Genomic DNA, 72,089 nt, shown 5'->3' on the forward strand with positions numbered 1-72,089 from the left:
ACAGTTTGCATGTGATGTGGCGGACAAAGGGCGATTTCTTCAGATATATGAGGTTGCCTTTGACATGCAGCCATAAATACAGCAATTTAATTATTATTATGATGATGATGCTCTGCCCTAAGGCACTACACGGAAGGGTGGGATGCCTTTCTAAGGGAGACTGGCTCGTATTAACATGTTACAGATGTGAAAATCTATGAAAACGCCCATGCAGCCAGCCCGATCGCGGGATTCGAACCTCGGACCGAACTAACAGTGTTCTGAGACTTTATGGCTGGGCCGCTGGTGGCTTAGCAGTTTAAATAGTGTCTTGAATTTGAGTAATTCAGTCAAATGCAGGCGCACCAACGACGCACCAAAAATGCTGAACGCTGGTATTTCGATCCAGGACTCGAATCCCGACAAACCGATTGGCAAACCAATTACAGATTTGCTCCACGGACGCTTTCGTGGGTTTTCCCATGTGTAATATGTACACCAGTAAGTTTCCCTTAGTATGCCCATCACGAAAGTATCTCTCCTTTTAAACAGATAGCTGTCGAGTGCTTTGCAGTAATCAAATAAACCACACCAAAATCAGTCAAATGCAATAAATGATCTACTGGTATTTCTTTCATGCAATGAACTTTTCATTAATATTTGAAATCAAAGTATTAAATCATATTTACTATTATTTCATGTGATGGAAATATTATTATAATTAAAAAGATAAAAGCATCGCACTAAGTGTAACTGTTTCTCAATCTCTTCCCGTGTAATGGTCTTTAAAACCTTCAAGAAAACTAGATATCTCCTATTATTTAAACTCGTTATTATTATATCTTCATCAATCAGAGACCGTGGACCCAAATTTGAAGCGCCAAATTAATAAGACGAAAACAGTCGTTAAGTGGACGAACCCATTTTGAAATTCCAGGGAGCTGCCTTTTCTGAATGTCTTGTGGAAGAGAAAAATTACGGAACCTCGTGCTGAAACGCTTGTGTGGAATATACCCAAGGACAGGGGAAAACACCCGAATAAATACCGTTGTCCAAGGGAGACGTCTTAGAATATTTTTAATATGGTTATAAAAAATTTGAGTTCTACAGTAATTTAACTTACAGTAAGGTAATGCTGAATTACACATTTGTATATGGACCTCCATTTCTTTTCAATTTTCACTTCAATTGTGATAAATCAGACGAAAATAATTAACGGGTACATTCGTTTCTTTTTCATTATGAAGTCTAATTTCTCATTTTAGATCTAATCGTCTAACTATGGCTCCTGGCATGAAACTCATCTGTTTCGCATTGGTATTCCTCATCTTGGGATCCATACTGGTACAAGAGACTTGTGCCATGATGATGAAGCATCGAGGCAACAGTGGAAATGGTCTCGAGCAGCTCATGGTTGCTGGGCTTATTGCTAAGCTTTTCCAAGAGCATCATCACCATTGTGGGTGAAGTCACCCCTATTTTCCAGTCTCCATTCGAAGAAGTACTGCCAATGTGTAAAAAAGTCATCACCTCATAAATGAAATGTGTACATATAATACTGTAAGCGAATCATTTCACTGCCAGGTGAAATATGTATATACTGTAACTCATACCTTTTAGTGAAAAAAGAAGAAATAAACGTTTTATGTAAAAATTAATTTTTATTTATGATAATTCCAGCTAAACTTCAGCCTTTATACATTATCCATATTTTAAGTAATATTTTTTTAATTTAACCTTTAAAGCATATTGAAGAAACAAGTGCGTTTTGAATTCAGTATATATATTTTTGTCTTCATTCTAAATCAGTTTTTATTAAAATGAAAAAAAAAAAAAAAAAAAATTTTTTTCATATAACGATTTTTATAAAAAAATCTGATGTGTACACCACATGACTTCCTTGTACGGAATATTAAATTATACGCATTTCTTCTTGCATTTCAATTAAATTTATTGGATTGAATTAAATCCACTTCGCCGACAGCGCACAAACCACAATAGAATAAATGCATTCTTTAAAATTCACTCTATTTGTTTACCATAGCGACACTCTGGCGCTAGCTTCACTTAACAGTACTATATTTCGTTCATATTATAACTCATAATGCACAAATTGATATCATTTAAAGAATTATCTAATCGTTGCCACATGTTCTATTCAAATACTATAATAAAGCTAGAACGATGTATAAAAAATATTAAGCAAAAAAAAAAAAAAAAAATAGTTTTTCACAGACTTGAGTATTTCTCATTCAATTAAGTTCAGTTCTCACTTCGCGACAAGGCAAAAATACATAAAAACTCAAAATATCTGTATTAAAAATTACGAATTAAATCTCAAACACTTATTTCCTCGAAAAAATTCCCGAAAGGATTAAGCATGATTTAATTCGCAATAATAAATGAAGGCGTTATCTTTGTTGTTGTGAAGCTATGCTTCTCTAGATCGGCAACAAGTCCACTATCCTGCTGTTTCAGATGTAAACAAGCAATGGCCGCCAACAAAAAAAAAATATTAGGCTTAGCGCACTCAAACAACTATAAAATTGTTGATAATTCTAAAAATATTGCATACAGATTTACTAAAGGTATAAAAACCTTAACCGGAAGATAAGAACAATATAATTCAATCATTTTTAAAGCAAAAAATGTACAATTTACGACCATATATGAGTAAAGAAACTGAGATCAATGAGCCGGGTAACACAGTGGATATATATACAAATATATTTATATACGTTTGTACGGCCGATTGCAACCAAAATACGAGGTGCACATCTACATGTTATAGCAGTCCTATATACAAAATTTCAACGTTCTGAGGCTACTCGTTTTTTAGTTATGCGAGATACATACGTAAGTACATACGTTCGTACAGACGTCACGAAAAATTCTCTTCGGAATTCATTTTAAAGCAGTTTTATATATATATATATATATATATATATATATATATGGAGGAAAAGAGTATTTTATTCTTTCCTTACGTACAGATATCACGCAAAAACATCGTTAAATTGCATTCGATAGCGGTCAAAATGGATATTATCGTTGAAATATGCTGCCTGAAACTTTTCGCGATTACAATACTTCCTTTTTATTTCGTACAAGGAAGTAAAAATGCTATAGTGTATTTTTTATAAAAATAGTTTTTTCATCTTGTTCACACAATTACACGAGGCAGTACACTGCACGGAAAATAATTATTACATATTAGATATTTACCTTTAAATTGATTTTGTAAAGAAATGCTACAGTAATTATACATGAAATGATAACTTAAAGTCAGTCATCAAAATTTAATTTACAACATCTATTCCATATTTTCTATCATTTTTTTGATTTAGTTTTACTTCATAGAGCAATTAATTTGAAGACAATGTCTGTTACTTATTTTAATCCTAAATATAGAATCAGTCATTATTGGAGGTGATAAACCAACAAGAAAGAATTAGTGTGATATTCATAATTCTTGAAAATTTATGAATACTAAGCTGATTTTTATTTAGTACTTCCAACAATCTTTATTCGAATGGATATTTAAAGCCAGATCCAAATCAATTGTTAAAACTTCCAAAACATTTTTAGTTTATTAAGACCTTTTTCTTTTATATAAATTTATAGGTATTATTAAAAATTCTTATTCTCAAATATTAAGTTTTATTAATGAATAAAGCAATATTTCTCTGAAACTCTTTAATATACGAACACTTTTGGGAGCCACTCTACAAACATTTTCAGTAGAACTTTCAATACATTGTAGAGACATTAGGTATATTTTGGAAGGAGTGATGAAAAATGAGCAACGCCTTCGCCGGGAATCGAACCGCGGACTCTAGAATACGCGCCCAGCGCGCAGACCACTACACTACGAAAGCATGCTAAGAAGGCGGGAAGAATACCTTATATATTCCCCTTTTTAAAGGACGACTGGGGTTTTTAGGGAACCCAATTGCCAAATCCTGGGTGTGGAGAATCATAATTCACCACCCTTTTAGTTCGGATGCCACTGTAGAGACATTAGGATTTTTTTGGAAGCAAGGGAAGTGAAAGATGAGCAACATCTTCGCCGGGAATCGAACCGCGGACCTCTGGAATACGCGCCCAGCATGCTGACCACGAAGGCATGCTAAGAAGGTGAGAAGAATATCTAAAAGATTTTAACTAATACAGAACTTATATGCGCACATGAAATATACAGTATAAGCGCATATGAAATATACAGTATAAGCGCATATGAAATATACAGTATAAGCGCATATGAAATATGCAGTATAAGCGCATATGAAATATACAGTATAAGCGCATATGAAATATACAGTATAAACGTATATGAAATATACAGTATAAGCGCATATGAAATATACAATATAAGCGCATATGAAATATACAGTATAAACGTATATGAAATATACAGTATAAGCGCATATGAAATATACAGTATAGGCGCATATGAAATATACAGTATAAGCGCATATGAAATATGCAGTATAAGCGCATATGAAATATACAGTATAAGCGCATATGAAATATACAGTATTTCAATTTCTCAAAAGACTATTACTGACTCGAAATTTATTTTGACTTACAACAGCATATTTTCAAAATAAAAAAATGGAATATGTTGCACACAATTTCATTTAAATGGCAATCTAAAAATGCTTTTTACTGTCTGTGAGCAAAATGCAATTTCATATGTTTTAAGTTTTGTTCAGAATATTGGAATAAAATTTAATTAGTTTATTTAGCTGTTCAGAATGGTACATTACAATGAACAGCGAAAGAATATTTTAAGCTCGATTTTTCCGTAAGACGATTTAAACAGGAAGCTTCCAATATGTTGGCATTTAAAAACAGAAATCTATTGTTACACGTCTGTTATAAAACATTTTAAAGCAAATTTTGTTTTCAAAGATTAAGCTTTAAAGTCTAGTGTAACTAAATAGCTACGATACCTTCAAACCTCGGAGTTAAACGTGATTTTCTTTTTGTCAGATATAGTAATGATAAAGTAAGAATTCTTTTGAGGAATTCTGATGGAATGGTTATACATGATGGTGGTATTAACGACTTTTAAAATAATAGTGACAGTCACACTATAAGGTATTTCTCCCGCCTTCTTGGCATGCCTTCGTTGTGTGGTGGACTGCACACTGGACGTGTATTCTAGAGGCCCGAGGTTCGATTTCCGACGAAGGCGTTGCATATTCATTTTTCCTGCTTCCAAAATACCTAATGTCTATACAGTGGCTCCCGAACTAAAAGGGTGTCGGGATGATGATTCTCCACACCCAGGATTTTGCGATTGGGTCCTTTAAGACCCCAGTCGCATTTAAAAGGGAGAGTATATAAGATACTTCTCCCGCCTTCTTGGCATGTCTTCGTTGTGTGGTGGTCTGTACGCTGGGTGCTTATTCCAGAGGTCCGCGTCTCGATTTCCGCGAAGGAGTTGCTCATTTTTCAATCTCTGATGCAACACAAATGAAAAAAATCAGATGTAGATGAACTGTTAGCTTTCTTGTGAAAGGTAGAGAGTTGTTGAGTTCATTATTCTTCAGAAAACTAAAACCGAGTGTAGAATCGCAAAGAATTTCTCTTTGATAAAATTAATGCTGGGAAGAAGATATAAATAGCTGGCTAGTACACAATTGCCTTTATTGCGAATGAAAAATGATTTACGATATCGATCGAATTTGAGACACTTAAAAAGGCCACTGACAGATTTGCTAATGCAGTCTGATTGCACCTGTAACCTTTGAAAGAACACCATCTTCAGGGCGCCCAAGGCAGAATTCAAACTCCTAGAGGCCCCAAGCACTCAAGATTTTGGTGCCTGCACATACATTTATACCAACTTTTACCCATTCCTTCTCTCTCTGTGTTGGTAGATTCCATGGCAAAATCGGCATCTAAACGTTTTGTGGTGACCCTCAATACTGAGTTCCTAAATATTTTTGTGCTTTTGTGATGCCCCTTGATGCCCTAAGCACATCCTTATTTTGCCTAATGGTTAATCTAGCTCTCAGAGCGACCATTGATGTATCAACTCTGGATAGGTGCCGCACTCCAGGCGTCTTGCAAATAGAAAATTATTCTAAGGTAGAGAGAATCAAGCCTGATGAGATGCATCAGCAACAGCCACTCTAGCTATAGTATCAGCTATCCCCACATTGCCAAAAAGGCCCACATGAGAAGGAACCCACAGAAAATTAAGAAGACAAGAAATAGAAAGCTCTTAAAAGGATTGGTTGAATGCTGTACAATAAAGACATAGTTTTTCTGATGTTTTTAAATGACTTTCTTTTTGAAGTAATTAGTCCAAAGGAGCTTTGTCCCTGAAGGATTATTGTTTTCGTTTTGCGATTTTGGAATGAATCACTATAAATGTCTGTTTCACTTTTCAAACTGTTGCCACAAAATGTTAGAGTCCTACATTATATTTGAAGAAATTAAATAATGAAAAATCTGCATAAATGTATGTATTTTTTTCACATTGTGATAAAACAATAACAATGATACCTAGAGCCACCGAATTTTGAATGACGTAATCCCCTTACGGATATGGGCATGTGGAAGCCCAAATTTGAAATTTGAAATTTGTTTTATAATCGATTTCATATTTTGTAAAACTTTAACGAATTTTTGAGTAACAAACTCAAAGATTTGAAAGCGAACAATGGCAACACTCTACGGGGGGGGGGGAAACTTTTTATCTCCAGCTTGTGGAAATGGTATCGGAAATTCTAAAGATAGGCTCCTTTTAAAATTATTTTGCGACATTGCTCTGGAAGTGAATTTTATGGTTTACGTGCGAAGAACATGATATTTAATAAATAAAGGCAACACACAAGACGTTAAAAACACTCCTTTGGACGTAATTTAATATCTGAAAACTTTCAGATTTTTTTTTTTTAATTTCTTCCTTTTTTCTCTTATTTTTAATATTTGTAACAGCAAATATTTTTTAAAAAATTTGTATCTCGATATAAAATGATTTTCGAACTCCCAATGGCTTTCTGTTTAAATATTTTCTTGCGTGTTAATAATTAGCAAAACTGTTGCAAGTATATATATATAAACAGCTCCGAATGTCCTGAATTCACAGTTAAAAATTCCTGAATGTCCTCAATTCAGAGCTGTTCTATTCAAAGCTAAATAAACTAACGTAAGCCTCTTGTATAAGATGTATTAAACATAACATATCTCATGTTTTTAGCTGCAGAATTAGATCCAAAATTTCGGAAGAATTCTCAGCTTAAGAATACAATGAAAAAAAAAAAAAAAAAAAAAAAAAAAAAAAAAAAAGGCGCTTGTTTCAACGCGTAAGGAAACTTCCTTACACGAAGATTAAAGAGCGAAAGTGCAATAAAATTCATGTTTTTCATGGATCACCAAACAAAATCTGCACGCAACTCGGGTGGACAGTGACCTACGTGGATTGACTAAAAGAAAAGAAAAGTGATTAAATCCGGCTTATCTGTAACCTATCTGGGTTACAGAAAATGGGAAAGCCATCGGAAACGACCCACTTCCGAAGAAGATCGCCTCCAACTTCCTTTTGGTCGCACCGGATGGCTAGGTCACGTAATTATTGTTTCGCTCCCCAGTATATAAAGGGCAGTTTCCACACCTTAACCGAATGCCGTAAACACCAATCACGTTTTGCTTTTAAAAGGTGAGTGAGATTTCTGTTGGTTTAACAATTTTCGCTTTCATCTCGAATATACCTTAAGAAAATAATGTATTATATAGGAATTTATGTAGTTTAGGGTAATTATATTTAAAAATATTCAGTATATATTGTTAGTTTCCTCTATGTTTTTCTATTAGTTTTCCTCTATGTAAACTATGTTGTTTTCTATTAAGTAGAAATTCATTTGAACTTTTATGTATTTGAAGTGTATTTCTGATTATTTTGAAAATTTATTACGTATATGTTGTAACACAGTTATATTTTGAAGTTTGCATTTGAAAATATTATATTAAAAATTATTTGTATGGGGCTGATACATTGGAATACTAAAGTTCCACAAAATATTCCTTCTTTAGACAGAGAATTTAAAACTTGAAAACTTGAATCTTCATGCCTTTTTATCATTTGAAACTTTCGAATTCCAATCTGATATTAAACCTGCATTAAAATTATTAAAAATCTAATATTAAAAATAATAAAAAAGTTTAGTTTACAATCTAGGAAGTATTAATTTTATTTATGACCAATAGAAGCCTTCGATTGAAATATTAACGCTATTTTTGTCATTTCAATGTACGTAGATCAAAAATACTTCCCCTTGGCAACTTTCATTACAAGCTCAATTTTTCTGGGCAGAATATAAGGCTTTTCTGTACTTTTCTGTACGCATGTAAAATATGCTTAGTTGAATCTATATTAAATCTCTTTAAATTTATTATAATTTTAAAATATTCCAGGAAATTTTAAAAATTTCATCTGTTGCTACTTAGCAGTGGAAGACTGCTGTTGAGAACTGGTAGTTCGTGCTAGTTTCGTACGCAGACAAATGGATAGGCTGCATGTTTTCTTTTAGTAATTTGTCCCATGGGTAATATAAAATACGAGCCAATTTTCTTTAAATTTCCTCCATGAAGGTATCCCTCTCCTTACGATGATAGTCCTTGTAATGCTTTGTGATATTCAGCTAACAAAATTTAATAAATTCAACTGTACTGAATTATTATGCTAACAAAATGAATGTTAAGTTTAAAAAATTTTAAATGTTTATTCTTTAATTGCGTAGTATTTAAGACGATAAAAGAGAAATTTGTTTTGTCTTCATTAAAACAGGCGAGTTTTTTTTTTTTTTTTTTTTTTTTTTGTTGTGTGTGTGTGTTTGTCTCAGTATTCTTAAATTTCTTTTTTATTAAACGCACATTTTGAAATTTACTTCAATAAAAAGAAAACTCGTCTTCTTCCTTTTCTTTTTCTTCTGTTACTATTCTTATTTGAGTGATTCAGAGATACGAGAAACTTCCAGGATTCACATTCGAAAACGTTTAGTTTGGGTTTTATCTCAATATTTTTATTATTTTTTTACTTATCTTACCTTTTACTAATTTTATATTTTGGCAACTAATGTTCATACAACACGAAAGTATTTTTTAAGAACTATTCTTCATGCAGGCTTTTGCAGCATATAAACACCAAACCCTAAACAGATATAAATCTGGCAGTAGCTTACTTTCTAGATATTATTACGACTAAACGCGCTGATATCAGAGCAAGCACACGAAATTCATCGAGGAAAGAAAGCAAGATCGCGCCCGTGATCGGCAAGAGAATTCGGTACTATACAGATGACAGTCCGACTTTTTTGAAACTAGCCTCCAAATTTTGAGGCAGAGCAGCTCCCGCGCATCTTTTCCTGTCATCAATGTCTGGAGAGGACTCCACATATTTAGAGTGCCCCCATTCCGCACAGACACTATACATTTGCAAACATCCAAGTCTTCTCCGGGTTTCGATACGGCAGTCAGATTCACAAACCACTATTCCGGTTGGGTGGTGCTTACTTTCTTTAGTTAAGTAACATCTTTTATGTTTTAAAACAATGACTTAACATAAATGCAAGCAGGCAAGCTTATAGGACATAAAATTGGATTTGCAAACATTTCGTTTGAATATGCACTTACCAATCAGCAAAAAAAAGGAATATGGTTCACAAATCAGGGCTGAAATCTCTTAACTTTTTATTGCCTTTTGAAATTAGGTATTTTTATTAACGTATAAATTATAACCGACATATTTTAAATGTTTCTGAATCAAGTTTTGACTACAGTATTTTAATCTGAGAATCTCTTTCGTCAGTATTGTATGCATATTACATTTTACTTCCATGCACTCTTATGGTACATTTCTGAACACATTTCTATTAAACATCTAATTATAATAATTATTACTAACTAATTTAAATGTTGTAATTTAAATTGTAGATTTAAAGTATATAACACTTGAGGTAGTTTTGAAATGTTTAAAATGTATACTTTTCTGCCTGTCTTTGTTCAGTAGTAATTGTTTGAAAATTTCCATTTTACATTAGCTTTCTTTAAATATAAAGGGAATAGAAATTTGTAGAGGAAGTAGAAATTCGTTTGCTTTATTTTTTCGGCATTTTATTCTCTGCGTATTAAACTCTGATTTTTCTTTAAGAGTAATAATTTTAATTTATATATATGTAATAATTAAAATTCCATAGTCAAAAATACACTTAAAATTCTAACTGTATGTTCTTTTCATTTTAATGGCGACGGTATCTTATTTGAAAGTACGTGGAATTAGATCCACAGCCCCGTAGTCAAGTTGTTTTTTCCCGCCTTTCCTACGCGTACAGTTATAAAATGTTCTAGAGATATTTAAAGCGAACTGGAATGGCTGACGAGGCTGACGTCATTTCTTGGAAGCTCCGCCTTTCCAGAGGCTATAAAAGGACTCGCAAAGGAATATCAGGGTCTTTTATCGTGGTTGTAAGGTATACAGAAAAAGATTCAATCATTTAGAGAAAATAGAAAAACCACAAGAAATTCCCGCTAAAGATGACTTCCCCGAATTTATTCAAGCTTCAGGCCAAACTTATCAAGAAATGCCTAAAAACCTTTACAGTGACAAAATTAAGCAGAAAAACCCGCAGGAAAATTTAGCAGAAATTATTAAAATTTTCAAAGATCAGAAAACCTTTTTTCTCATGAAATCATATCCACAATAGTTCAGAGAATTAAATCAGCTAAATCGAATATGCAGAAACTTTGCCTAGCTTTTCAAGCCATTGATATGATTCTGAACTTTGCAGATAAAGATTAATTCGCAGCTTCTCTCAAGACAAGCATAGCCGAGCGGCAGAAATTCTCAAGCTGCAGATCCTCACATCGTGGGGTCACGTTTACTTCTCTTCTAGAGACTCTGAACTAGGTGCAAAAAGTACTTTCCATCTTACTGGATTCAACTCATCATTAAAGACACCCTACTTATAATATATTGGTAAAGGCCGCACTAGGCTGATTGCCTCTTAATTGTGTTATGACATAGACATAGACATATCAGGGTCTTTTCTTTAATGTAACAATGCAGTAAACTTCATACAAAAAGTTATTAGTAATTCTTTTTTATTTAATCCGCAAATATGATTTTTGTAACTGCTATTTCTCCTGACCAATAATAAACGAATCCTGTTTTTTAAACTTATCGTCTGATAATTTAAGCTACGACTACATCTCTGATTCTTCACCAATCTGTTTATTCCGGACAAAAGCTGGTACATCACATATATATATATAATTATGGCTTAGATTTCATCCCATATTAAATGAAATATATCATATATATATATATATAAAGAGAGATCGAGAGATCAAAAACTGAAAATTGAATAATATTTAATTAAAAACTATATACAGAGAGTGAACCGCCCGCCAGAGGCTGTGTAATAAAGTCGCTGAACACTGGTAGTTCAATCTGCGATTCTAATCCCGGCGAATGGTTGACTGCATGGCTTTCATAGTCTTCCCCATGTGTAATGCGTATAATAGCCAGCTTCCCTTAAAAAGTCCTCGACGAACGCATCCCTCCCCTTTGGCAGGTTTATTATTTCCCGCCCAATCAGGACAGTGGTTAGTGACTCTGACTGCCGTACCGAAGGACCCGCGCTCGAATATCGGAGAATGTAGGGATGTTTCAAAAATATAATATCAGTGCGATATGAGGACACTCAAAATGAGAGGCTGTGGTAGGGAAGAGTTGTGCGAGAGTCTCGGACACGTCCCCTAGGGTGCTCTTCTTCAAAACTGGGGGGCAGAACTGGGCAAAGTCGTAGTGTCACCTATATGACGCTTATGGATCTTTTCGACAACAGCTGCAATCTTGCCTTCTTCCCACGATGAATTTCGTGGTATTGTTCTGATATCAGACAAGCGAAATTAGTCACAGCAAAACAAAAATATCTCTATATGTTTGTTTTGTTGTGACTACATAGGCTGTTCACACATTTTTTAGACGATGTATATTGTAGTCACAAAACTAAATTGCATAAAATTCTTGTGTTTTAAATGTTCTATTTGACATCCCTTATTCTGAACTCTCTTTCGACACCGCAATTTCCAGGATAATAATGCCTTTTGAAGCGGCAGAAGAGATATTCTATCCCATTCCTCCCGAACAGCTTTCCAGAGTCCTGTTAGGGTTTTGGGACAACGTTTGGATAATGCAGTTTTTAAAAGTCCGAAACCATACAAATCCATAGGTGGCACATCGGGAGATTTAGTAGGGATATCAGTGAAGGGTATGGCCTTGATACCAGTTTTTTGTTCCAGTCCTTTTAGGAAATTTACAGTGGATTTTGATGTGTGACTGCTAGCTTTGTCCTGATGGAGTCTCACAGATGAATGGCACTGTGGGTAAGCGATGGTATTTCATTCAGAAAAATGGGCGATAAAATATGTTTCTGATAGTATTTGGAGTTAATCTTGACATTTTTTTGCACTCTCTTTATTTTTAACTTGCCATTATAAGAAAAACCAGCAACAATCATGAACCCTTAGAAAAACTTTCTTTCGATTCTTTGAACCATGTACTTAAATTTTTTCTCCTCTTTCATGGTAATAAATGGCTCTTTTTTTTTGTTACATTCATTTAAATACACCCATGCTTCATCTATTGTGACAATTGTTTTCCATTTTTCTTTGGATTTTTCTTTGGATATATGTTTCTCATATAGAATTCTGCAGCGTGTCCTGCGTTGCGGGATAAGCTTTGGAAGAAGACGATGCACATCGCATTTTTTCGCTTAAGATTAAATCAACGTTTACTATTTTGTTTACAGTGGACACGGAGCATTTTAATGATTTTGCAACTGTCCTTTGACTAGGGGGATTTCTTTCAACATTAAACAACGTACCTTTGCAATAGTCGAAGATGTCTGTTTTTTCCTTGGATACTTGTTTGGAATTTTTGTCCCTCCTGAGGCTCCAATTTGACGTTTGTTTCCTTTCTTGTTGATGATATTACGTATCGACGCTTTAGATATCACAAAACCATGACTCTCACATTGTTTTTGGATAACGGAATATGCATATTTCTCTTCGGAAAGAGCGTAAATATAGCCTTCGAACCACTGCTTTGTTAAATTCGCCATTTTGAATAAACACAAAACGTTCAAGCCACAGACGATAATTTTGACTTTTAAAAACATAGTACAATTGCAATTACTTCTTTTGCAGCAAACAATTTTTTATTACCGCTTACCAAAATCATCTAAAAAATGTGCGAACAGCCTCTGTAAAATAAGGAGATAAAGCCTTTAATTCGTCAATCAGTTATTTATTAATTTTCGAGCATTTTGCTCTACTTTAATTGCATTTATTTAATGAAATATTTTTTTAATTTTTCATCTCTTTCTCTCTCTTTCTCTTTCTCTACATATATATATATATAGATTGATAGATAAATAGATAGATATACGTATGTAGTTGCATTATTCAATTTAGAAGTGGACCTTCTTGTTAGAGAACCGCACATCTGCATAATTAATATTTCTAAAATATATCTCCTGAAAGAGTCCTCTTTTAAAGTAAATATCTTCGTTACCAAATTCTTTACTACAAAGCAAGCGAACATTAACATCAGCATAAAACCTTGAATTTCGCGAAGCTAAACGTCTAAGTATATAATCGGTATAAACTTACTCTAGACCTAACTTTTCCGTTACATTTCTTAGCCATACTAATAACCTATAGTTTAGTTATTGTATGCAAAGAAAGAAGAAATAAGGAATCGATCGTCTGCTTGAAATCCCATCTTTACACAAGCAGATGATTTCAAAAGTTTTGACCCCGATGAGCCCAGACTAAGGAAAGTTTCTAATATATTCCCCAAGATGTAGAAAATTATTAACAAGCCAGGACATTACTCTTTTACATTGCTTGCTACCAAACACGTGTTTGAGTTACGGTTAATAGACAGCTGCATAATGCAAACCTAACAAGACAATGATACTTTATTAATTTATTAATTATTTATCGGAAATATTTGGAGCAAATACAGTTCTGTATATTAAAATTCTGTGTTGTAAAATCTAGGTATTATAAAACATAGCTAAATGTTGAAAAAATAATTATTTAATATTTATGTTACAATTTAATTCAAACATTTTAACCAAAACTAAGTATTTTTTTGAGGGAAAGTATTTGATGGAAATATTAGAGCAATAGGTGGGCATCAATAAACCTTTAAATTTCAACAAACAAACTTTGGAACTTCCAGTACTTTGGAACGCTTTTCAAACTATAATTTCTGCCACAAGATGGCCCTGTATGTCCATATGGTTTCAGATACATGTAAATTAGAAATGAGAGAAGCATGACTCACATACACGTGTTTTTGATTATATAAACAAACGGGGAAATAAATGTTTCCGAATGGCGTGATTTATGACGTCTCTTTAAATCGCACTTTATTCGCACGTGGTAGTTGTTTACTGCAAGTAGAGAAGTTTTATTTGCTCTAAAGCGTTAGGTATTTCGGTTTGCAGTTCAGTTTTTAGAAAATAATTAGATCTTGTTAGACGTGAATTCTTTGTTTTTACCGTTGCAATGTCGAAGCGTCGAAAATGTTTAACAGAGCATGAAATAGCAGAAATGATGCAAAATATTTCAGATATTGATTCTGAAATTCTGATATTCTGATATTGATTCTGAAAGATTAACTGAAAGACATTTTCCAAAACTTTGTTCAGAAGAGACTGATAAGAAAATGAGACGACGGTGCTTCGTTTGTTCACATTCCCAGAAAAATCCTCCAAAACGGCAAATGAGTTATTTCGAGTGCAAGGAATGTAACGTAGGACTGTGTGTAGATCCCTGTTTTCAAATTTTTCATACGAAAAGAGAATTTTAAGTAATATATTTAGTTTTCAGATGTATAATGTTAAAAGTCATAAAATGGTGAGTAATTAAAATAAAATGTGTAAAATATGCATTTAAACAAGAAATAATTTAATTAAAGTATATAAAAATATTTATAAAGCATAAGCCGTTTAAATACTCCATAGAGCATTATTAAACAATGCGTTGATACTTCGGAAATTTCATGGATTTAGGCTTAGTAGCAAAAAAGCCCCCGGTCCTGGAGAGACGTTCGCGTAAGACACTGCCGGCCTCAGCGATAAGCGCGCGTTTTCGCTACCCGGCTCAAAGGGGGATAGATCATAAAAAGTCAGCCTGGAATGCATGAGAATATTTTACAAGAATTCTTTATGCTTAATTAACCATTGAGAATAATATTTTACCTATCCCTTAACACAGACGATAGTCTGGGCTATTTATTTTTCTTCTTATCTGAACTATTTTTTATCAAAGATATTTAAGCAATAGAACAATTTCGATGCTGATATTTGTCATAACAAAGAAATCAGTTCTGGAATTCCCAATTTAAACATAAACATATTATTATAAATGCTCGGTGACAAGGGCTATATGCCTAAAAGAAGGTATGCCTTCATGGAGTCATGGAGGACTTTCCTAAGGAAAACTGACTCGTATACACATGAGGAAAGCCAAGAAAAAGCCCATGCTACTAGCCCTTTCGAACAGAGATTCGAACCCCTGATGGACCTACCAGGGTTCAGCGTCTTAATCCTTCGGCCGCTGTTGGGCCCCATTGAAAAGAAGAACATGTATTTGTTCTCTATGGTCATTTCGAATTAATGCCAACAGCATTACGGCCGTTGTTATCGCCAGAGGTGGTAGTTCTGTGTAATGAAATTTGCACTGCTGGGTGTTCCTAATTACTTGCAAGCTTGTTTATATCTTATCTTCCTGTTTTTATACTGCGTATGTACGATAAAGAGACTACTGTTGGTTTTTCTTCCTGATTTAATGAACACCAGTGTACTTTTTTCTGAATAATACGAACGCACCAGTGATAGAGTGGTTACGACCGCTGGATACTGGGAGTTCAAATCGGTTTCCACCTCAGTCAAACACGCTGGCTGCATAACTGGTCTCTGTGGTTTTCTCTATGTCTTACGAGATTACGAGCCAATTTTCGTTAGAAAGTTCTCCTCTTAGGCATCCCTGCTCTCAGGCATCTAGCCCTCATTTGTTTTGTCATATTCCAGTAGTCTAACCTCATATCTGAATAACACGTTTCAATGAAAAAGAAGTAATTCCTTTTATCTTTCCTTTAGTCGTTTTAAAACCTATTTACAAACTGCATTCGAGATTCACTGGTGTGTATCCTGAAGTGTTGAACAAAGCAGGTTGTGTTTTCACTCCTCCAAGCTTTTAGAGAAATTTACATTATGTCTTTTATTCTTAGGCGCTTTTGTGGAATTCTCTGCGCTCTTCCAGAACACGTTTTTAGGGGTAGCCTAGAATATTACATAGGTATCTACGTATCAAATATCTAAGCACTTTTTTCCGTTACATTTCTTAGTCATACTAATAACCTAAAATTTATTTATTGTATGCAAAGAAAGAAGAAATAAGGAATCGATCGTCTGCTTGAAATCTCATCTTTACACAAGCAGATGATTTCAAAAGTTTCGATCCCGATGAGCCCAGACTAAGGAAAGTTTCTAATATATTCCCCAAGAATGTAGAAAATTATTTACTACAGGGAAACTACTTGTTTGATTGCAAATTAACAATTTGGACTATTAAACTAGTTTAAAAAAACCTACGAAAATTGGAATTAAGTAAAAAATATTGGAGTCTTTAAAGATGTCTTAATGCTACTGAAGTGGAGCATAAATGATAGATGGCAGCAAATTCTTTCCACCGCTGAGAACTTTTTCACCAATGAGGAAGCTCATATATACCCATAATTAGAGAACTTGATCAACGTATGTTAGCAGTCTTAGTATCTTTGTAGTGATCAGCTCTAGTTTAAAACAGTTTGGGGAAGACTGTGAACTAACACGAATATTTCTTGTTTTTGTTAATGAAAACATAAAAATGAATCGATACATTCATGAGTTCATTTTGAAAGGTGCTTTGTTTTCGCTGACTTCAAATTCTCTGGAAACAAATGCGAAAATGTCTCTGGATCTGTAATTTAGAACTCAATAAGTGCAAGGTTGTTGAAATTCTAATTTTTCACTTTTGCTTTCAAAAGTAACGCCTTTTTATGTAATTTTATTTCATTAATGTACAATGCTTGTTAAAGACTAAAACTGCTAAATACTTTACATTGTTAAATAATTCCATAATTCCTTACCCCGTCCGAAACAGAGGTGGAAAAAAATTGTAAAAATTTCAGTAGATAACATACAAATCTTCACATACACACACACACACACACATACATACACACATACATGCACCACATAGCATGAAAGTCTGGTAGATAGATTTTAATAGATATTAAAATAATGGTACAATGTAAGTACATTTTTTTTTACATTATTCAGTATGCCCCCAGAAGATATAGTAGTTAGTAAAACCGCTGAGTTGGCTTCCGACCCGGTATAGATATATCCATGCGGAATTGGTTACCAACTCGGCGGGAGTCAACCACTAGCTACCAGGCTGCAGCCCTCGGTAGCCCCGGCTGAGCAGACGACATTTATAAAATGCAAAAAAGAGATATACATATGCATACAAAGAAGAGTACAACAATGTACAAAGAAATATATGCATGTGCATACAAGGCACTTGAAGAAGAGTACAACAATGTACAAAGAAATAGTATATATACATGTGCATACAAGGCACTTGAAGAAGAGTACAACAATGTACAAAGAAATATATACATATGCATACAAGGCACTTAAAGAAGAGTACAACAATGTACAAAGAAATATATACATGTGCATACAAGGCACTTGAAAAAGAGTACAACAATGTACAAAGACATATATACATGTGCATACAAGGCACTTGAAGAAGAGTACGATCAAAATATATGTATATACATATAAATACAAACTCATATACATAGTACACACTTACATGCATAGAAATTCCGAAACAAATAAAAGTATACATACTCTCAGTCATATTGATATATACACCCATACATATACGTTATCATGATAGTTAAAGTTTACCAGAAGCATGCCATTGAGGTACGCGTGATCCTTAGTATACCATAAATAAAAGATATAAATATGTACAGATACATTACAGCATTCAGATATAGTACGAACTTTATGTATAAAAACCTGGCACGAACCTACCGTGGTACCGAAGGGTCCAGGTTCGATTCTCGGAGAAGGCATGGTTGTAACAGTCCATCCCCTTATAGGAGGCAACGATGGCCGCAATAAATTGTCTCCACAATAAATTGGATATCACTTCCGTCCTTAGGAGGGGCCAATGTTGAAAAAGCAACTGTCCGCCACTGGATTAAAAATGAATCATTCTATATATAAATAAAAAGTAATAATATAGCAAAATGAAAAAAAAAAGTTTATATCGCTATTCCCTGTTTGTTAAACAAAATAGTAATAAAAAGTTGGTACTTACCTATTACCAGAAAAACTTTCGCGCACTTTGGCAATCTTTAACAAAAACAACAAACAAACAAAAAAAAAAAACTTATAAGGTATTCTCTGCCTCCTTCCAGCATGCATCCGTGATGTAATGGTAGCACACTCGTATTTAAAAAGTCCAGATTCGAGTCTCGGCGAAGGCATTGCTCATTTTGCATGTACTGCTGCTTACCTCAAAATAACCTAATGGCTTTACAAACTAACTTGCAAATTATTATTTATTACATAATACATGCATGTTACAATATACATTTTTAAGCTTATGCATTAGCTTAATTAGTATTACCTTGTTATAGTAGGTTTTATTAGGTAGGTCATTATCATCAAACTCAAAGATTAGGCATTTATCTTGAAAATCCCATGAATAAATATTTTACTAGCTAGTTTTTACTTCTCTTGTTCTGGTGGAAATTTCGTGGCTAACCGATTATAGATTGAATGCAGTTGTGCTCTTTAGCGATTTTGCTGCAAATTACAACAATCCTGCAAAAGGTTTATGTTAGTTTCTTCCCCTGCAGGGAAATTTTACGAATGCACATTTTAAATTGAGTTTAAGAGAAAATTCAGGATTTGTCTGTAAAAATCAACTGGGAACAGAACAAAAAGAACATTTATGCAAATAAGTGATCTTGCTTGTTAAAACTGAAGAATTCCTATGCACATGGTTGTCCTAGTTTGACACATTCTGAAAAATTGTCGATTTTTACAAAGGTGGTTTCGATAACACGTAAAACCCGAACAGTATGTCAGTCCGAACAGTATGAGTTCAGGCTGACTTTAGAGATTCCCAAATCTTTTCTTAGACTGACCCTTTTGAAAGAATGGGTTTCTTCACGGACAGCCTTACACTTTTCTCGGATATTTACAGCATGCAACATAATCGTAATAGGAATAGACGCATATAAATAACTTAAAAGTTAAATATTAACTTTAAAGTTAACAATTAGACTACGAAATGAACATAGCATTTTACAAAAAGTTAACAATTAGAATAAGAAAAAAACATAGCCTTTTAAAAAAAATGACTTATTAGATTTAATAGTAGTTCATTAAATTTTGTATTGGTATTATTTTTAATTTTACAAAGATACTTAGTTTTTAAAAGTAAAATCATAAATTTTAATTGTAGAAAAACAAGCTGGATTTGAATTTGTGTGATGGCTGCCTTTGTTGTATTGATTTAAATTTTTTAATAACTAAAATGAAATTACTTAACTCAATTTTTAAATCAAAACTAAACTCAGTGGCGTAACAGCCCTAATGGGCCAAGGCCTGCAGGGCCCGAAACCTGATTTCTTGACCGCGGGCCCAGGGGTGCGTAAGCATGTGCCCTGAACAAGTGGTCAGCTTGTCGCAGGATCCCCAGTGTTTAGTCCCCAAGGGAACTTGGTACTCATTTTATCCAGCCATGTGATGGAAATCAAAGGAGGAAAGGCTGAGTCGACCTTGCCCAGCCCGGGAATCGAACCCCGGATTTGTGGTGCTGCTGCGCGATGCGCTAGCCACTGCGCCACCGGGCCTACAATTTTTAAATCACCTCGTTCAAAAATATTCAGATTGTTTTCCATACTATATGATTCACATGAATAAAGCCTGCTTTCTTTAGTTTAGAAAAGTAAATGTTGAATCGTTTGTAGAGACATTCGGTTAATTGGAAAAGCCGGAGAGATGAAAAATTAGCAATCACCTTCGCCGGGAATCGAACCACGGACCTCTGAAATACCGGCTCAATGTGCTGACCACTACACCAAGAAAGGCAGGTTAAGAAGGCGGGAGAAATACTTTATATACTTCCCCCTTTTTTAAAGGGCGACTGGGGCTTTTAAGGGACCCAATCGTCAAATCCTGGGTGTGGAGAGTCATCATCCATAACCCTTTTAGTTCGGGCGCCACTGTAAAGTTATTAGACATTTTGAAAGCAAGCGAGAAGAAAAATGAGCAATCGACTTCGCCGAGAATCGAACCACGGACCTCTGGAATACCGGCCAGCCTGCAAAACCATTACACCACAACGCTAGGAAAGCGGGAGGAATACCTTATTTACTCCCCTTTTTAAAGGGCGACTGGGTTATTAAGGGAACAAATCGCCATATCCTGGATGAGGAGAATCATCATCCAACACCCTTTCAGTTCAGGCGCCACTGTATAGACATTAGGTATCTTTGCAAGTAGGGAAGATAAAAAATTAGCAATCACCTTCGCCGGGAATCGAACCACGGACCTCTTAAATACCGGCTCAGAGTGCTGATCACTATACCACGAAGGCACGCTAGGAAGTCGGGAGAAATACCTTACATGGTAGCAGCTTTTAATTTGAGGTACGGTACCTTTACTAAGACAAATTTTATTTCCAAAACTTAGCATAATCTCATTTAATCAATGGAATTTTGATTATACCGATCAATTGTCAATGCATATTCGGCTATAGACTCCCTTGATTACCGCGTTCCTATAAAATTTCATTGACTCCCAGGCCCATTCGGAATACTATTAATACTGACCCCATTCGAAATCGCTATGATAGATCAAAACACTCTCCTAATCCTCCTGAGAACTTCTTTAAAATTGAAAAAAAAAAAAAATATTTTTAAACAATAATTTGCCATTCGATGTACACTAAAAATTAGGAATTTGAAAATATTATTATTTTAAAAAAAGTTTTTGGGAAATTTATACATTGCTTATAAAATTAAATTGCCTTAAGCATTGTTGACTAAATTCAGACTATATTTCCAATTGGCAATTAAACTGATCTTGAAGTTTCAGATACTGTTACAGTTGTGACTTACTCATGAATAATCATGATGGAATGAAATACTCGTTAACTGTTCCAAACCGTGTGAACATTAAAGGAAAAGCACAGAAGAAATAAAGAAATTAATAAAAAGTTGGTTAAAAAATTATAAAGCGTGACAACTAACAGAAGAATCATTTACAAATCTGCAGTTTGTGGTAACGCTTTCATTATTATAGTGTAAAATCTTTGACATTCGATATCGTCTCACGTAGCCACGGCATGCTCTAATAATTCACGATTGGTAAAAAATCGTTTGGAAGTTCATGCCGTCAGTATTGTGATTAGTGAAAGAACAGAAGCGTGACCATCTTAGTGACTCAGAAGTAAATTTAATATGTGATAAAAACTAGGTGACTACAGAGGTACTTACAAGGTTTTTCATACTGATATTTTCCAGCTCGTTAGGTACGCTTCAGTAAAGATGAAATCTCCCATTGTGAACAAGGAAATATAAAGCAGTTGTTCAACGGTCTTCCAGTTTTCTCTAAAATGATGTAAAATTATATTTTCGTCTAATATTTATGCTCAGCAGTTTAATTCATTTGTAGTTGATAACATATATAAGTATCTGTAGGTTTGCATGCAGATTTACCTATCAGATATAAATAAGATTTATTTTAATTCCAGGTATGCAAAAATAATGACTACATGAGATATACAGCGAACATTGTAAAATACAGGGTGGTTATAATTTAAGTTCCACTTTGAAATGGTCATAAAAGGAAAACTACTGGACAAAATGTTATCAAACTTGGCAATCGTGGTAAAGGTGCTCATGGGAATTTATTTTTCCGCGAAAACTAAATTTCCAAAACTTAGCTTTAAATGGCAATATTGTTAAACGAAATAAGGATCAGAATCTAACTTAACCCTTTTATTACAAGAGTTTAAGGGGACTCATACACCTTAAACCCCTTATGATCTTCGAATATGTGACTGTTGCAAGAATTGGGATATTTTTTTTTATTAAAAAAGCAATTACTTCCAACGTTTTACAGCTCATTACATAATATAGCTGCTTCGGAAAATAGTAACCAGAAAGTTTGTGTTGCCAAAAATATTTTTGTAATCTAATCCTCTTTGTGACAAAATATTTCGCCATGTTTCCACCTTGCGCGCATGATATTTTAAAAATGGATAATGGTACGTAACCTGAAATTAGATGGAATTCTTTATATGGGCACTACTTTCTCACTGAACCAACAATTTGATAAATATTTTAATAATGAAAAATTTTATGGACGAAAACATTAAAAATTTTGTTAATAAAATACATTTTATAAACATAACTCAAAATAAAATTAAAATTTAACATGAAATTTTTAGAATTTTAGGTTGACAGTAGTTTGCAAATGTTATAAAAGCTATATATTAAATATGGAATTAAATTACGAAACAGAATGTTTTAAACTGTGCGCGCAAGTTGAAAACATGACGAAAAATGTTGTTACGAAGCGGATTAAATTATAAAAATATTTGTGGCAACACAAACTTTCTGATTACTATTTCAAAAAGCAGCTATATTATGTAGTCAGCTGTAAAAAGTTGGTAGTAATTGCTCTTAAAACAAATAAGTTATTCTAATTCTTGCAACAATCTCTTATTCGAACATCTTATCGGTTTTAAGGTGTATGAGTCCCCCTTAACATGTTGAAGAAACATTCTCCTAAACAAAACTACCATTTAAAAGCGATAAAAATCAAGCGCGCCATCCGTGTAACAGAGAAATCCGTCCGTGATAACCACAAATTAGAGATTAAAAAATGTGAGATCACAAATCACTTGCAAAAGTGTACTCATTCCGAAAATCGCTTTCTTACAAAATCGCTCACATTATCTACCCAATTCCATTGCATTCCCCTAGTGTGGTATGACAGGTAGTTTCATAATCGGACCATTTTTTTTTTTTTTTTTTTTTGTAGAGCAGTCGACTTCTGAACCTGTTACATGCACTGTGACCGCAGCTCGCTTAGCGTCAATGTTTCAAAGTCAAGTCGTCAAAGACGTTTCGTGATACCTGAACTGCAGTAACATGGCATTTTAGACCCTACGATTTTCATGCAGGACATGGAACCACCTCCCATTGGTACATGTGTCACACAGTTATTTAAACAACATTTCACGAATGAACGGATTATAGGCCAACACCTCCCTACTTCTTGGTCACCCCGGTTACCAAACCTCAACCCCCTGAGACTTTTGGCTATGGAGATATCTTAAAAGCACTATTTATAGTGATAATGTAAACAATTTCGCGGAATTGAAAGATGCGATGCAACGACATGGACGTAACATTTCTCCTGATATGCTAAAAGATGCTGTTGAGAATGCAGTAATACGATTTAACGTTCTTTCGGAAAATAGTGGACGCCACATGAAATGCTTTATAACTTATTTCAGAAACGACTAAACACATTTTAAACGGTTATCTTCATGTCTTATTTCGTTTGACAATTCTGAATTCAGCGCCATTTCCCCCTTGATATTGAATTTTTGAGCTTTTTTGGCGTGGGAAATAAGACTAGAATTCATAAAGTATCATTTAATCTATATTAGTTTAGAGTTTAGTGTGCACAGAATAATAAATAAATATATAATAAATAGAAAAATAAAGAAGATACCGAATTGCGGATAGTAGTAAAGAAAATGTTTTGGGTAAACCGTCATTACCCAGTACTTGCGAACCAGACAACACAGTACAAATAATTTTAAAGGTTAGTTATTCGATTCAAAGCCGTAATTAACTAAGTTACCGATAGATGGCGCCCTTAATGCCGTAACGGATAAATCATGTCTGTTTCCTTAGAGATGAAAGACAAGGTTAGTTTCTTCATTAATTTTGGTATTCAAAAGAACTTTTACATTCTTTGCGAATGAATACCTTAATGTTTTTAACCTTTAGGGAACCAAATTACTTATATACACTTACCCTGTATGCCAGGGGTTCTGAACCAGGAGGGAATTTTTCCTCTGGGGGGGGGGCAAATTTCACAGTTTTAAGCAGGGTCAGCCTTTATGTAGCTCTCAAACGTTTAGTTCATGTATGTTAAAAAGTCTTTTCTCCAAGTGTTTTGGTATTTATCAGTATTTTTTGTATTTTTTCTCGTTTAATGTATAAAACACGTTAAAATTAACCTAAATGTAAGAAAGATAAATATCTGAAAGCATTCAAATTTTACATTAAGCCCGAAGCGATTTTTATTTAAAATTTTGTGTGTTACCTTTACTTATTAAAAATCGTGTCCTTCGCACTTTAAACATAAAAATCAGTTCAACAGGAATATCGCAAAATAGTTTTAAAAGGAACATAGTTTCAGAATTACCCTGCACAGTCTCGCGCGCTGGAGATAATTTTTTTTCCACACAGTGTTGCCATTGCTCGCTTTTAAATCGTTAAGTTTTTTAATCAAAAATTTGTAAAAGTTTTACAAATTATGAAATAGATAATGAAACAAATTCTAAATTCAAAATTCGGGCTTCCACATGCTCATATTGGGGTGGAAACGTATGTTATTCAAAATTTGATGGCTCTAAGTACCGTTGTTTTATCACAGTGCGAGAAACATACATACATTTATGTAGGTTCTTAATTTTTTTAAATTTCTTTAAATATAATGCAGGGCTGTAACATTTGGTAGCAACAATTTGAAAAGTGAACTGACATTTCATCACAAAAATGCTAAAACGAAATTAACAGTCCATTTGGGCAAATTACCCCTTTGGGCTAATAAATGGATATATATGTGTGTGTGCATTTTTCGAAGTGTGGAAAAGAGACGGGAGAAAAGGATTTTCTCGGATCGCTGAAAAGGATTTTCTCGAATCGGTGAAAAGGGTACATGGGGCAAAACACGTAGGTAATAACTGTTCTATATGCTTTGAATAAACAGGGCTGACTCTCTTCATTTTTTATCACATGAGTGTTTAGGATCAGTTTCAGTTCTATTCCATCGCTCTTAAATTTCTTCATAAATAATACCCCAAATAAATCTATTGCGAAAATTTCAAATCATTACTCCTGATAGTTTAAACATAACTCCATTTTAAATTTACTGCAATTATTTATAACTATTTCATTTACATTAAAATTCCTTCATCAGCTTTTAAAGGTATTAATTATATCAGAAATTCTTTCATGCCTGTTTGGCATGCAATTAAAAATTTGCAGAAGACGAGCAGAAAAGCAAACACTTCTTACTGTTCTTCAAAACTCTTTAAGAAATCGTTAAGTTATTGATTAAAAAGGATTTGTCAGGAAATTTAATTATAGTCTGAAAATCAGCACATTATTTAAACATGCTTTTACGTCGGTTCTTTATCTGCAAAAGGACTGAACATCTATAAAATTATATAAGCGTTTTTATCACTGCTTCAGCATATTAAAATTTAAATAGTAATTATGAATTAGTTTATTATTTATTTGTTTATTATAAATATTAATAAAGTTATCCAGGAGGTAGAGGATATTAAAGTTTTGATTTAACATTGTCAGCATATTAATCTATACAGTGCAAAGGCATATCTGGTAGGACAGCCTTAATAATGATGACAAAAATAATTATGATGAAAGATGTATCATAAAGGTATCGCAAAAAATACTTTTTAACATCATGGGATTCCCTTTGGATATTGTTAATGAAAACTTGAAGCGTATACTCTTCAGAGCCATACTGCAAATTTAAGAAAAACTGAAGTAATTTTTTCCTTCATTTTTAACTTAGATATGATTTTTTTCTTTTTTAAAGCACTTTTTAATTGTTTTAAATATCAAAAGTTCAAATTTTTAATTTTTTTAAAAAATTCTCTTTGAATCGCGTTTTAAAACAAACTAATATCCCCAAAAAAATTAATCTTTTCTCTGTAATAGAGTTACACATCAAAAACAGTCGCAACCAAAGATGTTTGCCTTTGACACCTACAGATGGCAGCACTACAATGAAATTTGGAACTAACACAGTGAAAGAGAAAATGCATGAAAGTGTACTGGAAGAGCGCAGCATAAGCACTTCTTTTATAATAAAAATAAAGTAATACACATCTTTTTTTATTTCAATTTTTGACACTTAAAATCGTCATTTCGTATATAATAGTATTAAGTAACTAATTAAAAATAAATAACGATTTGAAAACACTAGATTAGATTTTATTTTATTTTATTAATAAACTAAGATATTATATATTAGTATTGTAAATTTTAAGCAAAGGAATTAAAAAAATATATAGGTCTGCACATATGAGAAGTTTTAGAAACAAACCACAGTTTACCTGTTTTCAGAAATCTGTCAATTGATTGAGAGGATTTTTTAGTACCAAAGTTCAAAATTAATTAGTAAACTAAACAATTGTTCTCATGAAATGAGGAAATGCGCATCTTCATCGTCATTTGTATGATATGAAAACAAAAAAAAAAAAAAAAAAAAAAAAAAAAAACTTGAAAAAATTTAAAAACCTTTTCTTAAGTATATCTTCTCGAACTATTTTTTTATTAAACTTGTTATTAACCCGAAATTTAATTTAACACTCCTAAATATAAATAAAAATTTCAAAATTTTTTATGATTCTTCCACCAGTTATCTAAGATTTTATTGTACCAATTCTTGTGCAAATTATCCAAGACTTTATAGTTCTAATTCTTTAAAATTTCGTGCATATTTTAAACTCAAATTTATCATCAATGATAAATTTTACATTATAGTCAAGGACAAATTTTCACCACTAAAAGTATATTGGCTAAACTAGATATTATAAAAATGCTGGATACTCCAAAGAGAACAGCTCTGTCAAAGCAAAAAAAAATAAACTTTAGATGTCTTTCTAAAGATTCTTAATTCATATTCGTCAAATCGGATAATTTTACTTTTCCGATAAGGTTGCAAACATAACTTAGAGAAACTGTTTTAGGAATTAATACAGTTACTGGTCGTAACAGATTAGATAGTTGATTGCTACAGTGATATACTCAGTATAATGTTTCGAAAATTATGATTTTTAGTTACGTTGCATATGTGATGTTCATTCTTAAAATAAGTATGTATTTTTTAGAACCCGAATCTGCTTTCTCATCTATGAGTTATTTTTATCTATACTATCATTATCGACAAGTCTTTCTTATTCAGAATAACAGTTTTTAAGCACAGTGGCGCACTGTGATGTTAGCAAACAAGATTCCTTTACATTTCTGGAGTAAAAAATTATAATACAGGTATATTATAATCCTCTTATAATACAGTTTGCTACAACACAGTTTCGTCTTACAAGCTAAGAAAATTGCGGAAACTCTTATATAACACTGCATTAATAGTTTCACTCTAGCACGTTAATGACTACGCATAAAACATCTTATAAACGTTGTGTATGTACATATTTCAATAACACGATTTTTATTTTAAACATTTACAAAATTACATTGTAGAAACATTAGGGTTTTTTTTAAATTTTTTAAATGTTTTTTAAAGTAGGAGTGATGCCAAATGCCTTCGCCGAGAATCCAACCACGGACCTCTGGAATACGCGGCCAGAGTGCTGACTACTACTACGCAGGCATGTTACGACTACTACGAACACTACGCAGGCATGTTAAAAAGGCGGAAGAAATAGCTTATAACGTTACGTACAACGCCATTGAATGTAATCACAATAACGAACTTTTTATTTACACACACAAAAATTAAATAAATTCCATAAATCCTCGCATTTTCCAACATCGAAATTCTTTAGAAACTGAGTAGTACTCATTATTTACAAAGTATGTACAGAGGCTGTTCACACATTTTTTAGACGACGTATATTGTATTCACAAAACTAAATTACATAAAATTCTTGTGTTTTAAATGTTCTATTTGACATCCCTTATTCCGAACTATCTTTCGACACCGCAATTTCCAGGATAATAATGCCTTTTCAAGTGGCAGAAGAGGTATTCTATCCCATTCCTCCCGAACAGCTTTCCAGAGTCCTGTTAGGGTTATGGGACAACGTTTCGTTAATGCAGTTTTTAAAAGTCCGAAAGCGCAAAACTCCAAAGGTGACACATCAGGAGATTTAGTAGGAATATCAGTGAAGGGTATGGCCTTGATACCAGTTTTTGTTCCATTTCGTTTAGGAAATTTACAGTGGATTTTGATGTGTGACTGTTAGCTTTGTCCTGATGGAGTCTCACAGATGGATGGCACTGTGGGTAAAGCGATGGTATTTCATTCAGAAAAATTGGCAATAAAATATGTGCCTGATAGTATTTGGAGTTAATCGTGACATTTGTTTTTTGCACTCTCTTTATTTTTAACTTGCCAGCAACAATCATGAATCCCTTAGAAAAACTTTCTTTCAATTCTTTGAACCATGTATTTAAACTTTTTTCTCCCCTTTTATGATAATAAATGACTCTTTTTTTGTTACAATCATTTAAATACACCCATGCTTCACCTATTGTGACAACTGTTTTCCATTTTTCTTTGGATAAGTGTTTCTCATATAGAATTCTGCAGCGTGTCCTGCGTTGAGCGATATGCTTTGGAAGAAGACTATGCACACTGCGTGTTTTCGCTTTCCTTAAGATTTAAATCAACGTTTATCATTTTGTTTACAGTGGACACCGAGCATTTTAATGATTTTGCAACTATCCTTTGACTAGGGGGATTTTCTTTTAACATTAAACAACGTACCTTTGCAATAGTCGAAGATGTCCGTTTTTTCCTTGGATACTTGTTTGGAAATTTTGTCCCACTTGAGGCTCCAATTTGAAGTTTTTTTTTTCCTTTCTTGTTGATGATATTACCTATCGACGCTTTATATATCACAAAACCAATACTCTTGCATCGTTTTTGGATAACAGAGTATGCATATTTCTCTTCGGAAAGAGCGTAAATGTAGCCTTCGAAACACTGCTTTGTTAAATTCGCCATTTTGAATAAAAACAAAACTTTCAAGCCACAGACAATAAATTTGTCCTTTAAAAACAGAGTACAATTTCAATTTCTTCTTTTGCAGCAAACGAGTTTTTATTACCGCTTACCAAAATCGTCTAAAAAATGTGCGAACAGCCTCTGTATCTTGTGCTCCAAGTGTTCTCGTGGTACATTGCATTAATTACAATGTGTGTACTCCAAGTGTTCTCGTGGTACATTGCATTAATTACAATATAGAGATTTTGTAAAGATATTTTGCGTGAATATGTTACTAATTCCTTCGTTGTTTTTAGAAGCAATTATTGCGAAGAAAGTACGAAAACAACTTTGTATTTCTATGAAGATTCAAATACAAATTTTGAATTATTTTTTAAAGAGAAATGCCATCTCGCATTGCAAAATGTCTAAATGAGGTAAAAGTGAGAAATATTAAAAAGTATTTTGTTTTTATAAGATTTCGAAACGCAACCCTACTATATGTATTGTTTATTAGTCTCTTGTAACACGGTTCCACACAAAACAATATTTTCTAGGAACTTATCTAAGTGTTATAAGAAGGATACCTGTACTACGGAAAACAAAAGCTATAATACTTATTTTATAAATAATTTATGGTGTAATGGTGAATCAATTACGGTTATACTTTAGTCATATTTAAAAACCTAAAGAAAACAATATCTTATGCAGTACATTAATAAATCGTAAATGGCAAAACTTGCTACCAGATAGCTTGGAATAGCGAAATATGCTGGATATGCATTTGCGGTATATTAGTCCATTAGAGTTTGGATACATTGCCATGTTTCATCTACTGCAGGCGTGTTATTTATCATAGTACTCTAGTCCTAGATCCTGCACATACTCATTGGATAATGCTGGCTTTGGTTACGGTCTTTGTATTTAAACTCCTTCTTTGTGGGCTAAAGAAACAGATCAGAGAAGCTCTGGAGATAAGGAATAACAGACTCGATCACCTTATAGACGCAACACAGACAGTTCGAAGTATCAGAACCAAGCATGAGTGATATCTAATGTCACCTCCATGCCTAACATCAGGCGTTAAGATCGATAATGCGATGCCCATGCAGGATTTACCGAGTTTATCTCAGAGATACCGCTAGACAAGGCTCCAACGACTATGGTGCTATAGACATAAGCAACTTTTACAACGTTCTAGGCATCCACAAATACCATAATAGAACATGCTTTTGGTTGGAGTCAAAGGTAGCTGGAGAAATAAACATTTTGCAATATTTCCTTTCTATTATAGATGGTGTCGAAATATACCGGGTGATCAAAAAGTCAGTATAAATTTGAAAACTTAATAAATCACGGATTAATGTAGATAGAGAGGTAAAAATTGACACACATGCTTAGAATGACATGGGGTTTGATTAGAAAAGCAATAATCTCATCAGAAAAGCAATAATTAGCATAACAAATTAAGATAAAGCAAAGATGATGTTCTTTACAGGAAATGCTCAATATGTTCACCATCATTCCTCAACAATAGCTGTAGTCGAGGAATAATGTTGTAAACAGCACTGTAAAGCATGTCCGGAGTTACGGTGAGGCATTGGCGTCGGATGTTGTCTTTCAGCATCCCTAGAGATGTCGGTCGATCACGATACACTTGCGACTTCAGGTAACCCCAAAGCCAATAATCGTCGCACGGACTGAGGTCTGGGGACCTGGGAGGCAAAGCATGACGAAAGTGGCGGCTGAGCACACGATCATCACCAAACGACGCGCGCAAGAGATCTTTCACGCGTCTAGCAATATGGGGTGGAGCGCCATCCTGCATAAAAATCGTACGTTCCAGCAGGTTTTTATCAGCCAGGCTGGGGACGATGCGATTCTGTAACATATCGGCGTACTTCTCACTCGTCACGGTAGCAGTTACAAAACCAGAATCACGCATTTCCTCGAAGAAAAAAAAAGGGCTCGATAACAACTTTTTTTTTTTTTTTTTTTTTTTTTTTGCTTCTAATAAAACCCCATGTCATTCTAAGTATGTGTGTCAATTTTTACCTCTCTATCTACATTATTCCGTGATTTATTAAGTTTTCAAATTTATACTGACTTTTTGATCACCCGGTATATGCAAGCAGTCTTTGTTTTGAAACTAATTCCTAATTTTTGACCTAGAATTAGAGATGTGGGTATAGAATTGGTAATAGCTATGATCACAATATATCTGTCCCTTTATCATTATATGGGCCCTTCAACAATGGACAATTCATTACTTCTTGACCCCCCCCCCAATATCTACTCGAATAACTATACTTGCATCTTATTCAACACCTATTTCTCAGAACATTAAGACATAATCTTGAAGTTCCATCTACTCGAATAACTATACTTGCATCTTATTCAACACCTATTTCTCAGAACATTAAGACATAATCTTGAAGTTCCGTTATATCTGCCGTTACGGCCTTTGATTATGCAAATATTGATTAGCCTGGACGCATCCTTCCTGTTGTTACAATTTTAATAAAATTACAGTATTCTCTATGCTTATCTTTATTTTGTCTTTTCTAGCATGTTAAAGTTTTATCAGATAAAGGAATTTGTGGCAGAAACGAAGGATTGAAATAGTCGATTGCAAATAATGCTTCCTTCTCTACTAATATTATGTTTGGCTCATTCAAAAAGTGTATGAATAGTTGTTCCTGATGCAAATAAAACTAATGAGGCATGAGAATATTATCATAAGCCTATTTGCTGTTTTTTGCATTTCTAATTTTACCATTCATCTTTACATTTCCGAACAGTATCAGCTTAGTAAAAGACTGGAATTATATTCATTCCACTAAAAATATATGTTTAAACAAGGATGGCGAAACAAAATACCATATTTACTCAAATATTTGTATCTCTCGCAAAACGCGCGGTTAAATTCTGCCAATCTGTTTGCGCCCAGGAAATTATTTGACAGATAAATGGACGTTACTTAAGGGCTTAACATGGAGCAAAGAATCTTAAAATATGAATTTCAATTGTACCTACTAATTAAAATAAGAAGTATCAAAATAAAGTTTTAACTATTTACTGTACATTGCTCGACCCAGTATTTTAAACAATGTGGAGAAAAGAAATCATTTCTAATAAGCAAAATTTTATTCTTTGAAGAATTTTATTTTTCTACGTAATTATTATCGTACTAACGTGTATAGCATATCGCTTAAAAATAATTCATAATTTTAGGTTAAATCACTGATACAGTTAAAATAATGGTATCTTGGAGACAACTTTCCTGGGCTTCGTTCGCTGTCTGCGCAATTCTGCTGCTGCTGACCACAGAATCTGAAGGTGGAATGATCTTATTCAAAGGTAGTAAAGGTCACGGTGGTGGTGGTGGAGGAGGAGGAGCTTTGGCAACACTTTTGGCTGCAGGAGCCGTAGCTAAATTACTGCAGAGCAACCACGGTAAGTTCTTGTTGTAAAACCCAATTTTTGAACTCATAAATGGATCCGTCAAAATTTAAATTTTTAAAGACGTATGTATTTAAAAAATTAAAATTAAGGGGACTCATACACCTTAAAACCCTTAAGATCTTCGAATAAATGACTGTTGCAAGAATTGGGATAACTTATTTATTTTAAAAGCAATTGCTTCCACCTTTTTACAGCTGACTACATAATATAACTGCTCTCTGAACTAGTAACCAGTAAGCTTGTGTTGCCACAAATATTTCAATAATTTAATAGGATTTGTGGCAAAATGTTTTATGCGTTCACGTCATGTTTTCACCTTGCGCACAGTTTAAAACATTCTGTCTCATAATTTAATTCCATATTTAATACGTAGGTTTTATAACATTTGGAAACCAAAAATCCTAAGAATTTCATGTTAAATTTTTATTTTGTTTGCAATTGAGTTGATAAAAAGTATTTTATTAAAAAAATCTGTAATGCTTTTGTGTATAAAATTTTTTAATATTAAAATATTCATCAGATTTTTGATTCCGTTAGAAGATAGTCCCCATATAAAAAATTCCATCAAATTTCAAGTATGTAGCCATTTTTAAAATATCATGCGCGCCAGGTCGAAACATGATGTGAAGGCATAAAACTTTTTGTCACAAAGCAGATTAAATTATAAAAATAATTTTGGCAGCACAAAATTTCTGGTTACTAGTTCAAAAAGCAGCTATGTATTATGTAGTAAAAGGTTGGAAGTAATTGCTTTTAAAATAAATAAAATATCATCAATTCTTGCAACATATATTCGAAGATCGTAAGGGTTTTAAGATGTATGAGTCCCCTTAATAAAAATAACCTATATAAAAACTATTTTTGCTGGGTATATTAAGGATGGCAATAAAAGAGAAGGTATTAAAATTGTAACAAATTATCGCCATACATTTGTGGTGCAAGTGGGAACTGTCCTGTAATCCAAGGTTTCATGGTTCGAATTTCATCCAAAGATTGCTGATTTATTCTTATTTATGCAAAAATAAAAAAAGCGTTATGTTCTCAGTTAAATAACGTAAGAAATATTATTTTATAGTACCAAAAAAGATTTCTATGGATGCCAAAAATCATCATTAATATACAACAATAAATGTCCTGAATACAATAAAATGTCCTGAAGAATTTAAATGCCAATAAAATTTTATCTACGTGATCCTACGGATCTTACAATCTACTGGACAAAGATTGCCATAAAATGCATTTAAATTTCACAAATTTAATAAATGTATATTCTCGCACACATATTAACATTACAATCTAGAAATTTAATGCTAAAGCAGCCAAACAAGTCAAAATCCCTAAAGATATCCCTAAATTATCCCTAAAGATATCCCTAAATTATCCCTAAAGATATTCCTAAATTATCCCTAAAGGTATTTTACAGTACAACGTAATCAATAATAAGGACGCGTTAATATAATCTCATCAGCCCAAAGATGCGTTAGCCCAAAAAGTCTGTAATCTCGAAACGGCGTTTTGCATTGAATGACTTAAAGCCTTAAATCGCTTTTCAAATTGTTGCCACCAAATATTATCGCCCTGTATTACACTTAAAGAATTTAAATAATGAAGAATATGCACGAATGTGATATGTATGTTTCTCGCATTGTGAAAAAGCAACGGAACCAAGAGCCATCAAATTTTGAATAACGTAGTCCTCCACACGAATATGGGCACCTGGAAGCCCGAATTTTGAATTTCGAATTTGATTTATTATCTACTTCGTATTTTGTAAAACTTTACGGAATTTTTGTTTAAAAAACTCAACGACGAGCAGTGGCAGCAATGTACAGAATAAAACCTTTCTATTTCCAGCGCGCGAGACTATGTGCGTTAGCCCAAATGCTCTCAAACGTGGATGTACGTGTAAAAACGTAAACGAAAGGAAACTTCGCTTTGAACATAATGCAAAATCTGAAAACTTTCAATTTTTTTTTTCCTTATTTGTTAATAATATAATCTAAGAATAATGCGCCTGCGCGAGTAATATAAATGCAATTATTTTTATTGTATAACTGAATCGATGACGTTAAAAAAACGCCCCTTTGGACGCAATTTAAAATCTGAAACCTTTCAGATTTTTTTTCTTTTTCTTTACATATTTTTTTCTTTCAATGCAGCTTTTCATTTTTATATCAAAATATTTATTACGCAAAGAAAATAGAGTTGGCAATTTTTTTTCTTTTAAAAGTCTACTTCTGCGACAATGAGGAACGTGTGCGCTGACATCGTATTAAAGATAGTCATTCGTTTGATTGGTTACATAATGACGCAATGCCTTCATTATAAGTCTTATATCAAATTCGTATATAATTTCAAAGATCAGATTTATATACATTTAGTCAGAGAATTCTAGCGCCAAATGTTTCAAGATGTGTCAAAATCAGCCATGCTTGATAGCAAATTTACTTATTAGTGTTCCATTCTCTAATGCTCCTGCATTGGATTAAATATGTTTCGGAGTTTTGATTTTGAAAGTCATCCAAAGAGTTTGTTAAGGTTTTACGTTTTCTGTGAGCTTCCAGTCAAACAGTCTGCTCTTCCACTTACTTCTGCTAACCCATTTTTGCTTCCTTCTACGAAGTGAAGGAATTATTGTAATCGAGAAATTTTCGGGTATCATATCTTAACGATAATATCTTTTTTGGCCGCTATCGAATGCAATTTAACAATGCTTTTGCATGATATATGTACGTAAGGACAGAATAAAGGACTCTTTTTCGCAAAACGGGTTGTAAAAAAGGGTTTAAAATGGATTCAGAAGGTATTTTTTCGTGATGTCTGTTCGTATGTATGTATGTATGTATGTAGCTCGCATAACTCAAAAACGAGTAGCCTCAGAACGTTGAAATTTTGTATGTAGGACTACTATAACATGAAGGTGTGCACCTCGCATTTTGGTTGCAATCGGTCGCCCCCACTCTGTCACTCGGCTTCGTGAGCTTAGGTTTTTTTATACTTATATGTCGGCAAAATGTACATTTTTTGCTTTAAAAATGATTGAATTATGTTGTTCGTATCTTCTGGCAAGTGTTTTTATGACTTTCGTTAATCTGCATGCAATAGTTGTAGAATTATTAACAATTTAAAAGTTGTTGAAGTGCGACTAAGCCTAATTTATTTGATCATAACAGCCATTTTGTTTACATTTGAAACTTAGTAGAATAGTGAATTAAATCACTCTCTACACCTGCAGTGTCTTTTTGATGAGTGAGACCAAAGGTAAATTTTCAGTTTTCTGCACCGAAAAATCTGCCTTCTTGCTCGTTTTGGCCGATTGCTTGTTTTTGCGTAGAAACTCTAATTTTAATTGTAAAAAATGTTTTTTTAATTGTTTTAACTATATTTGGTGTTTTATACTTTTATATATTTTCCAATTTTTAATAAAGATATTTTAAGGTTTTATACATTTTTGTCTTGATGCGAAATGAGGGCTGAATTAATTGAATAAGGAATATATCTGATGAAATTGGAGGAAATAAGTATAAATGAAATGAGCAAAAATGCGTTTAATTTAATATTCTGTTCAAGGGTCATCTGGTGACATTTTAAAAACTTTTTAGCTTTATTTTTAAGCACCTTTTTCTTTGCGCTTGCGTTACATACAGATCAGCCACAAAAAAAAAATCATAAAATTTTTAAAATCTATATAGTAGTTTATGTTAAGAATTCTCGACGCAGTGGTAAGTTTTTGTGAACTTCCATTTTGCTATTTTTATCAGTCTTTTCTCAGTTCATCATATTAATATATAGTTTTCTTAGTAAGATGATTAACAACTTTTTCTGTGATTTTATTATTAACTTTTGTGTTAACTTTATTTGTTAAATATCACGTTCTTTACAGTTACGCCACATAAAAATTAATTCTACAATAAAATCACAAAATATATGCAAACTGAATATCTTCAGTATTCCCGATAAAGCCTCAGAAGTTGCCACATATATTTTTATATTCGTTATAATATTTCTCCAGCCAAATAAAATAGTTATCATAAAAAGGGAAAAGTATATAATGACTGACTTCCGTTAGTGTAATTTCATAAAAATATTGAATATTTCTAGTGATTTTAATATATTTTTATTTAAATCCATCACATTAAAAAGTAGAAAGAATATTCTTAATAATTGTGTTTACTGCTTTAAAAATCGCATAGTTTATTACTCGATAACCTTCCAGATTAAATTTGAAAGCATCGTAGGCTTTCCCAAATGTCAACGCACTGACGCGTGGAAGATAAAAGTATTATATCTCGGCGTGATAATACGCTGCTTTCATACAGCCGAGTTTGTCAATAGTAAAACTAAAAGATAAGTATCGTACATTTTTCCCAATGGCAAAAAATTCTCGCTAGCTGCAGATAAAAATGTTTTATTTCGGACAGTGTTGCCACTGCTCGCTTTCAAACCGTTGAGTTTGGTAATAAAAATTTATAGAAATTTCAGAAAATATGAAATAAGTAATAAAATAAATTCGAAAATCAAAATTAGGTCTTCCATGTGCACTCTTTCGTGGGAAGGACTAAGTTATACAAAATCTGATGGCAAGTTACGTTGTTATTTCACATTTCGAAGAATATGCATACATACATGCAGATTCTTCATTATTTAATTTCTTTAAAATAACACAGAGCTGTAGTATTTGGTGACAAAAATATGAAACGTAATTGGCCTTTAATAGTGAACCAAGGCAAAATCCCATTTCGAAACTAATAGCCCCTTTTCAGTTAATAATGTCTAAAACCAAAATATAACTTTTCAAAATATGAAAGTGTAAAGCGGTGCTTAAATCAATTCTATAGTATTCTTATCCACACTTGTACGAAAGATGTAAGGTAAATTTCACAACAAATCACAAGTTGATCATGTGACAAGTGTGGACAGTATATTACCTGCTTGTTAGAAAAGCTTTCGAACTTTATATATCCTATAATCTTCTAAAAAAATTTATTACCACTGTAACTATATGTATACATATATACAAGCAGAAACTTTAGTTCATTATTATTTTCAAACCAGAAGAAGTTAGCCTAGCAAAAAGAAAATAAATGCGGGTTATTTTTGTTACGTGCTCAAGTAAGCTTCAGTACGTGCGGCAATGTGTAACCGTTTAATTTCGAATGATTTAATTTTACACTATTATTTGAATAGTATAAACAATATATATTACTACTACTGTTTGCACAATTTTTATTATATTGTCCTTTTTATTAAAAACCTTTCTTCATATTTTAATATATGGAGCATGTAAAATTGATACTTATTATATATTTATTTTGTAAAAACAAAACAAAAAATTGAATTAAAATATATGCACAAAAAGCAAACGTTATTTCAGCAACTTACTCTGATTTTTTTGCATTTATTTCTCCCTCTGATTTTTAAATTTTAGCATTTTATTTAGTTTCTGCTTTATTTATTTATTATTATATAAGAATACAAAATCTTTATTCAAGCAGAAATTACTTTTTACTAAATAACAATGAGATAAATTTCGATGATAAATCCATATAGTTATACGTATTGTTACGTATACGTATACCTATACGTATACATATACGTATACTTATACCTATTGATGCGACGAGACAGTTTCCCTTAGAATATCCTCCACGAAGGCATCTCTCCCCTTAGGCAGATAGCCCTAGTGTGATTTACCATAATTAAATACACACACACACCGTATTGTTGCGTGCGTGCGGTTTAGTAAGGGATTGAATACGCACAGATGCGATGATAACTTGATAGAATTTATTTTTCCAAAAGAAACCCTTAACAGTTCTAGAACTTTCCATTAAAGAACTCGTACAGCTCTTCTCAGAATAGCAGAGCACAATATGTAATTACTACTTGAAACTACTAAGAACCAAGCACAACGCAATCCAAAGCGCGTGTATAAAACAAAGCTCACACTGAGAATTCTCAATTCTCAGAAGTCACTCTGAGCTGAAAAAAAAAAAAAAAAACGGAGAACTTATGTTCTCTCCAGTCTTTCACAGTTTTTCCCCGGCTGCCAAGGAATCTCTAGTACCTGCCATTCCTCGAAATTACTGGAAGATATATACAGTTAAAATTACTTATAAGAGCAAGATATTGTTACAGTTACATATAGGTGTCAATTACAAAAAAGTAACTCTTTAAACTATAGTTGGACTCATCCGCGACCATGAGTGCAAACACGTATGCGCCATTCAAACCAAATTATTCTCAAAATAGGGTGGAAGGATGGGGACTTTCTTTCCCTCGGGCATATAAATTCCACTTTCTGGAGAAGAGAAGACTCTCCAGCAAGTAATAACCCCCCTTTTGGACGAGTCTATGTATTTTGGCAGAATGCCAACCAAGGCTGCGTTTGAGACGGTTGAACTATAAAAGAGAGAGAGAGTGTCTATTGTCAGTTTATATGTAAAGAACTGCATTGATTTGTGTTTATTACTACCATGAGAGACTTCTATATTTTGCCTTGCAAAGAAGGACTGATTGACTTTGCTTTAAGCTCAACTGGTAGCTTAAATACTGTGATTGCGTTTATGTGTTTTTTCGTATATTCTACTCATTAAAATTTTGCCCTGCAAAGAGGGACTTTGCGAATATTATTTCATGTGATTATTGCGTGCTCACCACTACGTTCGTGAAAATACGTCTTTAAGTGCCCAATGTCTTTTCATACACACGCCATCACACAAAGCAAGGACTTTGTTTAAATTATGTGTTGAAAGCTTTTCAATCTTAATATGAACTTACGTTTCAAGAATCAAGATGCAGCAGTCGAGGTCAGTTCAAGGAAGGGTGACCCCCACGTGACTGCCTCCGACCAATCGTCTACAAACTACATTCATTTAGACAGTTTGGACTGGAAAAAGTCTTAGTGTTAAGCATCTGTATACTAATTCAAAGTTAGCTTTTAGTTAGAGTTTTAGTTAGTTTTTTATATTTTTACGTTCAGACAACAAGTGGTTGGTCTCTGTATCCCGAAGTACGGGAGCACCTGTAAAGTAATAGAGAATAAAGGGTGCAGTATACCCTTTCTGCTTGTGTCGTCTATATGCTTCTCGTGCATATAGACCCGTGTGTCGTCTATGTGTACACGTGTGTCGTCTATGTGTCATCTATGTGTTGTCTATATGTACACGTGTGTCGTCTATGTGTGTCGTGTTCTTGTGTCGTCTATGTGCTTCTCGTGCAAATATCCTAGTGTGCCATTCTTACTACTCAAATACCTTAATGTCGAGTTTTTAATTAATAATCATAACGATTTATCATCTGATTCTCAATGTAAATATCTTAATGTATTAATCTGTAAACTGTTAAGTGGATGTACACTCACGTAACAGCCTGCAGCTAATCAGCTAACTAGAATAGTTTACCATCTTCACAGCTCGAACGGCTTTCTTCAGATGCTACTTCGAAATTATTTGCGATAATATAATAAGAACACTAAGTACTTCACCAGCTTCGCCTATTTAGGCGGGGAGGTATCTCCCATGTTTTAATTATTTACCAAGCCCCACGGGCAATTTTCCATGATAGGCAGTAAAAGTTGAGTTCGACTAAAGGCTGCCATAGCCAGGACCATTAGATTAGATTAGATTGACAATTTCTGTCAATTTTTTTTTTCTTTTCGTTGCACACACCAATATGCTTGCTTTTCTTCAGCATGAATATAACCCAATATTGACTATATTGAAGCTTAAATTTAGCCTTATTATAATATGGTGTTGTGGAAAATTTCTTTGTTCATTTTGTGAAACTAAACCAATTTTCCGAGGTTGCTGCTTGCATAATATCCTCTTGTAAATATGGAAATCGTGCAGTTTTAAAGCAAAATTCTTGAGAAACATTTTGGCTACTTATGAGTTATGCTGTTTCAAATGCATGCGGTTAGCTGTCGTTGAAGATATTTGGAAGATTCACTATTATTAGTTTAGTATATCAATATTTTATCAAAACGTACCCACGGCTAATCTTTCAAGAGATTTGTAACTTTAAATGTTTAGAAAGCAATGTAGCTTAAAGATTAAAAAAGCGCCCTTCTTTAAGTAATAAATAAAAATGAGGAACTGTTTATCATTTTATCTTTAAAAACATCACACAACCCCTAAACTGTATTCTAAGAAATCTAAATAGAGCAAGTAGTACGTTCTTATTAAGCGATCTGTTTTTGTTTAAAAACGGCTCTTTTTATGCTGCACTTCCTGAAGAAAATTCGTTGACATTAGATAAACGTCTTGAACATCTACTGATTAATCTTCTAGATAACTTAGGGATTAAAAATTCTCTTTCAATGTCTTTGCAAAATTTTTTGTTTCTTTTAATAAATAATATTTTACTCTTGCTGTGTTTTACTTTCTCAATAGTTCCTTAGAAGTATATTTGCAGCTTTGAATGAATACTTTTCACGTTTTATAGATTTTAAACTAAAATTTCATAATTCTCATTTCAGGGGGTTCCCAGCAGCACGTTGAGCCAGTCTTCATACCTGTTCCGGTCAAAGAACCACATGGTATGGGTATGATGCATGGTATGCAAGGTATGGATGACTGGTGGTAATCAGAATCTCTATCGCTGTAACTGCCCATTGTGTGTATGTAAATAACACCACAACTGTATATATGGTGTGATTCTGTACAGATATTCATTAAATTATTCATCCATATTAAAACTTCGTATTTATTCTTTTCTTGTCTTCCTGAAATTATCTAACAACCCTTTATGTTATCGTTTAAGATAGCATACACCTTCCTGCATTTTTTTATTCCAGAGATTACCTTCTAAATATACAATTTCGCATACTGCTGAAGACTCAAAAGACTTAAAGTAACATTTTAGAATACATAAAATAAATATTAATATAAATTATGCAGCTAGTGATGATTATAAATACATACTTAGACTATGATTGATATGTATTAATATTGATTATACTAATAAACAAATATGCAATAAACATGTTCACACTTAAATTGATTTAATAACCAGATATCGCGATTCTAAAACACCATATTTAAAATTTTCCTGAAATAATATATTATAGACCAGTTTATATACATAACATATATAGGATGTTAACAAAGTCCCTAAATACCTTTACCTGTTATTGTGAGCACCTTCTAATAGGAAATGTTTTACATTTTTATAGTGTTATTACATGTATATCAACGTTTATCCACAATAATTTGTTTTAGTTTAATATGCAGTTTATAAGATATTTCTTCCGCCTTCTTAGCATGCCTTCGTGGTGCAGTGGTGAGTACGCTCGGCACGTAATCGAGAGGTCCGTGGTTCGAGTCCTGGCGAAGGCATTGCAATAGCCTGATGTCTCTGCAAGGTAGTGTAGTGATTTGGGGATCTGAAAATCCTCATGTCGCAAAGAATAAACGAGACATCCCAAAATTGAACATTTAGTTTGGGATGCCGTATGACAAGATTTTAGGACCATTTGTTTGAGTGAACAAATAATACCAGACAGAGTTCACATCCATGCACTGATTTTTACCTACAGTTGGAGGACTAACAACCAGAGGATATTTTTGAACAAGATGGAGCGCCACCATTCAGGACATTATAGGTGTGCAGTTTTCTCGACAGAACATACCCCAATAGATAAATCTGGAGAAATGGACCCATTCCACGGTCACTACGTCCAAGTGACACTGCCCATTGAACATTTTTCTGTGAAACTACGTTAAAGACATTGTTTATCGTGAAGATAAGAATCAGCAATACATCATGTTGCACCGTACATGGGCAAAACGGGAACACCGGCTAGTCATTTTGTCCGTAGAGTGGAGATGTCAAGAATTGTCACAAAAACTTGAATCTTGCTTATGAAAGTATGACCAATAGCTAATGTATAAAATGTTCCTTTCACAGGCAACAATCTGTTAAAATTGTTCAGAGACTTTCTGGACACCCTATATTTCTCTTCTTAAACAATATTATTTTTTACTCTAGTTTCTACCATTACATACATTGCTCAAAACAGGATAATATGATTTCGTTTATAAAGTGCGGATGAAGAAACGTTTTTTTAACCTTACATAGTATTATTCAAAACTGGTTAATATACGTATTTTCTTATGATTTGCAGCTATAGTTTATTTTTTTCGCTTTCTTTCACCAGGCTGTAAATGAGTCAAGAATATTTAAGGCAGAGTCAATGAAAGTTTCGGACAGACAGCTTTTGGTAACGACGCTGCTCGTAGTACTATTGTCTCTCCCAGCTCTGGTACAGTAGTTATCCATCATTAGCCATTTTCCTAATCGAAGTTACACTGGTGTTCAAAAATTAAGGACGAAGTCGAAAAATTAGCATATCAGCTGAACGAAGAGGCAGAGCGGACAGAAAGACCAATCAGGAGATTAAGTAAGGTGATGTACGCTAGCACATGCGCAGATATGCAGGTAGACGTAATGGGGGAGTGTCTGAGTAGTATAAAGCATGTTGTCGGTGTAAGATCAGTATTTCTGGCAAAGAGATTGCACGCCGTATAGCAGTTAAAATCACACCGAGTTGCTGCCTCAGCGAGAAATGGCGAATAATCAATCTGTTAGACGACATCTGGATGCTTTTACACGAGGTCGAATCATTGGGAAGTTGGAGGAAGGCCGCAGTGTGACAAGTGTGGCTGCAGAGTTCGGAATTGCTCACAGCATCGTTTCACGACTTTGGAGACAATTTCAAACTACAGGAACAGCTATCCGGGGGGTTAGTAGTGGTCGTCCACGAGGAACCACACCCGCAAATGACCGGTATATTGCCTTACAGGCCAGAAGAAACAGGCGGCAGACAGCGGGAGAAATCGCTAGACACACAACACAGGCGACTGGACGACCGATATCGCGTTTTACCGTGGCCAGAAGACTGCACGGTGGTGGTCTGTTTGCACGACGCCCTGTACGGTGTGTATCTCTAACGCCTGCCCATCGGAGAAGGCGTTCTCTGTGGTGCCGGGAACACCGGAATTGGAGAGACAATGAATGGGACGAGTACTCTTTACAGATGAGAGCAGATTCAGTCTGAGTAGCGATTCTCATCGCATACTAATCTGGAGAGAGCGTGGAAGCCGCAATCATCCCTCGAACATCATTCAAAGGGACAGGTATGGAGGTGGCGGTGTTCTCGTTTGGGGAGGCATCATGCTTGGTAGTCGTACAGACCTTCACATCTTCGACGCAGGTTCAGTCAACGAGACCCATTATTGTAACGAGATTCTTCTTCCATATGTAAGTTTTTTTAGAGGCGCTATGGGTCCTCAGTTCCTTTTCATGGACGACAATGCACCATGTCATCGCACAGTAGCTGCCGAACAGCTCTTAGAGAGTGAGGATATTGAACGTATGGATTGGCCGCCACGATCTCCGGATCTCAATCCCATCGAGCATGTATGGGATTTTCTAGGCAGACGCTTGGCAGCTCATACCTTACCACCAGTAACGATTCCGGAGCTTCGATTGGCGCTGCAAGACGAATGGGCAGCAATGCCTTAACAACTCATCGACACCCTCATTCTCAGCATGAGCAGACGCTGTGAAACCTGCCTAGCAGTCAGGGGAGATCATATCCCCTATTAAAGACCGGATGTTTCTTGCTGGACACCCATCACAGGGATGTTTCGGCCTTTAGTCGCATTGCGCTCCATGCTACTTTTTCAATAAAGCTTCTTTTTATCCCTCTGATTTCTCTTTTAGTAAGTGTTGCTTACATTACTCATGTGCTTACGTATTGGGGATCTTACGGTATTAAATGTGTTGATTTGGAAAGATTTTGTACAAAGTTATATTGAAAAAACCGTCTCGTCCTTAATTTTTGCACACCAGTGTAATGTGCACTAACTAATTTGAGCCGAAGCTTAGATAGGCTGTTTGCATTTGCAGTCTCCAACATCGAACTAATTTGAATTCTAAGTTCAACTTTCTGTTAACTGATATTCTGCAAGTTACGAAGATTTAATTTGAAGCTATATTCATGCGTTTATTAATTCAAAGCTTTTAACAAAAAGGTTTGTTTAAATTTTTCCAGGTGTAGGGTGTTTATAGAGAGAGTTAATTCACTTATATTTTATAATAGATTTGAAGGACTTTAGTTAACTTGTAGACATTGGCCGTACTATCTAATCAACAGACACTACAGGCTTTAAAGAAAGGTAATTATTGTAAGAAGAAGGAATTTTCTGTCAGAAAGTAAAAAGCGCGTATTTTATACATGTCATAAATACGGGCAAAAAATACAATTTCTGGTATAAGAACGAGTTTTAATAAAAAAACATGACTACCTCTAACCGTAAAAGCTGTTGCCCATTTATAAAGCAGAGAATCTGTAAAGGAAAACGGGTTTATTTTCTTTCATTCCTATACCAGAACTGTTCCAGCTACTGAACTGAATCTGAGAGTGAAAAAGGATAAGTAACCCTTGTTCCTAAAATGTCACATACACTTTTGGTTGATTTCGTGACAGGAAAGTATGGTGCCCAAAGTATGTGATGTATTGTATGTGAATGTATGTATTGTATTCTATGTAAATGTATGTATGTATTGTATTGTATATGCTGTATTGTATATGAATGCATGTATGTATTGTATTGTATGTGCTGTATTGTATATGAATGTATGTATGTATTGTATGTGTTGTATTGTATCACCTATAAACGTACGTGAATTCTTATGATTCTTTTCATGAAACCTCCCATTTAATTAGAAGTGCAACGTGATTATGTGCCAGGAAAGCCCTTCTCAAGACATGCAAGTCTCTCTTTACATCCCTGCTTTAGCCGTGCAGTATGATAGGAAGCTGTTTCCCTTAGAAAGCCTTCCCTGAACGTTCCTCAGGCAGATAGATCTCTCGTTTCGTATTTTGACAAATAAACATGTCGAAATATGCTACGTAGTACTGTAAGGTATTTATTTAAAATGAAACAGTTTTTTATGTTCAGCATCTGTACTGTCATTTCTCCCTTTCCGTTTTCCTGCCAGAATGCAACTTTTAATATTCACGTATTTCAATGAAGTAAAAAGAGATAGTATTCAAAGTGAAGTCTTTAGTCAGAGCGTGTTTCGCCTGCTGAAAGCCACGTCAATAGTTGAATTTCTACTATACTCTATCTCGCCGGTGCTTTATTCTTATTAATAGTGCTTATCACGCCAGTGTAGGTTTAAGACAACTTCCGCTCAAATTATTTCTGTGTAGCCTTTGGCTAATTTGCGCCTTAGCTTTAGTTTAAATTTGAATTTCTTACTTTTTCGAGTTACTCCATAAATGCTGGCTAGTTTTGTAAGCAGAAGAAGTTCCTGCTTTCAAATTTCAATTCTGGATAAAAGGGTCTTTCGCACCTTTATAAGTTTCTGTTGTTTATTTAGACATAGCGATAACTGCTTAAGTCTATTAGAGATTTGACTTGTTGTATGCTACCTAAAATAGCATGACTCTACAACACATTGTCATATGTCATAACCAGTGAAAATAAACAATAATTTCTTTCGGGAATAAACATTAAGTGACTATTTCCGTAGTGAATTCTGCATCTTATACTTTTTTGTTTTCTAAAAAATAATATACATCGTTAATTGTAAATGCGAAAGAGATCGCGAAAAGCAATGCTTATAGAAAAGTACCTTTTGTAAAATAAATGTTTAATTTTGTATAGGATGAAAATATTAAACAAATCAACAAATTGATAACTTTTGCTTTCGGTATGGCATCAATAAGCTTTCAACGTACATTTTTCGTTTAAGGAAAATGCTGTTGTTGTCAGCATAAATCATCTTCTCAAGAACAATTTCTGGCCTGTGCAGGGACGGAAGAATCAGAGCGAACCATAGCGTGACATTTAGTAACCGTTACTACAAATGTGTTTCCAGAAATATATGCTTCATTCACATTCACTTCGATGCATAAAAAGCAATTCGGAATAAAGATGAGGTAATGGGAGAGAAGAAAACAACAATATTACGGTAGCCATGCTTCTGAGGAAAGTCCTGGAATCGCCAAGGCGAAACCAAAGGGAAGTAGGAACTGGAAACTCGCCATCCCAAAAAACCACGATTTCTCTTGTTGGGGCCAATTAGTCGTTTCCTCTTACAAGAAATCTAAACATCATAAACTGGCAGACCGTAAAAAATGATTATTTCATAGTTTTCTAAATTTTCCGTGAGAGTTCCGAGGGGGAAGACCAGCTGGAAATGGGTTTTGTTCCGACTTGGACGTCATAAAACAATAACCCAGTTTGGGTGTCACTTGTGGCTTTCTCGCTGCAGCAGAACAGAAGATTTATGCTTTTCGATGGCCAGCGATGCATGACATCAAGAACTTTCTCTTTTTGGGAGAGAATATCTGGCGTTGATGGACCTTACTCAGATTATTTCTAATGTATTTCAGTAAAAAGAACATACGAATGTAATTTTTAGCGTAAAAATGCAACGATTTGTTGTTAATTGAAGATCTAAAAAAGAAAACTTACTTTGTAAATTTAAAATTGTCTTTTGTGAAAGAACATCTAGTGTTGATGGATATTACGCAGACGATCGTTGCCAGAATGAATCGTTTTCAATTAAAGATTGGAAAAAGAAAAATTATTTCATAAATTTTAAAAAACATCATTACTTGCTAAAATTTGGGTTTCATTCCAGTAAACGTACAAACGTCCTTTCTTAAAATATATTTTTCTACAGAAGCCGGTATTAATTTTTTTCTGTATTTGCTATTTATTTGCAATAAAGGAAATCCTGAAGTTAGTATTTGGTATAGTAACTTTATTTTTGATGCAAATGGTTATTTATAAACCTCATAATGGTGTTTTGTTATCTAAATTACTTAGTTACTTGTATTATAAATATTCTAAATTAATTAGATACTCTCTCAGAATAATGCCTCAAATTAAGTTAGTTAAATCAAACTTTAAATAAGAACTCTTTAGGCGAACTGACAGCTACAATGTTACCACTTTATAAAATTGAATACATTATTTACATTGTCAAAAGTTAAGCATTCCTGCATTAGATACATCGGTTTTATAACATAAATAATCGGTAATGAGGAAAAATGGCTACTTTTATTGTTCGAAATTTTAACTACTAATCTTTACAATTTTTTAAATTTTCTTAAACGTTTAGGTTTGAAATGTATTCGTATAAATTTATGCTTTTTAACCCAAAAGGAACGTTAGTTCCAAATGGAATATTAGCCTCAAAATGGCATTTTACTCATAATTACTATAAGCGGCGTATCACTTTTTAAATTGTTGCCACCAAATATTATCACCATGTATTATATTTAAAAAAATGACATGATGAAGAATATGCATGAATATAAATTTAACCTAGTTAAAAAAAACCTTTTTCTTTCTTTTGAATGTTTACTGTCTGGACATACAGTTTGCTTTTACGTCAACATTTTTGTTAAAATTTGCTATGGATTAATCATGCAACCGAAATTGATCCATATACAAGGTGCATTAATTACGTAACAAAGAAAATTAAAAGCCCGATGATAAAATAAAAAAGTGAAAGAATAATTGCATATTTAGAAAGAGTGACATCTCATCTCTTATTGAAGCTAGTTTAAACTTTTTTTGGGGGGGTCAGCATATCTAAAGTCATTTTCATTTACTGAGAAGACATTGTCCAAAATAATTTGCTTCGAATTGGAAAAAAGTTATGACAATAAATTTTGCTACAAATTAGATAAATCTGCTATCGAAACGTTAGAGATGACTCTAACAGTATGTGATGATGCATTACTTTCAAGAACACAAGTATATGAGTGGTACAATTGCTTTAAATGTAGACGTGAAAGCGTTTAGCATGAAACACAGATGTCGAAATTAAAGGCTAAGGTGATGCTGATTGCATTTTTTGATTACAAAAGAATCAATCATCTGAAAATCCATAAATTAACCAGTATTTTTAAAATGAGGTACATATCGATTAAGAAACAGGATAAGGGGAGACCTGAAAAAACGTTGTAAAAATTGTACAAAATCCTCTGGCGATTATTTAGCAGGAGATAAATTTATTTGAAGGTTAGTAATTATTTTCTTATTTATAATAAATTGCAATGTTATTTTACGGGCGCACGTTGTGCATTTTTATACATTGCTTGCTATCGTGTTGCAAAATAATGCATTTAATCGATATGGATCAAGCGGTGCATAGGTACAATCGAGAAGGCTGAAAAAAACTGTATTTTGCACAAAACTTGGACATCTCATCCCCTGCTATATTTCATGTTTGTTTACACGATGAAGCATACTTGAATTCAGATTTTATTCATATAATTGACTGTACATTTGACCCACAGACTGTTCATACTAGAGTTCGTTATTTAACAAACTCTTCAATGAATCGTTGACGGTTTCATCTTCATGTTCCGAGTTTTTTGTGAATAAATTTAGGAGTCATTTAATTGCGGTAGGTTCAGAACAAAAATTGCCGAATTATTTCGTTAATTTTTAAAAAACCAGTGAATCCTTAATTCCTTGGGCTAGTGGAAACAAATTATAACATGATATAATTGGACAAAACATAGTTACAGCCCGCTGACATACTTACAACCCACTATTTTGCGTGTACTTGTGTATGCAAATCATTTTCTGACGTCATATAGGTCAGACGTTCATGACACAAGTCAGTTCACTTATAGAGTTGGGATTTTGAAAATGACTGAAGTCAAGCATAATCGTAATTATAATGTTTTAATAGAACTGCTTTAAACTTACACCTAATATTTAACGGATGAGAATTTTTGGAATCAGAATAACGATGGTGATGATTCATCTGCATAAAAATTTTAGCGAATAAATCAAAATCCTCTTTTTTCTCCTTGATTCTATTTATTTATGTGTATGATTATTTTGAAAATGGACTGGAGACTGGAGACTTATCAGTTAAGCAGCTGCACCGCGGTTACGACTTTTCAGATTTATTGCTTAACTGATGGAACCATCTACCATCCTCTACATTCCAGCCGTTGGAGCGGGCAGGCGATCAGCGGCATTTATTAATGAATTTTGAAAGATGTGATTGACTAATAAGTACCTAAAGTTGTAACATAGTAATTGTCTTAAAACATAAAATTTGGAGTTTAACAATTTTGAGTAATTACATGTTAAAGTAAAAATTAAATAAGAAATGAAAAATAATAACAATAGAGAAGTTTTATAAGAATTTTGAAATGAGTCAAAGTCAAAGAGTCCTTAGTCTATCATCAAGAGTCAATAATAAAAAATATATAGATAGTCTGAATTTGAAGTGTCTAATGAGACTAGACTTTCAGTGTCAAATTAATGAAGTCTTTGATAACATAATTCTTGACAGTATTGGAATTATGCACTACTTGATGAAGAAGACGATGAAGATGAAGGACTGAGAAGATGGAAAGAGGTGATGTTGTATTCTGGCAATAAAAAAAGTAGACGGCAGTTGACGAGGATATACAAGTACATGATATAGGAATAAATTATAATTATCAAAGACTTCATTTATGTGACACTAAAAGATTAATCTCAACAGATATTTCAAATTCAGATTATCTATATACCTTTTATTATTGACTCTTGACTATAGACTAAAAACTATTTGACTTTTGATATTTAACAGTTCTCCTAAAACTTCTCTATTGTCATTACGTTATACTTTATTACGTCAGAAGACATAATACAGTATCCACCACTTCTTTAACTCACTGGTTAAAAAACTCAGACGCTCATTCCTTTCAAATTTCCAGGAGCCAAAACAAATATACATTAATCATTAGATAAACCGAAGTTTATTCAACTCATCTCCACCGCTTATAAAAACTCAAATTGGTCAAACATTGATTATTCAGATCCAGAATAAACTATTTGTGGCCCATAAAAGATGTCTGTAGTTCACTTATTTATCTTTCAGTTATGCAAGTAATAAATAAAATGAGTTTAGCAAACCTCTCTAGGGCAGAGTAGTTAGAACCAAGATTCTCTAGGTCCCAAGGATGTTGGGTACCTTTCTCTAGTTCCTGTCAGGTACTGTTTGTAAATCCCATTTTCCGGACTACAGGTGAGAACGGCACAATACCTTTATCTTATGATTAGCAAAAGCAATCCTCCAGAGGCTGAATAAAAGTTCTTGGATTATAAATGAGTTAGTGTCTCCAGGATTAAAGAAATGTTGGTGTTTAAATGAGCATTAGTTTCCTTTCCAGAACACTAGCTCATAAGGTAAGATTAATACACAAACATAAAGTTCGCAGGGTGTTCTCATAAAACATCATGAAACGCTTTCTTGCATTATCATACGTTATCAGTCTTTAATTGGGAAAGTGTAGTAGTCGTTGCGGGCTGAAAAGAAAGCATCGATTACGTCTCCAATGAACCTGAAGTGACACTTCGACTTGTTAAACGAAGTGAGCTGGTCAGAAACAGGAGTTTTGCATTTGAACAAGTCTTTTGGAGAAACGTTTTTATTTACTTTGTGCATGACTTCCAAGATATTGAAAATGGCTAAACGAAAAGAATTAGGCCTGAAAGAAAAGTATAATTGGCTGAAAAGTTATGACATATTTGGAAAATGCAGCCAAATAAAAGCGGCAATTAGAATGATAATTTCCCAAACAGCATTCCGAAGTTTACTTAAAGAAATAAAATTGAAAACTAGTAAAAAATGAAAACGCTTCAAGTAAGTCCAAAAGACATAGAAAATCGAGAGACATTAAAGCCGCTCTTCTTTAATGGTGAATGTCGTCCTTCTTGAACGACGTTAGTTCTGAGATTAAACCTTATTCCAATTTCTAGATCTCTTTGTTTACAAAAACTGTAAAATTCTCTAAAATACTAGTAGATTGTGATGAGGGGAATTATGCTAGGAGACTTTGACTAAGCTGTGATGGATGGCTCACAAATTGAAAGAGAAAAATAATATTGTTTATTGGAAACTACGTGCTGAAAAGAAAGGAGCAGATTATCTTTCTTCTAAGAACTGGATAAAAGACGTTTTTCCCGGCCTTCTAAAAAAATACAAGACACATGAAATTTATAAAACCGATGAAATTGGTCTGTTTTACAGAACATTAATGTCTGAAAGTGAAACAGCAGCTGGTTTTAAGAAATTAAAGAACAAGTTACTCTGTTGTTAACGTGTAATGTGGATGCAACAATAGAAGGACGCTAGTGATTATTGGAAAGAGTAGAAAACATCGATGTTTAAACGAAATCAAGAATTTATCTTTAAAACGTACCATAATAACAAGAACTCATGGGTGACAAGCAGTATTTTTACAGATTTCCTTTTCGAAATGGGACAGAGACTTGAAAAACGAAAAAATAGCTTTACTGTTAGATGTCTACGCCGCACACCTCTCTGATAGCGGTCTGAAGCACATTAAAACCCTCCGAGCGTTACGGGTTTAGCCCTGAAATTTCAAAGTTCCTCAAAATGTCATGAATAAGTGTTATTTTCTTTCTTGATTTTAATTAAAAAATGACTCTCTCAATTTGTACCTTGATTCCTTTTCTTCCAATATACATCCAAACTGAAATCAGAAACATTAAAATCTAGCAGAAATATTCATGTATAATGAATATAGAAGGCAGCTTTCTATGCGGAACTTTCCGGCCGTAATGCTGAGAGTGTTAAATTAGTTTTTCCTCCTGCAAATGCTACTTTTACTGTTTTTCATCGATTAAGCCAAGGTATTATAAAAGCTTTGAAATGTAATCACAGAAAAGGTATCGTTCAAAAAAAGATAAATAAAGTTTAATCTTGTGAAAATGCAAGCACTTCGAAGGAGATAACAAAGTCGATATCTTAGCTAGAGACTATGCATATTATAGTCAACGCATTGGAAGCAGTTTCCTAAAACACAGTTACAAATTACCTTAAAAAATGTGGTTTTTATTTGAGAGGCCACAGAGAAAATGCAAACTGTTTCTAATATCTTGGATATCAGTGATGGAAAGGATGAAGATATTGATGATAATATTGGGAGATCAGGCAAAAACATTAACTGTGATATTATAATCAATAAAGACCTCCACGGGGCATCCCTAACTTTCCGTGTAGTGCCTAAGTGCGGAGCATGCAATAAGTAAAAAAAAATATAATTAATAAAACACAATATTGAGACAGGATGAGAAACATTGATTACGTTATTATAATCAATACACACACTACCCAATAAATTAGAAACCTTTGGGAGTTTCACCTGAATGCGTGATAGGAATGAAATATGCAAATTTCTTTTATGACGTGGGTTTCACGTGGTTATAATATTAATATAAGTAAGGTGTAAGAATCACGATTAATTATTTAACCCCTTAAATGCCGCGGGCGTATATTTACGCCTTGCTCAGCCGATGCGTTAACTGCCCCAGGCGTATATATACGTCCTTCCAAACTGCTATCATTTGCTTTGCGCTGCTACACCTAAAATTATTCGCAAAGTTAACGCATCGGCTGCGCATCTGGGCGCATCTGGGGCAGTTAACGCATCGGCTGAGCAAGGCGTATATATACGCCCGCGGCAGTTAAGGGGTTAATTTTCACGATTAATGAAATAAAATGCGAAAAACGACAGATCTTACACCATTTGAAAAAGCGCTTATTGTTGGTGCCGATTACTGTTTTCTCAAAAGTTGCCATATCAAGTGTTTTCAAATGTTGGAATCAGAACCCACAGTTCTTCTCTAGACGACGTAACTGCGGTTCGACCACAGCTTTCCAAGAGTGATCCGCGTCGTCTCCGAAGAAATGGAGGGCAGAACAAGTACTCTACTGTTGTTGTTGTTACTTATGCTCGCTTGTCTGATAGTAACATTAGCCGAAGCCCACAAAATTCCTCGTGGGAAGGAGCGCAAGATACGCATTCGTTGGCAACAGCCTTGAGCACCTTACAGGTAACAGTGCGATTTAGCTCAATTCCACACCAAAGTTTGATGGAACGGACCATGGATGGACGGTTCCGAGGGCCTCCCATCATTCTCCCCTTCCACGAAACCACACGAGAGGACTTTAGCTCGCCGCATATTTAGAGTGCCGCTATACCGCACCGGCACTATACTTTTACAAACATCCATGCCTTCCCCAGGGTTTGAACCCCAACCCTTCGGCACAGCAGTCAGCGACGCTACGCAGTATACCAGTTGGGTGACTGGTACTCTACTGTGCTTCAACTGGCACAGATCGTCAACCTAACAGATTTCAGCTCGAACCATGAGCAGAGAATTGCAGAGGATTGGAATGCATAGTCGGGATCCTGTGAGAAAGCCCCTCAATTCTGCCATACATGTAAGAATTCGTTTGCAGTGGTGTCGTGAAAGAAGAGACTACACATCTGAGGTTTGGAAATGGGTAATGTGGTCATATGATTCATGCTGCACCTTATTTTGCACTGATGAAAGTCGTCGAATTTGGCGAGAAACCCGTGAAGCGATGAATCCATCTTGCCTTACTCTCAGTGTGCAAGAGTCTGGTGGGAGTACCATGACATGGAGCATGTTCTGCTGGCATGGAAGTGATGCCCTGGAATTCTCGAGGGTAAACCAATAGCCATGAGATACCTAGACATCCTGGCAGATCAAGTGCACCCTGAAATATTCCATTTTTACCCTGATGGCGACGAATAGATCATGGACGATAATGCAATTATACATCGCGTAGCCAGAAGTCTACAAAATTGGTTCGCTAAACATCCATCTGATTTCGAACACCTCCCTGGCCACCGCATAGCCTGGATCTTAAACCCGTAGAAAATGTGTGGGATACTGTGGAGAGACCCATCCGACAGCATTCTCCTCTTCCATCTAATTTAAAAGACCTAAAAAGCTACATAGCCAAAGCATTTACTGAACGTAAATGCACTCCAGAAGCATGTAGACTGGATGCCAAAACAAATCAGAGTAGTTATCCGCGCAAAAGGGTGGTCCAATAAAGTATTGATCTTGGGTTTCTAATTCATTGGCCAGTGTGTTTAAAATATAATATAAAATATAAAGTGTTAAAACAGCTGCGTAAACTGCAACTGACAGTGAAAGTGATGCGGAAGAAAGTGACTACAAGCCAATCTCAGCTGAATCGAGAAAACACTGCAAACTGTAAGGAGAAATCTTAAATTGAAAGGTGGAGAGCCGAAAAGTATAAACTTGAAAATACAGTTAAAAGATTGTAGCCAAACAATATGAAATAAATACAGATAGATCAGTTTTTTGTAAAAAATTAAAATTCTATCAGGTAGGCGTTTTTAAAACTTTTATTAAAAAAATAAAAAACGAATTTCCAAATTTCTTATGCAGTTTAATTTTAGCATTAATTCTTAATTAACAATTTAGGTATTAATTATTAGATTAATTGTTAGTTACTATCTTATTAAAAAAGTTCACAATTGATCGTAATATGGAATATTGCAATTACCGTTTATTTAATTTAGCCGCTTAGTAAAACTAAAATATTTGAAATGGAAGCGTTTTAATAGCTAGAAGGTATTGTGTGTAATAATGGTGCACAATTTTTAATTTAGCGTCAAAATTTATGAAACTGCAAGCACTTCTCGTTTTGCTCAATCTGGATAATAAATTCTTTCATTTTTCAAATCCTTTAACTGCAATTACTTTTCTTCCTATATAATCTATATACTCTACAAAACAATCGCCCACTCTTTCTGAGTTTCGTTGGACGTTTTCCTCATTTATTAATTTTCAAGTAATTATCTTACAACTTAAATATAACTTTTGATCAGGATAAATTCTTTCATATTTATGAAAATTATTTTCCTTATTTTGTATGAATCTATGAACTGCAGAATAACCGATACAGAAAACATTTACAACTCATTTACCCGGATCTTTATCATAAATACATTTTCGTATATACTGATTGTTGTTTTGAATTGATTACATGAAATTGATGATTTAGGTTCCGCAGGTATCTGATTTTCCTTTACATTATCGATTTCAACTATGACTTGAATTCATTCTATTTTCATTTTCTTTTGATATTATTAGATTTAACTGTTAACATGAATGCGTTTAAACTCCTAAATTCCTTAACAGCTTCTTGTTTTCTGTTTCTTGTCTGTTTTTCTTTGCACTGATAATCAATCAACCTTTTTTTCTGTTATACATTTTATAGACAAAAAATTATGAAAATAAAAAACTTTTGGGTTTTAGTAAAACAACCTTTAAATTAACAACCTTTATTTTAGTTCTGAAGTTTCTTTCATGCCTGCAGAAATTACTTTAAACGAGAATTCGCCTAATCTGATTTTAAAATTTTCTCATAACACATATCACGAGACCAACCAGAAATTCATCTAAATTGAAAAAGCTTTTTTTTTTTTTGGGTGCACCAAACTGGTTCGCCACCGAGGAACATAAGCAACATATTTGTGTCAAATAAATCATAAACTGCAATTTAAAAAAAATTTTTTTGTGGTATAAGATTAAAATGCATATGCTATTATAATATGACAATTATTAAAATGGGTATCATATTTACTGCATAAAAATAGGAGGAACATTATTAATCATATGATTTAATGAGAATATTAGATTAAATAGTACTATTGAAATAATTCATTTATAAATTTATATCACTAATAATAAAGACATTGCCTTTTTAAAGAAAATAAAAAAATTTAACCTTTGAAAGTAACGTAACCTTTGAAACCTTTGAAAAAATCGCTTTATCACAATGCATTATCATCACCTGCATACAACATGCATATAACATATACGTGCATATATCAAAAGTACAAATGGGCATATATCAAAAGTACAAATGGGCATATATCAAAAGTACAAATGGGCATATATCAAAAGTACAAATGTGCATATATCAAAAGTACAAATGTGCATATATCAAAAGTACAAATGTGCATATATCAAATGTATGGGTACAAAATTTTTACTTGATAGCTTTTTAGGAAGTAAGTTAAAGACAGATGTCGAAATTCCGCCCGCAGTAAAATTTCATAAGTCAGATAAATAAAAGCTTATAAAATACACCTACCTCAGCATCAACTATTGGGAATAGACTAACTATTCGGCACATAGGAAAAAATGGCTATAATTTTTATTTTTATTATATGAGAATTAACGGAACAAAAATTACTGCGCAAAGTTAATTATTCATGATAAGACGTATTCATTTGAAAATATACGTAACCCGTTTTGAAACACACTCTAAAATGGTATTGTTTTAAAGCCCAAAAGATACTATTAGTCTCTAAATAGTGTTTTAACATTGGTTCACTACAAACACATGTCTCTTTTCAAATTCATGCCATCAAATATTATCGCATGAGTTATTTTTATAGAAATTAATGAAAGAAGAATCTACATGCATGTTCTTTGCATTGTGGAGAAACGACGGTACCTAAAGCCATTAAATTTTGAATAACGAAATCCTCCAACCAAACATGTGTATCTGGAAGCCCGAATTTTGAATTTAGTTTATTTATTAGTCCCTACCATGAACAAAAGCTAGCTTTTCGTTGGTGTTGGTGTATTTGATTATGGCAAAGCACACTAGGGCTATCTGTCTAAGGGGAGGGATGCCTTCGTGGAGGACTTTCTAAGGGAAACTGGCTCGTATACACGTTACACATGGGGAAAAACACGAAAACGCCCATGCAGCCAGCCCGTTCGCGGGATTCGAACCTCGGACCGAACTACCAGTGTTCAGCGACTTTACCGGTGGACCGCTAGCTTTTCGATCCTCCACATTATATACAATGGGTAGCCAGAACAAAGTTAAACCCACAAGTCACGTGACTTTGTTTTTCCTTTTCACCCTTTCTAAGAATCTTTATTCCGAAGAAGATGGGTACTACAAAAATTCATTTATCCTTACAAAAGGGGCATTGGATTGAGACTACAGACATGTATCTTCATTTATCAAATATTGTAAAAATTGTGCATACAAAAAAAATACTAAATTAAAACCTGATATGTGCTAAAGTGAAAATGAATTGCATTTACATTCATATAGTTCTATAGAGCTTAAAATAATAATGAGCCAGATCTTGTTTATTCTCCAAAGTAATTCATTTTACAGATTTTTAGCTGCTGTTATATATATATATATATATATATATATAGATAGATAGATAGATAGATAGATAGATAGATAGATAGATAGATAGATAGATATAGATATACAGAAGGAAACATAATAAGAGGCTAAGAATTAAAAACTAAATTTTTATACGAAACCTGCCCTATAGCAGCAGGATTGAAGAAAAATAAACTTAAAGAATCTAAAGTTAAAAGTGAATTTGAGTTACAGCAAGACAATTTCTCAACAATATTTTAAAAAAAATAAATCTGAAAGGTTTCAGATTTTAAATTAAATTCAAAGGGGCGTTTTTTAACGTTTCGTATGTCACCTTTATTTATTAAATATCATGTTCTTTCTACTTAAATCATGAAATTCAGTTAAATAGTAATGTCGCAAAATGATTTTTAAATAAGCATATCTTTAGTATTTCCGATACACAGTTCCGCGCGCTGAGGTTAAAAAGGTTTTTTTCCCTCCGTAGAGTGTTGCCATTGCTCGGTTTTAAATCGTTGAGTTTGTTGATCCAAAATTCGTTAAAGTTTTACAAAATATGAAATAGATATTAAAACAAATTCCAAATTTCAAATTTGGTCTGCCACATGCCCATATTCGTAGGAGGATGACGTCATTCAAAATTCCATGGCTCTAGGTACCGTTGTTTTATTACAATGAGAGAAATATACATACATTTATGCAGATTTTTCATTATTTAATTTCTTCAAATATAATGCGGGACTCTAACATTTGGTGGCAACAGTTTGAAAAGTAAAACGGACATTTAGAGTGATTCAATGCAAAATCGCAAAACGAAAACAATAGTGCCTCAGGGACAAAGCCCGTTTGGATTAATAATAATTGTAAATGTGTAGGAAAGATTTCAACACAATATCTAAACAAATCAAAATTAAAATAAGAATTCATGGAAATACTCGAAAAATAAAAATGCAAAAGGAAAAAAATATGCAAGATAATAAAAATATAAAAACTATTCTCTCTTTACGAAAATTCTAATTCATTACTCATCAGGAGAAAATGAATTAAAGCTTCTTATAAATCGATTAATAGAAAACGCGTTTCGTTCTCCTAGTTCATTTGAAATCAGGAACCGAAAAATGTATCAATTAAATTTTCATTTAAGACATTAAAAGTCTTATGAAACATAAAATCCGAATCTCAAATGTACCAGAATTTTCCCTACACGCCTTCGAAACGCTTGGAAAAAAGAATAAAACATAACATTGTGCCAAAATTACGACTCAAAACCCCATAAAACTCTACAATATGTAAAAGTACCATTCAAAAAAAACCAAATTAGTCTAAAACCATTATATGTAAATCCGAAATTTAAAAGCAAAACAAATATACTTTAAACTAAATTTTCATTTAAACAATACTCAAAAATTGGGTGGTTCCTGATTATCCTAAACTAAACTTTTAATACCAAGAAAACGAAAACGTTTTCATAGAGATTTCTTTAAATAATAAAATTAAATAATTGGGGTCCATACATTTATTAAATGATACAGTTGACCATTGTATTGGTGATACAGCTCAAGAAGTACAGCATCAACTTTTTGGAACATAGCGTGAATTGTAAATTATTTTCAATTCAGATTGGTGAGGCAACAGAGAGCAATAAAGGTGCTCATTTTATCAGGTTCAGTGTTCCGCCTTACTTGCTTGGGGAACATTGAAGAACCTGACTCGGAACAGGGAGCTTACTAAAGCTGTGTCCAATAAATGTGGGAAGTACACAAGATACACAGGAAGGGTATACGAAACCCTTTATTTTTCACTCTTTACATTAATTTCCGTACTTCGGAATACAGAGACCAACTACTTGGGGTCTGAACGTAAGAATATAAAAATATTAACTAAACTCTAACTTAAATTTGGAATAATAAACAAGGGCCTACGTGGAAGATTGGCCGTATATTAACAGGAAGCCGTATATAGTACAGAGAACTGTTAACACTACAATACGTTTAAAATTATCAAGAGGATTAAACCTCTGGCCTGGAAGGCAACCAGCAACCGAGTAAAACTGCTAAGGCAAGCGGCCTGCTTCGACTAACTCCTTCCTCTCTCTTGCTTGGCAAAAAGCCACAACTTAAGTACTTGGCGTTCGCCAGACAAATTTGCATAAATAAGTTAAAGCTTTTAATTCTGGCCGGAAGTAGAAAATAAGAAGTGATAGTAAAGATTTAAAATAAAATAAACGTTAGTAAAACTTAAGATCCTTACAATTTCACTGTCTATGTTCGGTTTTGTGATGGTATATCAGCAGTAGAAGGACTACTTTTGCGCATAACCAGTAGAAGTTAAATGAACAGCACAAGCATTAGTTGCTATTTTAAATTATTTTTATTAATGAGACAAATATAGAAGGGAAACATTGCATCGGAATCTGCACCGATGGAGTTCATTCAATGCGTAGAAGATTCTAAAGTATGCAAGCACAGTTGAAGCAATTTTCTCTCTGTGTGCTTAACATTGTGCTAACGGCATTTGTAACCATGGTAAATTATATTAAAATGTGACCACTGAAATCAAGAATTGTTTCCATACTGTTTATAGATGTGGGTGCAGCCCATTCAAAGTTACAATTTTATAAAGATGGTTATTACGCGAACGTTTTGCACCGTGGTTTCGAATTTAGAGATGAGTTCTCCATTTTTCTAGAAGATAAACCAACGGAAAGACGAAAGGTTTGGAGGTTGTTTATCTGTGATGAAATTGTGTTGCTTGGTTGATATATTCAAGAAATTAAATATTTTGAATTTTCAACTCTAAAATTTAAGACACATATGTTGGATATAAGTGATAAAGTTAATGCTTTCTGTAGAAAACTGGAATTCTGGAGCAAAAATTTAAAGCAAAAGAAATTAGAAATATTTGAAAGAATATATTAAAACTTACAGGGATGAAGAATAACACGTGAAAGTTATTTTTATGAGTGTGTTAGCAATTCATTTCAAAATAATCCCAAAGGTCTTTCAACTGCCACAAAAAAAATCTTCATAGGCTTTATGGTAAGTGGCGGTATCAAACAACAATTTAATAATGAATCCCTCTTTGAATTTTGGGCAGTGGTAGATGATGAGTTTTCTACACTGAAAACAAGAACATTTCATATACTATAACCATTTTCAACATTCAAACCGCATTTTCTGAAGGGACTGCTTTGAAAACAAAATATAGATATCAGCTACATATCGAAAAAACCTCGAAGTGTCTATTTCTAACATTAAACCTTCTTTCAAAAAACTTGGCTCTACAGGACAGGCCCAAGGGAGTCACTAATAATTCTTAAACATGATTTCAATTTATTATGCCCGAATATATTTTGTTTTGTTTTCCGCTCAGTAAATTGATCATTTTAGAAATAATTCGTTTTCGATTTGTGCTTGCTCCCTCCTTTTATATTATCACAGTTCTCGAGAGGGCGCACCCTGCAGCTTGAAAATCGCAGACTTAATCTGATCTGACTTCACTGTGTGTTGCCAGTGGAAGAGGAGAAGATCACATACACAGTGGCCACGCTCAGGACACCTTCAGCAAACAAATAACCGGCAGAACTTTCTCATATCACTCCACAAGCACACCACAGCTCTATCTGCATCATTGTCCGCTATCCAGATACAGACAGCACTTAACTTATGAGCCCTGTCTGTCTGTGCCAACCAGATCGCCTCGCTGAAGGACAATTAGCATTGCGGCGCCCATTGCATGACACTGCCAATGGCACCAACCCACCATCGCCTATATTTAGAGTGGTGTAGCGCTCGACAGCATTCGATCTAAGTGGAATGGAACTAGGTCGCCTTCAGTTCAATCTGTGCAATGATGACAACTATGTGCGTGTGGGGGTGGAGGCCATACGCTTTAATCTTGCCTTCGTTTTACAGCTTCACACAGCTTTATAGGCTGGCTTGTTGATGGTATATAGCATGCTCTCGCATATGAAAGCAGTAACCTACAATATTAATCGTTGAAACCGTAACAATGCAGCTTTAAGATTCGTGGCGTTCTTATGGTACATATGTTAATAATCAGGATTGGTTTTCCAGAAGGTTCGCGGTACAAATTGGAAGCGTGTTACAGGGAATGTCTTTGGCACATTATCACTGTTAGAACAGCAGATTTTTCTCCTATTGAGTATATCTGATATCCCTTGGGAAAAGTTGAGCAGACTAGTATCTCGGTCGAGATAAAGGTGCTCTTACATCAAACGTAGACCTAGGAAACCATACGGAAAATGTATGTCTCTAATACCCGCTCGGATGACAATGTGTATTCATATCAGAAATAAGCCAAAAGGATACTAACCTCCATTCATTTTCAATTTTGGTGGAAAGGGGCGGAATAAATTTTTCTTTCGCTTGATTCACTTTATTGCTTTATAATCACTAACTTACATCAACATTGCACTCACATCTATAAAATTTTATTTGACTATTGTATGAGTTATATTAATTTCCCAATAATTAGTTTTAATTTTGAATGGCTTTCCCTATTTTCTTGTTTCTCGCCTCCAATTCCCTGCCAGAATGAGTTTTCAGGATTGCATTTTATGTAAATGAGGTAGAATCAGTATTTAAGTGGCACTTCCGTTGAAGAGCTTAGCAGTTCTTAGTAGAGCGTGTTCTGCCTTTTGGCCTCGTCGTTGCTTTAAGCCAAATCTTACTATCGTTCGGCCGTATTGTTACGTGCCTGCTAGTGTTCGCCGGTAAGTTTTATATAAGGGTTATATATTAGATTAGTTTCTTATTTTCTATGTTAAGATAAAGCCCAAGTGGAGGCTTCCTGTAAGCCCGAGAAGGGACAACTGTAAATATTCTTGAGTAAAATAAAATGGTAATTTAACCCTTCTTTGGATTTGTCCTTACAGTCTTAGAAGTAAGCGATCAGTCAGTACATATTTCTCAAGTATTGTAGTGGCCAAAGGTAACCAATTTAGCTAGAATTTTTTACTATGGGAACTCGTTCTTGGTTCCCAGATTTTTATAGCAAAGAGTGCAGTAATAAGTAAAGTTGCTGTGGTTTCATCTTTTTTTATTATGTTAAAAATTGAATGTTGACAATTACATTTTAAAGTGCGTAGCCAGACCGTTTCATAAACGGAAACAGAGTAACCGGAATGTAATATTAAATTTTTTACTTTCTTCGAGCGACTTTAATACTCCTAGCAGGTTTTACTGGAGTTTTACATGTCAGCAAGATTATTGTTGAGAAACTGGAGGATTCATGTTTACCAGGTAATTTAATACTGGTTTTTCAATAGCCTGTTCTAAAGATACGTTTTATAGGTATTTATATCAAAAGTATTTTAAATATATTATACATACATAGTTATAATATATGCAAGTACACCAACACAATGGAGGCAGCCAGAAACTTCAAAAGAGCACAGAACATACTGATACAAAAAATAAATAAAATGATTCTTAGATTCTATGATATAATTCTTAAAAATGAGAATAGCGAGTAGCAGAAATTTACAACGGCAGATTGAGAGAATCTGTATTAAAAAATTAAGTATACAGTGTTTCAGGTGTACACTTATTTGCCTTGTATCTTTTGTGCTTGTAATGTTCTTATAATGTTCTTAGGAGTATCAGGCATACAGAAAAGTTAAGAACTTTAGCAAATGATTCTTCATGAACTCACTGTAAAAGAACTGAGGCAACGCCTGAAAATTCACTCTTTTCTGCTCTTTTCTAGTAGAAATTAGCAAATTTGGTTGCTAAATTGGTCAACCCGGAATGTTTTATGATAACGCTAGATAACATGTATCAACGTAGCAGCCCAAAAAATGAGCATCTTGCTCTATAACACTCTTTCTCATCCACCATACACATCAGACCTCTTTTTGTAGCCGATTATTCTTCTTATTTAGATATGGATTAATTTTTCATGAAGGAACGCTTTAAAAGTAATACACCTATCAAAAATGTCTTCAAGAAATTTCTTAGGTGAAGAACACTGGATCGGTATTGCTCACGTCCATCAAATGAATCTATCTGTTAATATTAGTTGAAAACGGGAATTCTGCTGGCAGCAAAGATCCAATCAGTTCTAGGCATGCGTGCAAGAAAGATTTATGTGAAACTGTAAGTTACTAAAGAGTCATCTAAATATGTTTTCGGAGATGAATTCATCAAAGTATGAAGTATACAGAAATTTTAAGTTAAGAAGATTATGTTATTCTTTAAAACCTTTGCAGGTATATTTCAACATGATTTGGCTCCCTACCGCTATCGAAATCCGTCAAAAGTTTCATGTTGGAAAATTAAATTATTGCCTATATTGGCCTAGAAATTCACTTTATTTAAATGTAATCGGAATCCTGACACATTCGCAAGGAGCATCTCAGCGAAATCGAATGCAAGAAGTGATATAAAGATGTAGATACGTGATAAAGAACTGTATGATGATTATTACACGCTCACGATTACACATGATAAAAATTGCATTTACAAGATTTTTAGAGTATAAGTCATGCCGACTATCTGAACATAATTGCAGATCAGTTGCGCCCTTACATGAAGTGTGTCTTTCTAGCTGAAAATAGAACCTCCCATGAGGACAACGCCCCATGTCACAATGGTCCAATTGTGTTGTAGTAGTTCGAGGAGCATAAGGGTGAATTCTAGTTAATGTCCTGCCCACCTAATTCCCCGGATATTAACCCGATACAGCACATTTGTGATGTCAGGGAGCGGCGGATCAGAGCTCAAAAACCATCCTGTCGGAATATCTCGACTTTCGTGACCGCTGCTTAGACATTTGGTACAACGTTTCTCCAGTCATCTACCAAGAACTTGTGGCATCCATGACAAGGCGTGTTGCAGCTGTTTTGTCGATCAAATGTGGTGCAACGAGTTACTGAGTAGGTGGTCATAATGTTTTGGCTCCTCGGTGTATTTTATACTAGCAAAATCATAGCATGGTAGAAAACGGAAATCCAGTGAAGAACGGCCTGGACTTACGAACCTAGCCAATACATGTAAATAGGAAGGATTTTTTAATTTTTGTGCAAAATCGATATGCCCAGGCGTTGATGAGGTTTCTGTAACCCGCGAGGGCAGCTTGAAAAATGTGGTGGCATCTTTTCATATTATCTGTCTTTCTCCAATACATCAACATTCCATGGCATAAGCACTTCTTCGCGATATATGTCTTTCTTCAATACGCCAAGATTATACGGTGTAAAGCCAAAGAACCACCAGGAATTTCAATAACGTGAGAAAATAACCCTCATTAGGCTGACCCGATATCTATGCGATGATCTTAATTTTGGCGAACAGTCATCAACTTTTACATTAAGTTGTCAATCACTCGTCAAAACACAAGGCTGTCCTGACATAATAACAAAAATGTGCCAGCATCCTTGTAAAGTTCCGTATCGTGAAGAAAGCAACCCACATAAAGCTGCAGTATGAGTTGCATGGGAATGAGATATGGAGAACCAGAAAGCAGCGAATGAATCCATCTTTAAACTTGTATATATATTTCAGACTTGGAGATAAGAATAAATAATAAAAAGAATGTTAAATAACATTTAAACGAAAGTGGGTCAATTAATTTTACTACATAACTCAAACTTTGCGCAAAAATGTGCAGTAAAATTAAGAAAATAGATTAACTCATGAAATGGATCGAAAACATGACTACACACTATGTTTCGGGTAAAAACATTGTTTAATATTGTTAAATATTATTAAGCTCTGATTGTCTGAGTGCATCCACGCAATACACATTTTTTCCCTTCGCATATTCTAATAAAAAATTCTGGAATGAGCGAGCATCTTGGCTAAATGGAACAGTAAGGAAAATTTAAATTAAAATAACCTTCGTTAGAAGAATTCAAACACAAACCTAGACTACGTATTTTATACCATCGCAATTATTATTGGATTTGTTGGTCTTTCAGTCCGCAGTGTGTTAAAGTAAATTTCTTTTATTTTCTTTCTGCTTTCGACAGAGAATGATAATCTAAAAAGTCTAGGAACACAGTAATCAGCCGTGTAAAAACTGAAAAATAAGAGTAAACAGATGTAAAACTCATTGTTGCGAATTTTGTATTTTCGTTTTTGCGATTTTGCGTTGAACCACTATAAATATTCGTTTCACTTTTCAAACTGTTGCCACAAAATGCTAGACTCCTGCATTATATTTGATGAAATTAAATAATGAAAAATCGGTATCAATGTATGTCTATTTCTCGCATTGTGCTAGAACAACGGTACATAGAGCCATCGAATTTTGAATGATGTCATCTTCCTACGAATATGGGCATATGGAAGACCAAATTTCAAATTTGGAATCTGTTTTATGATGGATTTCATATTTTGTAAAACTTTAACGAATTTTTGATTAACAAACTCAAGGATTTCGAAGCGAGCAATGGCAACACTCTACGGGGGAAAAAACATTTTTACTTCCGCGCTCGGAAATGTGTATCGGAAATTCGGAAAATGCTCATTCTAAAATTATTTTGTGACATTGCTATTGAACTGAATTTTACGGTTTAAGTGCAAAGAACATGACATTTAATAAATAAAGGTAACATACAAAACGTTAAAAAAACGCCCCTTTGGACGTAATTTAAAATCTAAAACCTTTCAGATTTTTTTTTATGACGTAACAGGAAATGCTTGAAAGAAACGATGCACTGCAGGAAAATTACGAATACAGGGGCAAGCCTACTTAACATTGAGTAAATGACTATTTTGCTAAATTGGGGAAATACCGCCCAGCTGTCCACATTTTTTATGACTGATTTTCGTCATCAAATTTGGCGAGAATTCTCCAAAAGTCTTTGAACTTGGAGACCATTTTTTCGACATTTTGGTCCGATCCCTGTGTAACTGCAGTTGGTATTGCAATTGAATAATTGTAATTGATTCTTATATATAACTGTAACATCATCCAGCCTTGATATGCCTTCCAGTAATTTCGAGAAATACTAGAGATTTCTTGGCCGCCAGGGGAAATTATACAAGACCGCTGAGCACCAGTTTCTCAGCTGTTTCTAGTTAAGAGCTGAAATCTTAGTATTGAGTTATCCGTGAGAGCTTCGCCTTTTAGAAGCGCTTTTCATAGCGCTGTACTTAATGTTCTTAGTACTTTGAAGTGTAACTACTGATTGCATTCTGTGGTACTGAAAAGCGTAGTTTTGTGGAAAGTTCCGAAACTAAAATGTTTCTTTTGCATAAAATAAATTTTATCAAGCTATCGTTGTTACGGTGTGCTTTCAATTTATTGCAAACTCGTACGCACGCAATAGGATTCTGACTGATTAATTACCGTAGCTTCTGGCGTACAACTCTGACTTAAATTTCAAACTATAATTTTCAATTTTTAGGTATGTTCGCTGTATAAAGGACACCCTTTTCTTTACGAAGAAATCTAAAATGTACATGTGCAATGCTCTTATCTTTCGAACTCATTTATTCGAAGGTTTCTTAGAGGCTTTCGAACTATGGTATACTCAATTGACAAGCGATAAGGGGGAAAATATGTGAGGTGGGGTTAAAATGCTCGAACGAGTAAATAATTGTGCAAAGGAGGTAGGTTATATTTAATGCAGATGTGCACAAGAATGTTATTTTAGGCTTTCAAATGGGGACAGAATTTGGGACAAGAATGCACTTCCAATTCAAATGAACTCTTGGAATTAGGAGTCAGATGTTTTCTCCTCCTGCTGTCTTTTGGAGCAGTGATTTTGAAGTGAACATCGTAGTCTTTAGTAAATCGCATTTGCTTTAATTGAAACAGAGCTGATCTAGTGTTCCTTTTAGTAGTATGTATGGGTCCTGCCAAGCGAAATAACACAGTCCTGGCTTCAAATGCACAGTCATTCAATTTGGAAAAGAAAATGGAACTCATGCTGCAACAAGGATGTTTGACGTTGGTGAAAGATAGAGCAGATGATGAATATTCTATTTATGTGGTACTGAAAAGTAACAATGATGATGAAGATGAAATATAATTCGATTATGCGCCTAAAGATATAACGAAAGACGAGCATGGCAATTTTGTTTTCATTTTATCTGATAATGAACATTTTTCAGTTCATCATGTGTACGTCATTTCTTTTAAATAAACTGTATTTAGGTACACATAAAAAAATAATTTCTGTATGTTGATTTTTTCTTAATTTTTAATATATCATTTCTATATGCGGCGCGTAAAACGCAGCCTCAAATTTCGATCTTATGTTTTGAATTAAATGTGCATTTTATACGCCAGAATCTATGTTAATTAAAATGGTGGCTAGCATCATTAAACGCGAGTAGCACGCTTTTCTGTGTAGATCTTAAATATACAATTTATAAAAATGCAGTCCTAGTAATGATTTTAGTTTCAGGTGAAATTGAGAACAAGAAACTACTATATTAAGAAAAAATATGTTATATTTTTGGCCGATAACACTCTTGCATGAAGGCGTGTGATATTTCCATAACACCCGATCATATCACAATAATTTATCATTGTTAGAAATCTGACATAAGTTATCTGCCAAATGCAGTAAGGCATGAATAGAACAAATGGGTTTTTTGCATAAAAAAAGAGTGATTTTTGAAGCATTTTTCCCTTCCTTGAAAACATCATTTTCCCTTTCATATCAACTGTCGCTGAAATCGATTTTGTTTCACTTGAATCTCTCAAAGACGTAGAAAGTATCGCAAAGTTAATTTTATCATTTATTAAAACCGAAACAGTTCCATCCTCTAATTTTACTTCCGTATATTTTCCTCATTATATAAAAGGAAATCTATGCTTGGAATGTTTCTTAATTAACCAGCGCAGAATCACGAAATTAATTACAATAACGTACGATCTAGGATGGGTTCTACTTGCGGTTTTTCAACTTCGCAATAATTTTTAAATGCAGGCGCTTTCAACGGAAGCTGTATTGTGTGAAGTTCTGTATTTTCATCTATTTCTTGTTATAAAGAATATGTAAGGCACTGGGCTGCAGTAGTACGATATTTCAAAATAAATGGGTAAAAGCACTGATTAGTATGTATATACTAATCAGTGCTTTGACCCATTTATGATGTTCTTTTATTTTGTTATTTAAAATTATATGCTGAAAATTAAAAATAAGTTTCATGGTAAAAGCTAAAAAACTCTCTCTGCGTGTGAAATTCCCAATAAGTGAAACGCTAATGCTCTCTACTACCTATTCAGATGTTCCCCGGAAAAAAGAAATTGATGGCATTATGACGGTAATGTCACAATCATCAAGGTTTTTAAGGCCAATGCTGTTTCACTCATTTCCATTAATGGTAAGTGCTAATGTAACTATTTTTTCTCACTTTTAAGGCAATCGATATATATAAAGAAGAAAGTATGTGTATGTGTGTGTGTGTTTTCGCTAATACCTCAGTCACTACTATAGCTATCGTCACCAAACTTTCTACAATTCTTTTCTGGGTTCTGGAAATTGCCGATGTTCACACTTTTCCAGGAAAAATTAGCTAAAATCAGAGATATTAATTAAAAACTCGGAAAAACGATAGTTTTCGCCCCCGTTTTTCCGAGTGGCAACAGTCTCGTAAGTTGGAGATGAAAATCTGCTTTATTTCGAAAGTTGTTGCCAATGCTCGCTTTCAAATCCTAGAGTTTGTTAATAAAAATTTTCTAAGTTTTACGATGAAATAAAAATAGCCTTGCCTACATTATTTCCGATTCCAAAAATTCTTGGGAAGCCACTTCGACTATTCCCATCTTCGTACGAATTTAATCAGCCAAAATATTAATTAAAAACTGAAAGCTCTCATTTTCGCCCTCATTTTTCCGAGTGGCAACAGTTTCGCATGCTGGAGATAAAAATCTGCTTTATTTCGAAAAGCGTTGCTACTGCTCGCTTTCAAATCGCAGAGTTTGTTAATAAAAAATTGGTAAGTTTTACAAAATCTATACATATAAAGAAGAACGTCTGTTTGTTTGTTCGCGTTAATGATTTCTCATCAATTATGATTAATTTTTTGCCACATTTAATCGACTAAAAAAATTAGCTTATTTTCCATCAAAATATTTTATGTGGGTTCCATATCGCATCAGACTGAAAAATGTATGAGTAAGAATGGTATTCTTTGCAACGTTATTAGAGAAAGATTACAGTGGTATCGTTTTGTCTGTTATTAGGTACATTACTCTCAATCTAAGTAAACTGGCACCGGATATTTCCGCTAATATTTAATAAATTCCATAAGATGATCTACATACTGTAATAAGACAAGCTTTCTGTTAAATTAGTTTACCCAGCTGCATGCTAAAGTAGGTGATGAAGTGGCATACGGGAGTTATAACTGATAGTGAAGTGCCGCTTGAGATAAGTGCCTCTATTTGGCATTACAGCAAATTCCAAGCTGTGAGATCATACTGCTTACTGGCATTTCAAGTAGCGGCATGTTGTTAGAGTTCCAGGAAAGCCCAGTTCTGGCTTTTGTCGCACAGAGTTGCTGATTAGCTGCTTTCTTTAGTTTTACATTAAGTTGCGTTATGTTAAGTTTAATAAATGTTCTGTTTATTTTATAGAGATTCACTTCCTAGATTATTCCATTTTATGTTCAGATGCGACCAGTAGGCCTATCTTCTGAATACTTTTAAGATAAGTTATGCTAAACTCGAAAGATCATGATCTTAGCGATTTCATCCAGATTCCGTCTAAGCTTAAAGAACCTGAAAAGTAACGCAGCTGTAAAAGCCTGCTGCACTCCTCTAAAAAATTAGCAAGAAAACTACATCTTAAATTTTTATTTAATGTGTAAATTATTTGAATTCCTCAAACTACTGCAGGTTTTGGTGGATGAGTGGTTATACATAATTGTTCTAGATAAAAGAGCCAAGATTATATATAATATCACGAGTGCTGCATCTTGGGTAGGTTATATTAATATTTTAGAAAATAATTTGGCAAAATGTATTTTGAAAGGAATGAAGCTGAGCATGAAATTAACTATCTAACTTTATTTTCGTTTTTAGTTAATGCATAATTCGGTAGTGAAGTCCGCATTTCTGTAAACTATTAATTTCCAAACCTATAACTTCTTTAATTTTCAAAATAAAAAAATACCTATCTGCAATAAATCATACGAATTTTTTTAGAAAAATGACAGGTTCTGAAATTTAAAAGAAAATAGAATGTTAGAAAGAAATTTAAAATAAATGACTAAAATAAAGGAACTTTTAAAAAATGACTATTTCTTAAATTTTTTATAGAACCATTTTTCGTTTTATTCCTTCAAAAAACAATGTGTACAAATAATTTTAAAAGCAAATTAATGAATTAAAGAATGAAGAAAATTAATGAATATTTTAAAATCAAAGTAAGGAAGAGGAAAAGAGACGCAAGTCATTTTAAATGAATATTTTAACTAATGCGCAGTAAAGCATATGAAATAATTAAAAAAAAATAAGACATAATACTTTAACCATGGGTGTACTCAAATTGATTGCCGGCAAATTTGAAATTGTATTAAATTATTATTACATACTTCAGTTTTGGAACAGAAATTGTAATTTTATAGCAATGGAAGAATACGAAATATGTTTAAACAAACCTCCTTTCGAGTAAGTAGAAACAATTAATAAGAAAATATGCAGTAAATCAACTTTTTGCTAAGCGTGCAGGATCTTGAGAAACCTTTTTATACTAGAGAAAATTATTAAAAGAGTTACAAACAGCAATGGAATACCAAGAAAATCATGAGTTGTTTCAAAAAGAAATATCCAGACAACCAAGTAGTTATTCTTCGCAGTGAGTCAGTTTGCAGCTATATCGATCACTAAGAGCACATCAAGACAATGCGAAAATTAATTCTATGCTAAAGAACCAATAGTCTGAAATGGGCCATTAGAAAACCAATGGTCTGTGATGTGTGTTTTGCTCTACTAGTCCATTTCCAGAAGTAACTCGCGAATGTAACTGCTGCATTATACTGTGTATAATACTGCAGTTTGGGGCAGCATTTCGCCGAAAACGTCCGAGTCTGTTGTATCAATATATATTGTTCCATAACGGCAATGTCATCAATTTCTCTGTTAATTTCCAAAATAGGTTTTTTGTTGTAAAATGTCTGTTACAGTGTCTATTGGGTGCACAACCAAACTGTGAGTAAATTACCCAACCTGGCTGTGATCTCACATGTGCGACAACGGTTCATTGGTCGCTGCAATTTTCAAAAGATGGTTTTTGTTGAAAAAAGGCATGTACATCTCAGCAGTATCCTCCAAAATAGGATTTGGATAGCACGTCCTTCTTCAACATTTAGTCACGTAAACGCCTACCATAGCAGCACCTTTTTCGGACGGTGCAGATACTGAATATAACATCCATATACAGTTGTAGCAGCAACCTATGGAGCGGAGATTTGAAGATTCTAAAAAGTATGT

At 33.8% G+C, this 72,089-nt stretch overlaps 1 protein-coding gene and 1 long non-coding RNA gene across 4 annotated transcripts in view; both read left to right on the forward strand.

The window, feature by feature from the left end:
- Positions 1-1,637, forward strand: part of LOC118191436 (uncharacterized) — a 6,338-nt gene extending 4,701 nt beyond the window's left edge. The window contains exon 2 of the long non-coding RNA XR_004758593.2: positions 1,245-1,637. This is a non-coding gene — a long non-coding RNA (uncharacterized LOC118191436). The remainder of the gene's footprint in view (positions 1-1,244) is intronic.
- Positions 1,638-7,532: 5,895 nt separating this feature from the next.
- On the forward strand, positions 7,533-41,337 carry LOC118191437 (uncharacterized). 3 transcript variants are annotated; one of them, XM_035362241.2, is made up of 4 exons: positions 7,629-7,654; positions 26,141-26,300; positions 32,388-32,609; positions 41,098-41,336. In XM_035362241.2, exons 3-4 carry the CDS (start codon positions 32,414-32,416, stop codon positions 41,202-41,204), a joined length of 303 nt encoding a protein of 100 aa, XP_035218132.1. In that variant the 5' UTR covers positions 7,629-7,654; positions 26,141-26,300; positions 32,388-32,413; the 3' UTR covers positions 41,205-41,336. The 3 variants fall into 3 exon arrangements, with proteins under 3 accessions (XP_035218133.1, XP_035218132.1, XP_085668464.1); XM_035362242.2 differs by lacking the exon at positions 26,141-26,300 and having other exon boundaries at positions 7,533-7,654; positions 41,098-41,337; XM_085812338.1 differs by lacking the exons at positions 7,629-7,654; positions 26,141-26,300 and adding an exon at positions 7,729-7,749 and having other exon boundaries at positions 41,098-41,337.
- Positions 41,338-72,089: the final 30,752 nt, after the last annotated feature.

The sequence above is a fragment of the Stegodyphus dumicola genome, chromosome 3 (genome assembly GCF_044657685.1).
Source record: "Stegodyphus dumicola isolate Sdum_Otavi_A_Nest chromosome 3, ASM4465768v1".
NCBI classification, from domain to species: domain Eukaryota; kingdom Metazoa; phylum Arthropoda; class Arachnida; order Araneae; family Eresidae; genus Stegodyphus; species Stegodyphus dumicola.

Bases quoted from the DNA above. Each gene is read 5' to 3' on its own strand.
- LOC118191437 (XM_035362242.2), top strand. From the start codon at position 32,414: ATGGTATCTTGGAGACAACTTTCCTGGGCTTCGTTCGCTGTCTGCGCA. The intron at 32,610-41,097 runs GTAAGTTCTTGT...TTCTCATTTCAG, and splicing joins ATTACTGCAGAGCAACCACG to GGGGTTCCCAGCAGCACGTT.